The 59,740-nt window shown below is 44.4% G+C and overlaps 2 protein-coding genes and 1 long non-coding RNA gene across 3 annotated transcripts; 1 reads left to right on the plus strand and 2 right to left on the minus strand.

The window, feature by feature from the left end:
• Positions 1–35,364: 35,364 nt before the first annotated feature.
• On the minus strand, positions 35,365–39,123 carry LOC135372632 (uncharacterized). The gene is made up of 7 exons (XR_010416040.1): positions 38,902–39,123; positions 37,947–38,045; positions 37,666–37,836; positions 37,370–37,499; positions 37,226–37,273; positions 35,648–35,858; positions 35,365–35,523 (listed from the first exon to the last, which is right to left on the minus strand). It is a non-coding gene; the product is annotated as an uncharacterized LOC135372632 (long non-coding RNA).
• A 7,260-nt stretch (positions 39,124–46,383) lies between these two features.
• LOC135372668 (uncharacterized) lies at positions 46,384–54,380 on the minus strand. Its single transcript, XM_064606166.1, has 7 exons — positions 54,240–54,380; positions 54,109–54,159; positions 53,869–53,925; positions 53,629–53,709; positions 53,484–53,552; positions 47,785–48,158; positions 46,384–46,511 (listed from the first exon to the last, which is right to left on the minus strand). The coding sequence occupies exons 1-7, from the start codon at positions 54,377–54,379 to the stop codon at positions 46,384–46,386; spliced, it is 900 nt and encodes a 299-aa protein (XP_064462236.1). The 5' UTR covers position 54,380.
• A 1,250-nt stretch (positions 54,381–55,630) lies between these two features.
• Positions 55,631–58,974, plus strand: LOC135372669 (uncharacterized). Its single transcript, XM_064606167.1, has 10 exons — positions 55,631–55,784; positions 56,979–57,206; positions 57,290–57,364; positions 57,424–57,507; positions 57,564–57,602; positions 57,703–57,762; positions 57,865–57,909; positions 58,447–58,664; positions 58,721–58,883; positions 58,961–58,974. Exons 1-10 carry the CDS (start codon positions 55,631–55,633, stop codon positions 58,972–58,974), a joined length of 1,080 nt encoding a protein of 359 aa, XP_064462237.1.
• The last annotated feature ends 766 nt before the right edge of the window (positions 58,975–59,740 follow it).

The following is a 59,740-nucleotide window of genomic DNA, read 5'->3' on the forward strand; positions in this document are numbered from 1 at the left end:
AGGTCTGTTGGTAGCTTCCAGGGGTAGATCTGACAGGGCGTGGGGTCTCGGGGCGCCGTAGCCGGCAGGATATTCATTTTCGCCCCAGAATCTTGATTGCATATCACGACGGCGTTTACGGCAAAATCGGGCAAGGTGTCCCCGAATGCCACAATAGAAGCAGGTGCGTTGTTCGCGCTGGCGATAAAAGGATGTGCTGACCATCGGGGCGCCAGAGCCAGGTGAGTCGTAAAACCCCGCAAAGGGGGCGAGAACAGCTGGTTCGGGAGGAGCGGGAGGACAGACTGGTTGAGGAGGCGGAAGACGAACGACATCAGCGTACGTGGGGCGAGAGATGCGCGTAGTCTCTGGTGTTGTGAGGGAACGGGCAATTTCTTCACGCACAAGATGTTGAAGGCTATCATGACTAAGAGGCGGGGTGGGCGTGGGAGCAGGGCCTGGTAACGATGCGACACGGATCCCTGCACGCACGAGTTCTTCGCGCAGCACGTCACGAATCATGCTACGGATAGTGTCTAGAGTGGGCGACGCCGGAGTGGCCGTTGACGAGAACGCAAGGAGGGAAGGTATTCGTGCATTTCTCGCGTCCTGAAGTGAACGACAAAGAGACACGACGTCAGCGACGGTCGTGGGAGCTTTGTTGACAAGAAGTTGAAACGCATCTTCACGAACGCCTTTGAGAATGTGCTTGATTTTGTCGCTCTCTGACATCTTCTGGTCTACCTTTGCACATAAGGAAAGAACGTTCTCAATGTACGACGGGTAGGGTTCTTCGGGAGCTTGCACGCGATGGGAAAGTTTATGCTCAGCATCCACTTTCCGGTAGGCTGGGCGGCCGAATAGCTCTCGTGCACTCGTGGTGAATGCGACCCAGTCAGTAAAATCAGCTTCGTGGTTCAAGAACCATGTCTTGGCTAAGTCGGACAGATGGAATATGACATTGTTGAGCTTGGTAGCGTCGTCCCACTTGTTGTAGGCGCTCACCCTAGCATAAGTGTCGAGCCACTCGTCGATGTCAGCGCCGTCCGTACCAGAGAATGATGGCGGGTCCCGCTGACGGAGAGCAGGCGCAAGGACAGGACGAACGTCCCCAATAACGGCGTCAGTTGACATTCTGGCGAGCAAGCGGCCAGAACGTAGCTCCAGAGTGGGAATGTAGGCAGGGAACGGTAGCACCTCCACCAAATGTGGCAAGGAAACAGGTTTGGCAAGGTTTATTCGGGTTGATGCTGGAACTTCCAGAAGCGGGAGCGAGCGAGCGAGCGAGCGTGCCGGAACCGATGATCACGTTGACGATCGTCTGCCTCACAATATAAACTTGAATATTAGCCAATCATGCCAAATGGTTATTCACTAGTTCAATACTAATGGTCACAGCACACTAGGTTCTAGGTGACTAAAAAAAAAAAAAAAAACTGTATTACAAGATGATGGCTGGGGAGTTTTATCGCCGGGGTCGATACTCTACCCCATTGCTGGTCGTGATACAGGGAATGAAATAATGAGCCCCTTCACAATAAGGATCGAAGTCCTGTGGTATCCAGAAAGGTGAAGAGAGCCTTGAGGGCAGAGCGTTGGTGTGCTGGATGTGGCCAGGGACCAAGCAATTTTGTGAGAGAGAGGGGCGGGAATCTAGCTCGTTGAGGGATATGGAGAGTACGGTTTGGGAAGGTTGGTAGTGTGGGCAATGGAGAAGAATGTGCTCTAGATTTTCAACAGCACCGTAGTGGCTGCAGTGGGGAGAGGCAGTAACTAAAACAAAACACGTCAGTTTTGTGAGCAAAAAAAAAACAAAACAACCTTTTTCTGTTAAATGCATGTGCAATTATGGTTTTAGGGCACAACTGAAAAACGGCTAAACGTTTTTAATGGATTTAGTAGGGTACCTTGACCAACTCAAAGTGGATGTTGCGATTGGCAGCAGTCTCTAGAAGCGTGTAAGTGCCATAGAGTGCAGTATGACCTGGTGAGTCGCATCTACCATCCCCAGCAAGGGTCAGGGGCACCGGACGAAGTTGATTCAGGAGCTCTGCCTGCTTGCTCATGTAGACCTTTCAACAGAAGACATATATGATAGTACGAAATGTTTTGCCGCTGAGTGTGTCTAATTATAATGACACATCAGAAACAGTTATGAGCATTTCACTTTTGTTGTCCAAAGTTTACATGCATGTGCCACATACTCACATCATTCACAGCAGGAGAGAGGTGCTGCTTTTGTGTCCTGAAATACTGAGACTTCGTCAGGGTGGCCACCTTCATGATGGCAAACATGCGAAACGCCTTTGCAACATTCACGGCCGAAAAGAGAATGGCTGAGCACAGGAGGATGTTTCCCAGTGGCCTGTTTTCTACCCATGGCTGGGTTGTCCACGTGCTCTGGATGCCGCAACAGCAAGCAGATATTGCTTTCAGCCATGTGCCTCTTGTTGTTTTCGTGACCTCAGCACTGCTGTTGGCGCAAGATGGACACCTCGACAAGAGTTCTTGAAGTTTAGATTCCGCTACCAGATAAAAGCATTCTTCTGGATTTAATCTGAAATGTAGACAAGCATTTGTGTAGCTTGTGGGCATACTGCAGAAAAATGACCTACATTTCACATGCACGAGATTTTGAGTGCTGAGCTTGCGACCGCTTCTCGTACTCCTCACTGAAAAAGATGTATTGAGACACGAGATCTCATTGCCAGCACAGGGCTTGAACTGACTCTTCACTGTCTGAGCTCCCAGTTAGTTCAGAAAGGCTGAAGGTCAGATCCTGAGGGTCGGGCGGGCTGGATCAGGGGAAATTAATTTGCTTTTGTCAGTACTCTCTACACATGTCACGCGCAGCGGCATGTTGCACAACATCAGCAATAAAACTGCAAAAGAATTATGGATCTACAATTACATATGCATCAGTATACCATCCTGATGCTGCAGAGGATCTTCCAAGACACCCGGCTCCACACTTTCAGCTGTGCTAGTTTCATCACACCCCAAGACCGACTGAGGCCATGTGAGAGTGGGTGTGCTAGAGGGTGGAAGGCTCATGGTCGTCTGGCTTGTGCTACTAGGCACCAGGTAGCGGGTCTGAGTACCTGGAAGGCAAGGTTGCGAATAATTGTGTTTTTTTTAGATGTACAGGACGATGGAGCTGTAAGCTCAGTATATCATAATATCACATCAAGTATCATGATAAAATGGCAGTACAATATTTGTAGGACATATCATATTGTACAATGAAAACCTTTGCCTATTCAGCCTAGTAATCAAGCTTGGGCAGCAATAATGCCATATTGCTCTGAACAAGAAATGTTGCTACATGGTAATGTGGTACTATTTATGCTGTGTGCAATATGTGGAATCATTCCGCACTTGAAGTGCTTTCAGTTTTGCAAAAGTTACCTCTAATCTGATCAAATGGTTTCATTTCATTATTAAGATTCGTGGCTTCAGCTGAAATTATCAGTCCATTCTCCCCGATTTGAATCTGTGAGATTCCGGATTTTTCTGATGAGGGTGCTGCATGGACAGCATGCTAACTACACTCTTAAGAAAGAAAAAAAAAAGAAAGCGCAAAGAAGAGTAAATGCAGTGTAACTATGACTTTTACACTTTTTGTATACCCTTTTCTGCCCATTTTTAGTCTGATAAGCCCGCCTTACTGTTTCGATACTCTCTTTACCCTGTTATGACGGCTGTCACGTTGCCATACTATGCTGAAAACGCAGGTTCATGCCTGTTGACAGCCTGTACTCTGAAATCACTGCTTGTGAGTGATCACCAAGTGTGTGCGTGTTACTGAGCCGTCCTTTGTCAGTCCAAGTCTCAACATCTGTACGTCTGTCCACATAACCCCTCTCTCACCAGCTCCCGTGGCATAGTGGTTAGGATGATCGCTTTCCACGCCGAGACTGGGAGGTGACACGGGTTCGAATCCTGTCACCGGCTGTGCTGTCTGAGGTTTTCCCTGGGTTTTCCGAAGACTTTCCAGACGAATGTCGGCACAGTTCCCCCTGAAATCGGCCCAGGACGCATACTAATCCCACTCCTTCCTAATCCCCACTCCTTCCTGCTGTCCTCTCTCCATCTGTCCACGTCTCTACGCCGCTCATAGCCACAGTTGCTTCGCGGCGCTAACACGGAATTAAAAAAAAAAAAAACATAACCCCTCTCAGTGTGCATATGGCGAGGGCAACATCAGGCGCATGGTCTGAATGCCGGGCACTCTTCATCAATAGATAAGAAGCACTAGCACAGTAACGTATGTGAATGACAGTAACATTATTTTACAATGCATGAACACAGAGTAATTTATACTCCCTTGTAGTGTTATGTTACACTCCTGGGTGACAGTGTAACACGTTTTCAAAAGAAGTAGTGGACATTACACTAAAAACGAGTGATCTCAGTGGCAAAGATGTTACACTGCAGAAGGTATATTCTGTTTGTTCTTACTGTGTACAAAGGTCAATTGAAACTCTATGTACTGACAGAAATTGAGGGTGTGGTCATGACTTCCTCACCCCATTAAAGGCGCCCGTAGCTGTGTTCCTGGTACACACATGCAATCTTTTGCATCTCACACAAATCTAGACTACAAAACGCATAATGTAAATGCAGTACTACCCAGTGTGCAGGTTGGAATGGCTGTCTGTGTCCCCCTGTGCTGCACTCTCTTTTGGTCCTTGTGCTCAGGATTGTATGGTACCAAGGTGTATAGGAACCCGTACTGGCTCACTGTCTGATAAGGCACCAGAGGTCCCAGTGGCAGCTCGTCCAGCACAAGCACTGTGGAATTTGATATAAGTGATAGTGAACAGAGAGTATGATAAGAAGTGATGAATGTGAGGTGATGCCAATCTACTATAAAAAGATACAGCGTCCAAAAAATATAGCAAACAAGAAAGTAACGTTGCTGCCATACTGTGCTGATAGGCACGGTAAATGTCAACATCGCAATGAATAAGTCACATTCACATACCGTCTTCTACAGTGGCTGGCGATGGGATGTTCTGTGGGATGAAATGTGCTCCACCACCGCTTCCCATTTCCATTCCCTCGGGTTCTAAAAAAAAAAAGGGCATTGTATATGGCATAAGCGTGCAAAGCCCAGCACTTGTGTATATATATTGCAATGCACAAAAGCTTTTGCGTATCCATCAGTGTGAATGCCTATATCGACGGCGATTAGCAGAAGATACGCACCAGACTCAGCTGATCCTGCGAAGCTGGTCGATGGAATGTGTAACGTAAAGCATTTTTCGTGTCACCAGTACTGCGTCATGGGCGTCATGCCAAATTTTCCGCTTCACAAAGCCGAAAAAAAGGAAATAACAATTACAACTCCAGTCTAAACAGGAGATTTCAAAGGATGCAGTCCCATGACGATATGTGCGCGCCGCACGAAGTTCGAGAAAGTCATATGGGAAATATCTGCCAGACATGTGTTACCATGAACAAATGTTCCTGTTGACATCAGCAAAAGGCTGACAGTCTCCGCTTTGTCGCATTGGTAGTGCGGCAGTGTCTAGTTAGCTGCTGCTCATTTTAACAGACGATCCGTAATCTGGCAGACACGAATTCCGGGAAAACGTCGTTGTAAGCAGCATATATATCATTCACACATAAACACTTTGATCATCCAGGCATTGAGGCTATGAAACAAGCGTTGTCACTTACCTCTGGCGATGGCATGCTGAGTGGTTGCCTTTGTTCAGGGAATATGGTCGGCACGGCGTCAACTCTTAAACGCTTTCTTTTCACTGGAAACCCAAGGCGGATCCGCATAATGTCAGTCAGCCTGTACGCGTCGTCCCAAAAATGCGACGAACAGACTCGATGGACGTTTAGTGGTTCTAGTAGGTCAGAATTTGCACTGGAGATTGCTTCCTCACACTTTCGCTTCGTCTCACGGTCCCTCGGCTCGTGAAACATCAACTCTGGGTTAGCGATGGATGTCTTCATGCAGCCAGGAACGTAACAACGTGAACCGCCCGACATGATAACTCCGGAGCTTCCAGAAGTGGAAGAATAGTCAGCGTATTTTCACTTTTCAGAAGTGTCGAAAGGAAAGCAGACGAACTCGGAAACAATAACAACCTGGTCGACTGCTCGCAGCCCTCTGGTTCGCTTAGATAAATACGTCACATTGATGTCGGTCTCGCTGGAACCTCCGCGGGTGCAGAGGCGGCGCGAAACTTTGAAATTCGTTTATTTAATATCTAAGCGGTTTCCGGCCGTGAAAATTGGCCAAGTAGATCACTGATCGATGCTCACCATTGTGGTATCAATGTGGTATCATTCGTGGTCTGCCCGTGCTCCGGCTTGGCATGACATTTGGCTTGGTTTCTTCTGCCGAGCCGTCTGCTGCGCGGATTGGCAGATTCGCTATTAGGGGGCCAGTTTATTTCTGGACTTCACTGAACCCACGAGGACCTTGCGTTTTGCTTCCTTCGACTGCAAAGCATTTGCTAGGCCAGTAGAGACTTCCTGGTGTATTTCGTGTACTGTGCTGTGTGCCGAGAATGCGTGAGCGTTTTGCTCCCGTCTGCAAGAACACTTCAGCATGCAGTTCCAATGTTTCAAACCACAACTTTCTGAAAAGCAAAAGGAAAAGCTATTGACTGAAACAATCGGTTACAACTCCGACTTGGTGCCACCTTCGAAAGCAGCGATTTGATCTGTTCATTTCGCTCATACGAATGTTACGGAAGCAATGCGCAACTTGTTTCACACGAAGCCGAAGATGTCTCGTCCGGGATGCTGTGCCAACCTTATCTGCAGCAGGAGATTGCAGGGGCAGGACTAGGCATCAGATAAAGGTAAGACGCGTAATGTTACACAAGTCAGTCATGCGGTGCAAATGCCATCACATAGAAAAGAAAAATACGCTCTCTGTCATTTACTGCGTCATCCTTTAGAGATTAGGCCCCAGCGGGTGTATTCTCAGTACAGATTTGGAATTGCCTTATTTGTTAAATGATTTCGCAGGCATTCTGGCACCACCGAAAACCTTGCACTCCACGTCTCAACTTTCACCGTCTGGGTTTGAAGCTGAAGGCTGTCACCAGTGCCAACCAGACGCCAGTGACGGAACAGTGCACCCGGTACTGAGACATTTCGTTTTCTGATGAATCAAGTGCATTGCATCACTTGTGCTCGACTTCTTGTGTTCGTATACCCTTGCTGTTGCTCGCTAGCAACCATGCCTGAGGTGTTTATGTTCTTACTCCAGCGCTTTCCGAGTACGTCTAAGCAGTATCATATGCACGGCAACACATCTTGTGTGTTTTGAGTAAGGTATAAATTAAAATGTTGGCTCACCTGTTGTATTTCGGTCACAAATAAGGTGTTCTTCCAGAGCCCTCAAAGGCAGTTCAAGCAGTTTCATGTGTGCAACAGCACATACCTTTTCTCAGTTTTGAATAAGGTATATCGGAACTTCCAGTTGATGTGTTTCGGTCATAAATTATCTTCTACGAGAAGTTTCAGGATTACATTCAAACAGCATCACGTGTGCAACAATACATTCTTTTTCTTTGGCGAAGTAAGGTAAATGTGTCCGCTGTTGTGTTCTGGCATTGCAGCAAAAGCTTGTGTTGCATTCAAGTGGTATCATGTATACAAACACTTGTTTTATGCCTTTCTGTAGATGCTGTACTAATACTGTGAGTACAGAGACATTCCTGCAGAACATATAGGAGCATCTTTTGTGCTATTGTTGGTATGATCTGCAGCAGTATATTGATAATGTTAATTATTCAATGACTTTAGCTAACATTTACATTCTTACTTCCAGGTAAACCTGTCACGCAGATGCCCTACCCCTTGGTATGCTTAGTTTGTACCGAAACAATCCACCTGGAGCATTATTTTTCAATTGGCAGTGGCATTACTATCACAACACACCACACACTGCATGTCTAAGGTGCGTGTACAATGCATCAAACCTATTCTCAGGTACAGGCGAGCTGGTATGCAATTACAACCTGAAACAACTCACACAGAGATCGTAAAGTCATGCCTTTTCCTCTGCGCCTCGGGTTTCATGTTGTTATCCTCACATGCAGCTCATTTCGCCTGTGCTGTGTAGCATGAGCGAAAGCACATATTGTTTTTGATCACATGACACGGGACATAAATACAGTGAAACTTTCCTAAGTTGGACACCCGCGGTGCAGCCGAAGCGTGTCCTACTTATAGAGGTGTCCGAGTTACAGAATATGAGAGAAACAAAAAATGGAAAAGATCACAGCTGTGTTGCCATAAATGTACCCCTCCTTTAATTTATGTTCCTTAGTGGTAACTGGTGGTGGTGCCTGGTAGTGGCACCTGGTGGTAGTGGTACCTCTACTCACTCTTCACTGAGAATTATTACTGATTTTGGTAAATTCAATTCCGTTCAGATTCCAGTCAATGGCATTACCTCTGGAGCTTTTCGAGCAGCGAGAACTTTTCTCTGAAGTCTCAGCCCGCTTTTCATTGCTTTTGTGCAGTGCGCGTTCAAAGGCTCTAGACAGACCTAAGACAAGTGCTCACACAAAGAATTACAATGTAGACTGACAGCACTTGTTTTTGGACACCAAAAAATAAAACAACAAAATGCTGAAACTAGTATAGGGGAAAAAAGAGGCAAAAGTCAAGGCCACTGGCTCATTTTGGATCGTTTTGGTGCAAAGATGGGCCGAGATTGAGGTAATTTGGCCAGGGTTTTGTCCGACTTAGCAGGGAAAACCCTGTCCTACTTCCGGGAAAGGGAGGTGTCCAACAGAGAATTTCGTCCCCATGTAGTTTCAATGGGAGCCTGCCTGTGCAATGAAATCATAGGGAGTTGTCCGAGGTAGGGAGGTGTCCGACTTTGGAGGTTTTAAAGTACTGTACAGCATTCTACATCATGTAATCTAACCGTTGTTCACGTTTGGATATTTTAATCATGGAATTTACCCTGCATGCACCATACCATGTCCAAACACGAACAACTGCTAGACAGCAGCATGTACTCTTTCCGCATGGCACTTACGGCTTGCGTCCTGTGATCGGAAACAATGGTATCTTTTTCTGCTACAACCGGTAAACTACAGTAAAGATTTTGAAATACTGTGTCATATCATAAAGCACTATGGGAAATGACAGTTTCAAAAACTGGAGAAGGCTGTCATTAGAACGGGGGACATGTCCTACATTGAAATTTTTTACAGTTTGTGCTGTACTACGTAATGCACTGCAGGCCCACCACAGTATGATAACGCTCCGAATACTGATTTGCTCAAAAAACGAACTTGTGCGTTTCTTGTACTAACTTCCCCTTATGCAAAGTAGTAGAAAAATGTTTTCAGCCAATGGGGAGGGAGAGGACATCATTCTGGAGTCTCGTTGACCTACAATGTGTCGTGTGTGAAGGTCATTTGAAAGAGCGTAGGTGGTACAAGACTGTGTTCCCACATTCTTGGCAGTGTTGACTGATAACCATAATAAAGTAGAGGGTACAATTGTTGCATCATATATTTGTGTCATGGCAAAGTATGTAGAGATACATCTGTCTCAACATGCAGGTGCCGAAACTGCTTTTTGTGCATAAAATATGGCAAATAATTGTCTTCAACATCACTAATCATGTGCCGGCCTCCATGACATGTCTGTGACATTCCAAAGTAATTAACATGTCCCATAGATGTGTGCAATGCTGAAGATGACTGTGTACCTTCTATGGATTCTTGTTCAAGAAAAGTACTGTGTGATTTGCTAACAGCGCCTGGCTGCATGTACCTTCACAATTCTACATAAAAATATGTAAAGTTTGCGGGAGGAAACATCATGAAGGTCCATAGCGAAAAACCCTGAGACGAATCGTAGGAAGGGACACACATAATGTCTCAACATAGTGTGTGTATGTCCCTTCTTGTATCTCCTCTTCAGCTTTCGCCATCATGGACACTATCACCAGCTCGCTTACTGTGGAACCGTTCTTTCGACGATAAAGGTCACTTTCATGAACTGGATGGCAGCTAACGTGAGAATAATGGAAGGAGCTCAATATGATCCTTAGGCTGTGCGTGGTCATTGCTTTCATACAAATCGTGACTTAAAATTTCAGGACAGTGCCTGCAGTGGTAGTATTCTTGTGTTCTCACCCTTGACGCCATTGTGTGTCATCGGTCACCTGTAATCTGCTAACATGTACATAGCTAAAACAAAGTATATTTGTATTTCTTTGAATACAGTTGGTACAGCACATTGTTTTTTACATGTTCTTTGGAAAATATAAATAAAAAAATATCTACTCTGCAAGCCTCCTGTCAGCTCTACAGAGCAGCTTCTAATTTCACTAGAAGCCACGTGTGAAACCTAGACTAGACTAGTGTTGAAGGTCCATATAGGTCATAGATAGATACTATTATTATTATATCATAGGTCAGGCTTAGGTCCTGGTTGGTAGCAACGCAATTGTACCTCATTAAAAAATTAGTGCAGGAGGTGACCAACATAACTAAATACACCAACTGACTCTAACAAATTTTGTGGTGTTACACTTTTGAACCAACATTAATACGCTGCAGTGGTCTTTTCTCCTTTGTTCCTTTTAACCTAGAAATATTAGGTCTTCGGCATCGCCAGCCTTAGTTGCTGAGCATGTAGTTATTTACGTTGAGCGCTGCAGTTTCATATTTGTTTCTCTGGACAAGCAAGCCCGTCCTTCCCCATTTTGATAAGGGTCTTTCAGCTTTGACTGGGCATTTGTGGACAACGAAAACATTTGGACTCTTGTGTGTTTTGCTACGAAGTGCACCGTGCAAGGCAGAGGACACTATCAACCATTTCCACCAAGGTTATTAAATTTGTGATAAAGTACATATACCTTTTCTCACTGACTAATTTGGTGACAAAGTTACTTGAGTGGCAGTTGTGCAATTTTAAGCACATGTTACAAAAAATTAGGGTATGGGATGTGCTGCCTGGTTGAACATGTGGAGTACCCAATATAATAATTGGGGGTTTACATCGCGAGACAACTGAGTGCGGAATGCACAGCACAGTGTAATGTTCCTTATTCTGGCAATGTTAGCATGGTACAAGAAGTGGGAAATGTTGCACTACCCTTAATAACATCTGTTGTGCCCAACAAACAAGATACACATGCCCTGATCTGAAGACACTATGCCTAACTCAAAAGCAATATGAGATCGACCCGTACGTGTTTATTTGCGAAACTATTATGAATGAAATATGGCCTGTGTGGTATAGAACAATGCGCACACTCAAATAAACATGCAAAAACTACGTATAGGGTTCTCGATCTACATGCCGCGATGCGCTCTACGAGACAAACAACACACTACAAAACTACATCCAACACTCTTTGTGTGGGGCGAATCTAATGAGGACTTTCATATAACCGACGAATGGTTCAACGAATGCAGATCAAGTGGTGACGATACATTCCTACGTCGTTCAATGCGGTCGCGCTATGTTTCTGCACAATATATGTATCTCGTGTAACAAGCATGGCAATCGGACTATGTGCATGGGCAGAAGTACGGTCTTCTTTCTTTGAAGACCAGTCCTCTGCAGGTATATGCTCAAACAACCACCAAGTCACACGTTGTTGCTCAATCGCTCCCATTCCTGCACTTGTAGTAAAATCAGCAAATGGGTCGACGTGAATGGCAGCTGAACGGTTGAACTGCGAAGTTCTCGAGCACATAATCACAATTTCACGCCGAAAATGTTGTTGAGTTGAGTTCACGGCTGTTGTTTCCATCGTGCAATATTTCTCGGGATTACCTTGGACGAAACGCTAATCGTAGCCGGCGGCCATAACTGGATTTCCTCTCAAACAGGAGAAGACGCCAGGGAAGTCAGAGAAAGCCTCAGCTTTCATCCAATCAAACGCACGATTCTCTATCTACGTAGATGGAGCAGGTTTATCCCATCTACGTCACAAAAATGACTGCCCCCATGGCTTGTTTTGGTTTCTTTAATTAATTAATTTTCGTAATAGGAAGACAAAATTGAGAAACGAATGTGCGTTTCGGGGGCAGTTGGATGTGCTCGTTCTGAATATCACAACCGTTTTAACACATCGGGAAATCGGCGTAGCTGACTTTTAATGAAAAGGCACACCGACATACACAACAGTTGAAAAAAACTTAAAGTGATGTTTCAGATCCCACACAAGATCCATGATCAGAAACAAATAAATTTCTAATGGTCTCCATTTCGAAATACCCCGCCCATTGCCTCAAGGCTATGTCCCCTTGATCCTTAAGTAGGGTTGGGTAGATGCTGGCACGTTGTTTCTGATCATGAATCATGTGTGTCATCTGAAACATGACTTTAAATTATTTTAAACTGTTGTGCCGGTTGCCTTTTCATTAAATAAACATGACTGTACCCAGCATTTCAATCACTTTCAGCACAAAACGAGGCTCATAAGTTATGCTACTACATGTTGGTAACTGCAACGATGGACAGCCTTCTGGCCTACACTGCTCACCCTCGATATATGTCCAACGTCTTTAAAATGCTACTTTCTTCATACAATCATATTCATACTGCAATGTAGCTAACTTCGCATAACTGTGAAAACACTGCTTTACAAAATGCACTGCTCTACAAATAGTCGGACGCATGGTTCTCACCTTGTCTCCTACTGTGGCTATTGGCAAAGTGGGAAGCTGTACGGGTGCTCCTCTGCCAGGCTTAGCAGATGCTGCGTTCAGGGATGCTGATCCAGAGTTTGAAACCTGCTAAAAGAGAGGCTGCATATGGCATCATGATTTTCCTAAAAAATCTATGGACGGAAGCATAACTGAATTTAGCCGTTAGAAAATTTGTGCCGCAATGACACTGCAACCAGGGCGGAGCTGTAACGGAAAGGAAACAAGCAGTTTCATACACTGACATAATTAAAAGCATACTGTAAAAAAGTTAAATGCAGCCAGCAATGTCTTATTTGCTCCACATCAGGTAATAATGCGATGCAAGCGTGCAGCTTGCTGAGTCTAACACATAGTTCTTGCCCTGTCTCCTACTGCGGCACTTGGTAAAGTGAGAAGCTGTACGGGTGCTTCTATGCTAGGCTTACCAGATGCTGTGCTCAGGGATGCTGATCCACAGTTTGAAGCCTGTTTTATAAAAAGCCCACTTTTAGCTCAAAAGGTGTGCATATACAAAAAATGAAAGGTTACAAAATCGTGTAACAAAAGAACATTCTGAGCTATAGTGCTGGTGCAATTAAGAATGAAATTTTGCTTTCAGAGTGCTAGTATTCGAAATTGTTCTGCTTACCATGCTGGTTTCTATGCATGCAGCATTTGCATTTTAATGCCCATAAAAGGAATTTATCACAATGCATTACTGTTTATATGCACTGCACAAGCTACATTGATTCCGTTTTTGCAACTGCATATCCATGAGCACACCTGTAACCACCACATTATTTACTCAAATTCAGCAGTCAAAATTGAAACTTCCTCTGGAAGACTCAAAAGAGAAGAGCTGGTAAAAAAGCAGCTGAATATGACATCATGATTTTTCAAGAAGATCTATGAACATCAGCATAACTCAATTTGGCCATTAGAAAATTTGTGCCAAAATGACACTGCAACCAGGGCAGAGGTGTAAAGGAAACCCAGGCAAAAATCTGGAGTGGGACCACTTCAAAGTGGTTTATTGGACAGGTCCCACTTTGAGTGTGGGACCACTTAGTGATTGGGACCAGTTGAAAGTGGAACCAGCTTCACGATGGTCCCACTTGAAGTGGAACCAGTGGAATTGATCCAGTGGTCCCCTCTGCTAAGTGGTCCGGGATCCGGCCACTTACCAGCTGGGACCACTGAATGCATGACCGAAAATAATGCGTAGAAATGCACATATTGCTCAAGTAATTACCGTTTATTCTGCTAAAAGAAAAGCATACACTGAGCAGAAAGAAATAATCAATACATCTCTACATTTACATACCACGTAGTATAAGTCTGATCACTGACTGTGTCTAGACAAAGCATATGCCTGACTGTGCGATGCACTCACGGACCACAGGGAGCTTTCGTTCGTTGGCCACCTCACATCTTGTATTTTCTTAGAGAAGATGATACGACACTCCTGTTTTCCATGCAGGTCGCGACATACACCCCATTCCTCTTCACCGTACGTTCGGAATCTTCTTCTCCTGTTTCTCTTCAAGTTCCTCCGAAGTTTCTAAAATGAAACATCTAATTAATAGTAATCAAAACATCACGGTCATCACTCATACCTGCAAACATTCTCGACGTGCAGTCCGATTGGCGTTTCATAGTGCGTTCTTGCCTCTACGCCGTTTACGTCTTCTTGGCGTCAGAACTCTTCCGGGAAATCGACAATGTGTTGCACAGGAACCATTGTCATCGCATTGTCTTACAAAGCGCACTGAAACACACGTAAATACTGCAGAGGAGATACACCATCACCATCCTTGCGACGGCTACTGAAGACAAAACCAACCAACGCGTCGAAGTTCTAACGTTCTAACTTCCAACTGCCACCTGCCACTGCTGCCAGTGGAGTGCAGCTGTAGCTTCCACAGTTTCGCCACGAAAACCACCGCCCCCCTTGACCACGTGATCATCCGTAACGAATCACGACAAAATAGCCGGAAAACGGCGCCAAAGAGCGCGCGCTGGCTGATCGAACTGCGCATGTGCGCTGCGTGCCCTCTCCACACCCTCTCACTCATCTTCTCTCCCCCCCCCACCCCGCCCCTGTTCCGAGCGCTTCGCCAGGTCATCTGCTAATATTATCGGGAAGCAGAAAATGAAAATCCAGAAGACGAAGGAATTCACATGTACACATTTATTGACACGGTAAACATATACACAAGAAACAACATTTGAATGCAAGTAAATCTACACGATTATTACAGAATACTGCAGAATAAACAGAGAATAAATAGCGCCGAGCAACAGAAAACGTGACTATCATATTATACAATCCTTAAGGGAACCTATTCGGTTTGAAGAAGGTAGATATTATTATACATATCTATAGCACGTGATGAGTCGCAGAAGCCATCCGCTTCATCCCAGCACAACTGTCGAATTTTCTGGTGACAGGGGCCAATGCTCGCGGATCGCAGGGCCACGAACAGCTGTCGGTGCCTGAATGAAAAAAAAAGGAACCTGTTAACGATATGGTAAACCGGAGCACATGCAATGTTAATTGCCTGAATACGCTCTGTAAGACATGCCAGCGTTACGCGTCTAATGTCGACTAATGCCAAAATTGGAGGAGCCCTGCGTACGCGATGCACGCTGTTTTCCTTTCATGCACACCAGTGTTTTAAACATCAGACACATTCAAACAGCGGAACAAAACGCAAGAAGCAACGCCACGCAGAATCATCAACCTGATCATGACTGATAACCGGCAGAAAGTGATGTAATACGGGGCAAGGTGCACACAGTTAGGCGACAGTATTAAACGTCTGATCACTGGCATGCATCATACGTTTGTCTGCTTACCTTTCATTCAGGCGTTCATCCATGGCTCGAAGATCTTCGAAATCCACGAAACGAAATCGCCGCCTGCTCACATACGCAGACGCGAGCTACACAACGGTCAGACGGGTCGGCGCCTCGGAGAAACGAACGCGGGCGAATCCACCGGTTAAATGAGCCTCGGCCAATCATGATCGAGAAGGGTCACGTGGGAGGCCGGAGCCAATGGAAAGTAAATAGCCGGAATTTGGCGGGAAATGGTGGCAGCGACACTATTTTCGCGGCGGCGAAACCGGCTTACTGTGCCTCCTCTGCTGCTGCCACTCTCGCTCGCTCGCCTCTCGCCCTCTCCTCTCCCTCTCGGCTCTCGCCGTTTGAAGTTTAAATTGCCGTGGCGTCTTCACATTGCATCAGCCTCTGCAATTACATTTTCTTTTTTTTTTTTTGTTGTTGTTGTCTTTCTTCTAGTATTTAGCTTAATTTTTGTTGTTGTTGAGATGTATTTTTTTACATTTCTCTGGTACTTAATATATTATGATATTCACCTCAGATAAGAATGTGCACGAATTGAAGTTACAGCATTCGCAGACGCGCGCACCTGGATAAAAAGAGACCATGCCTGTGCTAAAATAGATCAGAGTAATAGAACAAACAAAATATGGCAAGTGTGAACAAGATAAAATCTCAAAGGGGGAAGCTGGGAAGCTGCCCAACTTGGAGTCTCAGCGACCATTCTGGGAACAAAATGGTACCTGTGAGGCTCCAGCTGGAACTTCTGGAACCATCTGAGACCAGAGTGGTACCACTGATGTCACCAAAGTGGAACCAGCCACCCCACTTGGGAATCCAGCTGGGACCATCCACATTCAACTGGAACCATTCCGGGACCATCAAACATCCAACTGGAACCATTCTGGGACCAGTCCAGATTTTCGCCTGGGAAGGGAACAGAAGCAGAGTTTCATGCTCTGACATAATTAACAGCATATTGTAAAAACCAGTTAAATGCCGCCAGCAATGTCTTATTTGCTATACATCAGTTAATGAGCAATACAAGGGTGCAGCTAGCTGCACCCAGCATGCAATGTTTACTGCACTGCAGTTTATATTGCGCCACGTGTGTTCATGGTGTGGTTATCTAGACTTCGTATGTGCAATGGACATACTACGTGCTCCGATATCAGTGCCGTGGGCAAAAACTAGGTGATTGGAAGCCACAAGCAGAGGCACGTTTCTAAATTTCTTGCAAAACATTCCATTATTTACTCACACGATTGCTTGTGTTTACGTTATTTTCTTTCTTCATTAGGACCGATTGCAAAGCAGTAACTGAATTTCACTTACTTCGACATCCAAGAGCGACGCACCTATAACACTTGTCAAAAAATGGTCCGCATGCTTTTACTTGCAATAATGTCTATCGTTTACGCAAAATGAAGTCTGGAAGAAAATGATAACATGAAATACGAATTCAAACTAATAGTCCTTCCCCAGGCTTGGAACTTTTTTTACATGACTTGAGAATCATAGCTTACATATGAAAGTGTAAGGCACTGCAACAGAGACATTCCAAGGAGAAAGACAGTGCAGTGGGAGTACTTGGAAATTGAGGTTTATCTGTTAGATCATGCACCACATGCACCTACTCCAAAAGGAAGAAGTAAGAACAGTGAAGTAACTAGCATGAGAATCTATGCAGTGCAAAAAAAAAAAAACTTCCTGATTTTGCTACCTCTGCATTGATTTCACTTATCTCCCGTCTGCCTTCAACTTGGCTCTGAGATGCAGCGGTGAGAGTACTTGTCCCTGAAACGAGTAACATAGAAATTTCAGAACCAAATTGACGCTGTCTTGTAGCAGTAGCTAACAGCAGCGTATTTCTATCAATCGTAAAGATGCTGTCACACTGACAAGACTCAGTGCAAAATTTGTCTGCAGACATCTTAGAGGGACTATGAAATGATTTTTTCTCGTTTTCATCAAAAATAAAACCTTTTTCCGAGTCTAGAACCAAAATTTTACCTTCGTCATGCGAGGAGTATCCTCGGGAGCGAATTTAAACGGAGCGGCGAAGGGAGGACAGCTGGCGCCGCGCCGAGGCGAGCTGCCGAGCGGAGACACAGCGAGCAACTTAACGGGATCACGGCTGGCTCTGCTACACGTTATCGTGACGTGTCGTGGTACCGCCAGGAGCATGCGGCGTAGGATCCCGCGTATGCGTTCATCAGGAGTGGAAATCTCCATGACGGCAGCTTCCGTGCGATGGTCGCAGTCTATCGCAGTGGCATAGTCGCATCCTGTGGTTTTCGTCGACATGCCGAGACGATGTTGGATTGTTGGTTGCCCTAATTTACGTCAATATTCGCCTGGCATCCAATGCCATACGGTTCCCACTGACGAGACGGACAGCTTTTGATGCCACGAAGCAATCGGACCGCCGGAGATGAAAGACGATGTGGTGCCATGATCTTTAGAAACCATACTTCAACAGAATATTTATGTAATATGTTAAACACACCTATTCGTTCTGTTCTCTTCAGTCACATGCTTTCATGTTTACAGCTGACTTCCTCAGCAGAGCCTCAAACCCCTTAGGTGAGACAGCATGATCATTGCAACCCACTATTCAGAGCAGACAAATGGTGAGCACCCTCTTTCCAGATTCCTCTTTGATGCAGTGTTTTGCCTACCATTCGGGCTCTGTATATTTTTCACAAGATTTTTTTTTTTGACGTTCTTTGTTATTTTATTTACAGTTTGATTTATCATGTGCACAAATATGATATTGAGGCGGATATTTTCTTGCTTATTTTTACTTGACTTACTAAACTTACTTCTTATCTTATAATCATTGCTCAGTTGGATTACATCATTTTGCATTAACCGGAACTGGAGTTGTATACTGTGTTATTTTCTTCTCTCAAACCACGGCAGCCCATGTGTATGGCAGTTGAAGTCTTTCACCAGGGTAACATGCGAGAACAACTCCAGCAAGTGCTCTCCAGGTCACCTCTAAATTAAAGGAACCTACCTTTGATGCACTATGTCCTCATGAGATTTTGTTCCTGCTACAACTCTGCGCTTTGTTTCACATTACCAAAAAATAACCCTACCAGACATTATCATACCAGTGGTGTACTGCTGTGTTCAACCAGTTCAACTTGCTCTGGGCATGCAAGGCTGTGCAGCTACTTCAGCCTTATTTGCTGGTAACACTGGTGCCAATACAGTTGTTAGATCAGCTGTGTGACAGTGTAAAATAGAACATATCCTGTGCTCTATTAAAAATAAAAATTATGCATGTATAGCATATAATGTATATATGTAGATGTTAGGTCTTAGTTATTGTACTATTTGAGCTAAATGTTGACATTTCAGCTGTGTGAGCCTGATGCCCTCGTCCTTGACGAACATACAAGAGTGCCCACACCCTCGGAGGAGCCTGCACAGCTGAGGACTCTGTCCCGGTGGCAAATGGAACAGTTCTTTCACAAAGAATGCAGATTTCCGCCAGAAGACCAACAAGCACTTACTTGAAATAGTACAAATTACTTATCGTTTTTTTAATTGCAAAATTTTGGGCATGCAACGTGACTATTGAGTTTTTTTGCTTCTTTCCAGTACCTCAACTGGTGACTTCAAGGTTATGTAACACAATATTATAAGATGGCAATGAAGCAGGCGAACTGGTGTCGTTAGATTGTGTTCCTCAGTCTTAGGGTTATCGATGTATTATACAGTATTCGAAACCTGGTTGAACAATAAATTTGTTAAACGACTAACAGTTATCAGAAATAAATATGATGTGCAGAATACTCTGCACAATACACTGCAGTTGAGTTTTTGTAGGCATGGTGGTTGGCAATGCTAACTGTTCAGATTTACGACGTGCTCAACATTGAACACAGAATACGTGAGGTGCTCATAAATAAATTCTTACGTGAAACGTATTCTTAGGCAAACAACAGGTCCTTCGACGTAGCGAAATAAGCCATCTGTAGAACAATAAATGCAAAGTAAATCAGAATCGCCTGAAGGCGCGAAGCTGCTTTGAATAATAACTATAATGATGACGAAGAACACGAGTTGAAACAAAGTAAAACAACACATTAGACCACCCAGTCTTTTACGATAATTCGTGCAAAGAAATCGAGCAACAAAGGGGGCATCTTCCAAATATCACAGTCGCACTTCACAACGCACTTGCTTTGTTGTCAGATTGCCAACACGTCAACATAACTGCAACGCCAAGCAACCACCAGACACTTTCCATTGGTGACGGCGATACAACCAATACACGTTGCGGTGAATCGCTAGAGGCCCACGTAACTCGTCAGCAAAACTCTCAAAGCCACGGAGGTGCTTGAGTTCCTTGTTGTGAACGGCCGCAGAGCAGAGGACGATACATTCAATGAAAAAGTACAGCTCACATGTCATACTTGCAAGCTAAGTCCGCGCGAGCGCTCCATCGTCAAAGTCGCACGGAGAGGAGGCCCTGGGCCGTGCCCTGGGATGCGCTCGTGCGGCTCTTCCTACAGCGGGCGCGTCGAAAACGCCTTACAGAGGACCAACCTCACGGCTTCTGGAACTGCGCTACCAGATGTCCCCCTGCTCAGTGCGCAAGAGCACGCCCACTTGACTTGAAGTGTGGATTCCGCGTCTACCATACAGAAAGAATAACCGCCAGCTTAGCTTGAGCACTGTAACGCGTTCTGCAGCTCCCAATTCGCAACGGTCAACTACGGAAATTAAGTCAGAGGCAAAGTCAGAGGCTAGCGGGTAAGTACTGCAGTACTGAACGATAAAAGCAGCAGAAAAACGTTTCCGGTTTATTCGTATGTGTAGTCAAGTGCTCACAGACCGGACGTATGAATAAATTATATTAAAGAATTGTTTTTTGCTAGGCTGCTTATTGAAGGGATCGTTTAAACGTACCCATGGCTTCAGTCCAATCTAAAGTTATAACGAGACTAGCTGCTCAGTCAGTGCAGCTTCACTACATTCGCGCGGTCGGATACGTTCATGCCCTGTCAGAAAGAGTGCGCTATAGAAATACAGTAAAGGTTCCAGAAATAACGGATAAATGTTTTTACTGCCCTAATCATACATTACCAGCTTTATTATACTGTGATGTGAGTGATCTAAACTTCGCTAATCATAATGCCAGCTTTTTATATTCGGGATTTCAGTGATGTATCGAAGTATCGACGATACAGTACCCAGTACCTGTATCGAAAATCAGTTTCGTTTCTGCATCTTGTATCGGTATCGGAAATACAATTTTTGAGGGTATAGAGTATCGACATCGAAGATACTTTTTTGAAGTATCGCGCCCAGCCCTGATATAAATGATGGGAGCATTGCTAACAAAACCACAGAGTTAGAGATAATATTAAGGTTGTATCACCCACATGTCGTGATATTAACGGAGACATGGCTTCACCAGGACATTGACGACAGTGATGTAGTTCCTTTTTCTTGTCGTATTTTCCGAAGGGATCGAGCTACAAAAGGTGGCAGTGTCACTATCATTGTTAAGTCTGACTTCTTTGCCTTTCCCTTGGAGCAAATAGAAGATCATGAACGTATGTGTGTGTGTCTATCGACCTTTGCCGCACATCTGTCATTCTGTATGGTGTATACAGGGCACCGCCAAGCCCCCTTCATTTTTGTCAGAGATTTATGGACATACACTAAAGCACTGTAGAAGACGTAGATTTATTCTTACCGGAGATTTCAATCTTCCCCGTGTTGATTGGACACATTGTACCGCGGTGACCACGGACATGAATACATATATCTGTTTTGATTTTATGGTTACTCATGACCTTTCTCAAATCGTTAAACAACCAACGCGGATTGCTGGAAATTCTTCTTAGTTCTTCAATTCTTCTTTAGTGTTTGTGAGCACCCACTTTACAGAGTACGACGTTAGCATCATTGATGGCATCTCGGACCATAAGATAGTATCTTTCTGATGTTCGTCTAAGAAATTACCTAACAAAAGTTCGGTAGTCATCGTATTTATTGAAGAATTTAGTAGGTGCATGGACGAAAGTGTTTTAGACTATCTAGATACTGTGCATGAGTCATTCAGCGACAATAACGTGGATACTTTATGGGTCAAATTTAAGGAAGCTTGTTAGCATGTTAGGCTTGTTGCCGTTTAGATAACTTCATCCCAAATAAGACAAAGAAAACGAATCGCCTGTCACCTTGGATGAGTCGTGATTTGGTTCATCTAAAGAGGAAGGTAAGACGACATTTAAAGCAGCCTTTTCGTAATGCTCATGGGATAAGTTGGCTCAAAGAGAAATTTCGACAAGGGGTCGCAGTTGCAAAAAATAAATATCTCAGATGCGCGCTCTCAGACTTTCTTAGGAAGGACCCCCAGAAATTCTGGAATTGTATAAGCCGACGTAAGAAACGGGTTGATTCTGTCAAAACTAATGCCACCATCGTTACGAAGCAAAAGAGGTTGCGAATTGCTTTAGTGGCTACTTTCCGAGCGTCTTCTCTCCTTCACAACCGCGCACATGTTCCGTGGTCTTTCCTGTTGATACTGCTCGTGATGTCATGTCGTACGAGGGAGTTGTGTCACTTCTTCTTAATATTAAGACTAAGACATCCTGTGGGCCTGACAATATCCCAAATATCTTCCTCAGAAGATATGCCAATCGTTAGCGCGTTTCCTGTGCACAATTTGCCACGTTGTGCCTGCCTTCAAAAAAGGAGACCCTGTATTCGCAAGTCCCAGTATTATCGTAATACGCATGCGCTGAGACTGTACGGCCGGTCTGAAGGAGTTCGAAAGGCGAACGGTCATTTTTTCCAGAACTTTAGGGCTGACAGAACAGACAACTTTATGTTGAATGAGTAATATACAGTGAGTAATTTATATCGCTTTTATATTAAACTACGTATACAACTTGATAAAACTGTCCATTTCGAGTGCTGATTTCGATGTGATTTTCTCAAACGCGACCTTTCAGGGTGAAACAGGAGAACAAGATACGGGCTTCAAACCCCGTGATCTTATTTTCACATATACATATTACAGAATCAGCTTAGGACATATTTACTATTATTGTTATACCAAATGATATTAAGTCCCGAAGTTGATGAAATTGGCCATTTGGCCAATTCGAGTGCAGTTTTGGAAGCGATTTTGTCAAACGCGACCTCTCAGGGTGCAAAAGGGAAAATGGTACGGGGCTCAAACTTCGAAATCTGGATTTGATCTATACACTCTGTAAAACCAGATTAACACATTTTGCATATTATTTTTATATGAGCTCATATTCAGCCCCAAATTTGATAGCATTTTCTTTCTTTTCTTTTTTTTTTGCTTCGCGAGTGTCGTTTTGGAAGCAGTTTCTTCAAACGCGACCTCTCCATGTACAGGGGAAACAGGTACGCCCTGGCACCAGGATTACAGGGGCTTCGCATGTTTTAAAGGGCTCGATCTGCTGCCGAACGTTGCGGTAGCCTCTGTTGCAATCCCAGTACAAGCCGTTCATAGTATCTTTTTACACCATGATACATATCATTTGAGCCATTGTAAAGGGCCCTGCTGCCACCTTTTCCAAGTTTCGCGGTGGTTTCCGGTGCAATCACAGGAGAGGGGCATAACATAAGCCGTCGCGTCTTTATATGTGTGTAAAATGTCTCCCACCATGATTAAAGTGTCCAGGCAGCACACGACATCGGGCCGATATCGGCAGCAAGTTGGGCATGTCGGCCCAACATATCCCCGACACTGCCAACTTGTGACCGATGTACGACAGAAGTTGGCAATGTCGGCTCGATGTTAATGGAAAAACGCGACATCTAGCCGACACTGCCAACTTGGGACCGATATCGTGCTGAAGTCGGCAATGTCGGCTCGGTGTTGACCAAAACAAGCGACATCTAGCCGACACTGCCAACTTGCGACCGATATCACGCTGAAGTTGGCAATGTCAGCACAGTGTTGACCGAAATAAGCGACATGTAGCCGACAATGCCAACTTGCGACCGATATCACTTTGAAGTTGGCAATGTCGGCTTGATGTTGACCGACACCAGCGAGATGACGCTGACAATGTCAAATTATGGTTAACATCCCACAGAGATCGACAGTGTCGGCTTGATGATCATAAAAACCAAAGACATGACGCCGACATTGCCAACTTTCGACCGACATATATATCACACTGAAGTTGGCAATGTCGGCTCGATGTTGACCGAAGCCAACGACAAGACGCTGACACTGCCTTTCCATGGACTTACTTGGTGTCTCGCGCGACAAGCAAGTAGGAAACACATTCGTTACGTTGATGTCGAGTTAATATTCGAAGCAAATCCTCACTTGAGCCTTGTTTGTATGCTTCTGCGAATCAAACTGAGACACGTCATATCCACTATTTTGATTCCGAGACGAGCAGGGCTCTCGAATTTGCGGAAGCTCGTAAGACATTAAATATATAGTATCTGTTTTCGCTTCGAAAGGAATGCCGGTACCTTTTGAAAGCGCCTTGCACTTCGTGGTCCTAGGAGCATTTAAACTTTTTTTCGCCTTGCTTTTTGTAACGCCGCGCTCATTGCCCGCCATGGGAAATACGAGGACCAAAGGCAACCATCAGAAAATGAAACGAGTAAAAAACAATGGCAGAAATAAAACGTTGTTTCCTCGCAAATAACCAGTCTAAAGTTGTTTTTGTAGTTACGATTGCGAACACGCGAATACAAATACAAAATTATGTTGGCGCAACATCAGTCACAAATCGGTAGCATATCGAAATGACATCAGCGGCATGTCCAAATGGTATCGGACCAATATCCTGACCCGACATCGGCCCAACTCTGGGCGGTGTTGCAAAGTGTATGTTGGGCCGATATCAGGGGTGTCGGCAGGAGTACATCGGGCCGATGTCGGCCCGACATCGGGGTGCTGCTTGGGTGGTATTTGTCCGTTTTAAAGGGCTCTGCTACAGCATTTCATGGAGTTTGCGGCCGCATCCGTTATAATTCCAGTAGAATGGCAATATCATAAGCCGTTGCGAATACGTATATGACTTTGGAATTATGATACAAGGGGTATCGACCGTTTTAAAGGGCTCTGCTGCCGCATTTTCCGTATTTTGCGGTAGTCTCTGTTACAATCCCAGTAGAAGGGCACAGCACAAGCCATTGATGACATGTCGTTGGCAGCATGATACAAGGGGTCTCGCCCGTTTTGAAGGGCTGTGCTGCGTCCTTTTCCGATATTTGCGGTCGCCTGTGTTATGATCTCGGTAGAATGGCATAGTATAAGTTGCTGATAATAGGTCTTTGGCAACATGACACAAGGGGTTTTGCTCGTTTAGAGGGCTCTGCCGCCACGTTTCCGAATTTGGCGATCGCCTGTGTTATAACTCCAGCAGAATAGCATTGCACAAGCCACTGATAACTTTCTTTCTTTCGCTCCATGATACAGGGAGTGTCGTCCGTTTTAAAAGGCCTTGCTGCCGCCGTATCCAAATCTCCTCTTGCGCAATCCCGGTAGAAAGGCATAACGTAAGCCGTCATGAATATGCCTTTGGTACCATGATACAAGGGGTTTGGTACGTTTTAAAGGACTCTGCTGCTGCCTTTTCCGAATTTTGTGGTCGCTTCTGTTGCAATCCCTGTAGAAGAGCATCATAAGCTGAAGCATCTGTTTTGAACCATGATTAAAGAGGTTTCGCCTGTTCTAAAGGGCTCTGCTGCGGTCTTTTACGGATTTTGCTGTCGCCTCCGTTACAATCCCAGTGGGAGGGGCAACAGCATAAGCCGTCTCGAATATGCCTTTGGCACCATGATACAAAGGGTTTTGGCCGTTTTAGAGGGCTCTTCCGGCGCCTTTTCCAAATTTTGCGGTCACCACTGTTAAAATATCAGTACAAGGGCCTAGTATAAGTCGTTGATAATGGTTTCGCTATGCAGAATACACCAGTGACTCTCTGTGGTGTATTCCTTGGTTGCCCCTGACATCATCGGGGTTGCAGAAAGGTTACTTTTTACTTTTCTCAGAGAAGTTGGCAAGTGATGCAATGTTTCAGAAGGAGACTGTGGGTCATGTCTTGCAGGTAGACGTGTAAGCGAATCATGGACTTCTTTATGCGTGCTGCACTTCGAGAAAACTTGAAAATTACCATGAACAGTGCTTCGGCTGAACAGTGCTTCAAACGGCTTCGTAACGGATATGTATTTTCATCTATGATGTCTTTTCCTCAGACTTTAGCACCAGTGCTCGTAGGTGTTGCTGCCGTGTAAATGTTCGGACTGTCCGCGATTTGCCGGGCAAAATCACTTTTGTGCCCCGTATCTTGGCAAGTTTTTTTTTCCTTGCCATATCGTCGCGGCTCTCTCATGCTGAATTCAAATGGAAGGTATCAGCTTTTAGTCCGTTGCGCAAGTCGTATCACCACGGAAGAGGAACGACAATTTCTTCTTTGTTATTGTTGTTGCGGCTGGCACTATCATCAATGCGCATAGAAGCCAAGACGCGGTACCCGGCCTGATAAGATGTCTGCGTGATTTCGAGTGGAGCGAACCATAGGGGGTATGTCTCTATGAATACATATCTATGGGTATATGCCTTGGTGGCCAGCTGTATCAGGAAATCTCATGAATTACAGGGGGGGGTTGAAAAAATTCAGGGGGAGTGTACACGTCTATGAGGTGTGGGGGCAATGAAACCCCTGGAAAGGACCGCAATTATAGTAAAGTACCTTAGCGTAAACAGCTGAGCGCTATAGTTATTAGGCATTCGCATATACAATTCGTCATGAAAAACTTCACTTCACACACCAACAGAAACAAATGAGCTTCTTTTCCAAATGAGACATTGAAAATTTGAAAGGCGTTTTGAGTTCTTCGTACATAGTTCTTCACGAACGATTATCCCAACGTTCAGGAGCACTCAAATTGTCGGTTTACACACTGTATTGTTGATTTTGCTTGCATTTTCAACGTGAAAAAGAAAAAAAATCAGGGCAAGAGAAATAATAAAAGAAATTCACACAATGGCCCTCGCACATAACTACTCCATATATTTGTTTTTCCTTTTTTGCTCTGCGCCTCTCTGTGCTCCGTATAGTTTTTCGCACATGACATCCAGAGAGGCTGCTGCTATGCTGCAAGCCCATAAACTTAGTGGTATAATTAAGATAATGTCATTCTCTGCACTTGTCTCCACTATTACTTCTCAATTATCATACTACTTACAGTGTAGTTTATCAAAATGCACGTTCAGACCAGATCGCTATAACCACTTGTTGAGGTTCATGAGTCACAAGAACTGCTCGAATGTGATAGTACTTCCTAACGTCGACAGGAGCAGCACTACATCGAGCAAGGGTTAAAACAATGCCTGAAAACCTGGTTTCATTCCGAACAAAAACAACTTTATTTTCGGCCTTGGAGAGTGGGGAGTTTCATCGCAACAGGCGATACTCTACCCCAGTGCTTGGTGGAATGGGGGGAATAAAATAACGAGCCCCTTTACAATAACGATCGAAGTCCGATGGTGTCCAGAAATGTCAGAAGAGCTTTGAGCGCAGAGCGTTGCTGGGCTTTCATTCCGAATTCTTCATTATTGGTGTGTGTGTGTGTGGGGGGGGGGCAGCTTTATTCTATTTAGTGGTCAAGAGCCCTTGGGATACAGAATAGCTGACCGCAAGCCATGCACATGCGGCCCGTGTGTGTGAGAGCCCTGGTTACCCTGATCTAATCATTGCTTCATCTTAAGCGAGAAACAAATAATGTACTCGAGGGCGCGTAGCACTTGTTTAGCGTTATCTCCAAATCTGCTAATGAACAACTTGATTTTTGACGTTGGGTGTCTAATCGCCATCGGCGATATTCTACCCTGTTCCAGTTTCTACTCCCCTATAGACCGTTTACAGCAGAGTTATATGGGCGCCGCCATCTTACGCACGTGACTTTGCCAGCCACTGCTTGCCTTCTCTCACCCTGTATTCACACGAGTCAGTTTTATGCCGGGTGACGCTCAGGCGGCAGGGAACGTCACCGCTCTCTGGTGCCACGTGACCGGCGCTCTTCGCCACGTTACCGCTTTCTGATCTCCGGAGCGGCAGTCGGAGGCAGCCGGATATCTTGTCCTCCCGGCACAGATTCTGACGCCGACGCCGTCTGCTGCCGGCAGAAGGAGAAGGTGACCCAACGGATACTTATCGCGCTTGCTTTTCATTTCATCAGGATTGTTCTGTATGTGTCCCATACAACGGCATTCACTGTACTATGACCAATTCTGAATTGGAACGCCAGCGATGCTTGGCTTTACCGCGAAAGTGGTGCAACGACACACCGGCGCAGCAGGTTTGGAACAATTATGCAATGTGCAATGTGTGTTGCATAGGAAACTTTTTCTCTACGTGTGACGAAACAGACACGGAATACAAAGCATGAATTTTATAAACGCGGATATTTCTTTCGCTGGACAGACGTTGACTACACATAATCGTTCGCTTGCTCCTTTCCAATACATGCATAAAAATATAATTGGAAGCTACTCGTCCTACCGAAAGGAAAATAAAAATTTAATTTAATTGAATTTAATTAACTATTAACTACCTGTAGCTCGACATCACAGCTTCATCGCCAGTCCATCACTTGTCGGCACGCTGTCGCGCCTATATTGATGCTCAGCATCGAGATACGCTTCATTAGTGGAAAATAAAACCGAATGTGACAGCGCCTATTATTAAAATACTCTGACAGGCGTTTGGGTCGTCCACACGGAGATTTGGGTTAATGCTGTTTTACATTCCATGGCGCTTCTTCCGAGCCTATTCTTTGGCCCATATCTTGTCCCGTTTCTCACGTGAATGCACTCTGAATCATCCACAAGGAGCCCAAGCCCAATAAGTTTTTTTTCTTTTATTGGTCCATCCTACGCTAGGCACAGATGATATGCAAGCGCGAATACAGAAGGGATCGGAAAACTGACAGCCGCCGGGAAAATGACTCGTGTGAACGCCTGAGAACGAGCAGGCGTCTTCAGACGCGTAGTGACCTCGTTTATCTCGGATATCCTCACACTCCTTCCCGACTTGCTGCCGGCAGAAAACTGACTCGTGTGAATACAGGGTTACGGCTGCCTGTTGGCACGGCGCACGTCGTACGGCGGTGCAACCCAGAGACGCTTTTTCCGATTTTAATTTTTTTGCAATGAATTCCGGATGGAAGGATGACACGAGGCTTTGGCCGAAGCTTCAGCGGTCAGGTGAGTGCATTTGCTTGATTTAGAGTGATATTTCTGTCCTCGTGCGTCCCAGATGATCGGCCCCACTATACTCGAGTTAATACGTATTTCGGCGGTGTTTTTTTCCCCTCTTCTTTTGTTGCGCATACGTTGCTTTGTGGGTACGTTCATAATGTAATATCGTAAGATCGTGGCTTCTTGCTTTTTATCGCAAGAGTTGCGGTACAACTGCCTGAAAAAGATATGCATGTAAAGGCTGTTATGTTGTCGTTATGAAGTAGCATATACTTTTATTGTTGATTTCAGATGTATACAACCACATGATCAACGAGCTAGAGGGAGACGGAAAGTCAGCGCTGAGCTACAGAGAATTTGCGAAGGGAACGAAGCTGTTTGACAACGGCCATGTCGGTGTAGTACTGTGCCAGTGCCAGTGACTGTGCCAGTGTATGAATTTTAAAGGCCGACATCAGGTCGACACAAACAGTGACAAGAACGTGTAGTACAGAGACTAGCTTCGGGCCCACTTTGGCGGCAACATGCACATGTAAAGCGGGTTTGAGCAGCAGGCGCAGTCATATTTGTACACCGCTCATCAAGGTTGTAGAGGCGACAAGCAAGGGGCTCACGATCGAGTGCTTCGTGCACTGACAAGGCATGTACACGGAACCGTTCAACTGCAAGGAACGTGACTCCTGCAACTATGGGGAAAGTTTATTCTCACAAGCAGCAGCCAACGCCTACAGCGGAGTTTGGGGCTCACACAGAAATGCTGCGCCACTTTGAGGGCTGCATTACTTACCCTCGCTGACTCTCCCGGTTTGAAATCCTTCCTCTGAAGATTCGATACCTACTGTTGTCGAATCAGCTTGTTTTTCTCTCTTTGTGGAAACCTATGCATTGCAAAAGGCCTCGAACGCGGGCAGTCTTTGTATAGCGACGGCTCGTGAATTTAACAAACAGTCCCACACGATCAGATCTCTGTCACAGTTTCTACACTCAATCACGAAACAAGTCTTCCCTCTGCTTTTCCAGATTTTGCACAGAACTGTAGCACAGCGGGAAAAAAGGTTGGAAACACTTACATAGGCAAAGGTACACAGGCTCTCGCAGAAGGCACGCAATGGCGTGGCTACTGTGGCGCCATCTACTAGCGCCCGAAGCAACTGGCTGCTGTAAGCGGTCTCCCTATACAGGCTATACTCAATCCCATCCCAGTCTTCATACCATGGATCCATACAACTGGTTATTGGAAATCTACAACATTGGAGATCAAGTTGAAACGTGTAGGCTGGGATTGAAGGAACGGGTCGCACCATTAAACCGCGTTATTGTTGTTTAGTTTCAAGCTGATCTAAACTCGCTGATTGCTATGCAATTTATTTTTGGAGCACCTTACATTTTCCACGCACAACTATACTACTGAATACAACAGAAATCTGTCGACGTCTGTACGCCGCTCATAGCCGCAGTTACTTGGCGGCGCTAACACGCAATAAAAAAAAAAAAAAACTGAATACAACAAGATCTGTACGGTGCATCCGATGCACCCTACATTAGTAGTTGTAAGGGACGAATGTCGCCCGGGTATAAATACTTTCACCCGCTGGATCGCGTCACGAAAAATATTTCCTTTCCAGGCGGGGGACGGCAGACGTGCATTGTCATTCCGAGATGCGATAACACACCACCGAACGCGTTTCAAAATGAACCCCCACAAAAAAGATCATTTTCATGTTATTTTGGTTTCGTCACTGATTTTCCTTTCCCACACTTCAGCCAATCAAATTTTCGTACCTCCGGTAGGCCAAATCTGACATGCGGTTTTAAAGGGACCGAAAGGTGAATATAAACATATCAAAACTTTATGTTCAGCGAAAAGCTTGAACCTTCAAAAGTTCATATATCAAAGAACTCCGCTGAAATCGCTGTAGTTTTTCTTTGATAGAATTCTTCATGACAGCATGTCCAGGGTCCTAGTAGGAAACCTAGCAGTCTGTCAACAATTGCATCACCCCGCGCCATCTGTCGACGACGCACGTAATACGCGCGTTTCCGGTCACTAATCCGGCGAAAACGAAAATGGCAATGGGCATTTGTCATCACTTTTTATGTCGAGAATGTCGAACCTCTTGAATATGAGTGCGCTAGAATTCCGCATTCGAGAACTATCGCTCATACAGAACTTCTGTTCGTGCGATAGCGTGCTGGAAATGTTGTGCTTCGCAGCAGAAGATTCCTCGTCCACAGATTTACCGGAGTCACCTGTACATGTCGAAAATGCAAACCGATGGATACCACGGACCAGTGTTTTTGCTGCCGAGAGGTAGAGAATGCGTGTGAAAAGCAGACAGACAATTTCATCACAACAAACGAATATTTAAAAATACTGCGCCCTGACACCGAAGTTCTGCAAGTGTCTTTTACATACATCCGAGAAACCGAAGTTCATGGCAACATACGCGGCAGCCCGGTGTGGTCTTTAGCGCTACTTGAACGAAAAACTGGACGGAAAAAACTTATTTCTGCAGGAAATTCCTTTATATCACCTGTTGGCTATTCACAAGAAGGATATGGGGTGCTCTGAGAAAATACAATAGAAAGTATTCTACCTGCCTGCGTCGTGCATGCTATTAGGGATTTTTCCTCATCAGTGTGCAGACTCGTAGAAATGTATATATTTATGTCAGCAAATCTTCATTTCTTGCTTTCATTTCACTACTTGCTTGCTGCAAGTTTTTCCCATTGCTTTATGTTTGCAGTCACAGCATATTATAAGTTTGTTCTTGGAGGGTTAAGTAACCGGGGGGCATATCTGTATCTGCAGATTATACTCATGTCTTGTATATATGAGGAGTAAATAAGGTAATTTTCATCAGTGTCGTTCAGCTCAACTGTCATATCATAACCTTTTAATATAATTCTTCGTGACCAGGTTTCCAAATGCCAATTAATGTTTGAACCGAGGTTGGTGAACTTAACTCTGTTTTGCTAAAAGGAGTACTTGTAACTGATTAATTATCATGTCACCAACTAACATTTGTAAAGAAGGACTTGAGGGCTAACTTCAAGTATTAGCAACCCTTTTATCTGAGTTCAAAGTTAACCATGCAGCATTGGTGTGGGCAATAGTACTCGAAAATGGCTGAATAATTTATTGCGTAAGTTCTCTGTTACTGTAATTGAGATATACCTTTGTAAAGTATTATTGACAGCCCTGCAAATTGAAACTGGCTTCAGTGTACACGACAAACGCATCGTGACCTTTAGTTGAAATATAATATAAGAGCAGAAGCAACATTTTGCACAACTCAAACTTTATTATTTTTTTTATTGTCCAGGGATTAAGGAGACAGAATAGGACTTTCTGCCCTCTGATGGTTTGACATACTTGATAGAGTTGTAAAACCTGCAACAAAATAAACAAGAGAAGTATAAACCGTTTTGTCTTTCCCTTTTTAATTTAACAAGCAAGTTATATTTTACCATTTGTGCACCTTTGTATTCTCTGTGGATGAAAAGAGTACAGGAACAATAATGATGCAGATAGATCCAACAATGACCTGCCGTCTTGATGAAGCTGAGAACTTTTCTTCACGTGTGCTAAGTGAGACAAAAGAAATGTACAGTGAAGGTTCTACAAAAACAGCAAATCTCCGTCGACTAAAATTTCAGATATGTGGATGCTACCACATCGTGTAGTTTCCATCCAAAAGTAGGACAACTCTACACTTTTCATTCGTGGCAGGGTGCAGAGGAAAACTCTTTGAAGTTATGATCTGCGACAACAAAAAGATTTGGCATGTCGACAAGGCAAGTTTGTTGGTAGGTTGTTGGCATGTTGACGTGCTATACCATTATAGCACATCAATATAGATGAGGGGCAAACACAGTAGACAGCGTGATGGCTGCAAACTCTCAATTGAAGGTGTATTCAACAGAACAAGAAACTAAAAGCAAGAGTAGAAAAAGGCAGTGCCCAGGCAACGCATGGACAACCACATTAATCTCTAAGAAGGTAGGATCGGAGGAGCAATAAAGAGAAATGACCGTTGTATCCAAGGTAGGGGAACTCTGCAAATTTAGGACCAATATGATGTGGTAACCTTGCATGGCTCACTGTAGCTGCGACACACTTTGAACAATTCCAGTAGCGGGGCTTCAAAGACAATGAACTTTCGCTATTTCACTGGGCATTCAAGTGTAGAGGATGCATCTCTAGAAAATTAATTAGCGTTCCTTAGTCATAACGATACCTCAACAGGAAGCATTCCTCTACTCTTCAAAGAAGTAGTAGTTCTCATCGGTTTATTCTCCTACTGTTGACGTCATACTAATGTTCTGCAACTGTCCAAAGACTCCAAAAATGTCACAAAGTCTGCAACACGTAACAAATCTAGTCTTCCATCTGTGAACTTCGCCTACCTGCTTTCAGCTATTTCTACCATGTCAATTTGAGTGTCTAGATCACACACATGAAGCAGTCTGGCGCAACTTCAACACTGGAAGGCCATAAACTTAAATTTGTTGATGTTGACAACGTTCAGTAAGGGCAAGTAGGATAACATAAGTTGAATGGAATACGTCATCGCTATATTATAATTTATACATGTGCGACACCTGTACATACCTGAGACGTTGTGTTGAACTCGTCACCTCGGTGAAGCAAAATCACTGGTTACTGAAAGGCAGCTTGCTTAGGACGTCTTCGCAATTCGCCTTCTACGGCATCTTCCTAGTCATCGGCAGCAAAATGAGCTCAGCAGTGCTTCGGACCACATTCGTTTTCGCGCACTCTCCTGTGTAATCTTGTGGTAGAAAACGCCCGTTGTCGAAGATGATTTTTGCATCCCATAACACCAAAACTACACCAGGCATATGAGGTCTCTCGAATACGCGACACAGCAGTCACAGACATGTCATTCACTTCCATTTTCTGCTTCGCGCGACCAACATGACCACCCACACACACGACGTAGACAATAAACGCGATAACACAGACGGTCTTGCAGATGGCGTGGTGGATCGTAGCTCGTAGCGGCGAAGTAGCTGAATGCTTTATTAACGTAGAAACTATGGAAGTGAGCGTCATTTTTAAAATGGCGTTTTGCTGTAAGATAATGTGCGTCAACTTTGTTTTCTACAAAATTAACGCTCACGCAGTAAAGGTTGACCAATCCTTTGGAGCCCTGGACCCGAAACACACGTTGCTCTTTTTCGCCGTTCGTTGGCAGCACCGTCTATGTTCCGGCAATCTTCAAAATATTTATACGTAAAAAATATATGCCGAATTGAGAAGTAATGCTTTCTGTGTGTTATCGAGCAATGATGTTGTGCACGATAGTGGGCAAAAATATGGGGGTTATTTTTCACTTTACAGTCCGGTTAAGCTAGAAACTGCAACATCTGTTGTAATTGTCTGTTCTTGTGTTGTTGTAAATGGCCGTGTGACCTATCCACCTGCGACTATACTTCCAAGTATGGGTAAACAGTATTGTAAATACGCTAAAATAAAATTCACTCAGTGTTCTCTGCATCTTCACCGCCTCGTGTGTCGGTGACCTTTTGTATTTCTACCCACTGCTGGGATTTGGGAATATACACGCCTTCGATTCTGGAATTTAGTTCTGCTCCGAAATCTCTGGTTCAACGAAGTCGCGTTTGATCAAATCATTGCCACCCGCAGACGCCACCACTCGCATCACCACAGCACTCGCAGGCGCCAAATTGTCCATATCTTACGTTTCATTTAATAATAACTCTGAATATAAATCTGATATCGAAGATGTCGTCACTAAATTACGTAGTGTGTATATCCTTGCTTAATAGCTATGAGTCCGCGGCCCATACCTGTTTCCCTTGCTAGAGCCTGTGAAGTAGCGTTTGGTCAAATCATTCATTTTCAAGCGACCAAAGAACAAACAGGAGACAAAATCACCATGATAGGCAAGCCTGAGCGATGGGCAAGACACGTAAACAAACTCTAACACGAAGGCTCAAACCAGCAAGACGTTTAATTGATAACAACGAACTTTATGAACATGTAGACGGTGCGAGGGAAGACAGAGAGAGGGGAATAGGGAATTGAGGACAAAATCAGTTGAAGGAGGTCAAAGGAGGCGCTTGAAGGCCGGGTGGATACATACAGACGGCACACTAATACAATTGCCCACACTCTGTATGGCCAACGCTTCTCTCAAAAGACGTTTTCGCCTGTCTGGTTCCCACGCCAGCACCGCCGTCTGGGACCATAGGGTTTGACAATTATTACACATTCTTAGATGATCCAACAAATTTGAATCTGGGCTGTTTTTATGCTGGCCCAACCTTTGGTTAACGCATTGACCCTGTTGAAAAAACCAGTATACTGGACAGACTGGAAACCAGTAACCAGTGTTATACCGGATTATTAACCCAGTCTGGACACTGGTCTTACTGGAAAGTCCAGTATTACTGGCCTTACTGGACGATCCAGTGTGGGCACTGGTCTTACTGGAATGTACAGTGTGGACACTGGTCTTACTGGAGAGTCCAGTGTGGTCACATGGGTGCAGGCCCATCGGCTTTTGCAAATCCTGCTCTGCACGCAGTGTCGTATCCTGAGAGGCACATAAACAGTTTTGTCTGGCCCTAATCTGCATGCATCGTGGTGTAGACCGAGAAATACATAAGAACTCATTCACTATTCCCAGATTTATTTTCTTTATTGTGTCACTTTTCTGTTTTTGCCTTGCTGGGCAACATCTCCAAAACCAAATCTCCAAAGATTCACCTGACTAGTTCTAGCTTTGCTTCTTTTACAAGGTCAGTCTGGTGGCCCTCAATGTGGCATGCCATCTGAAACGAAAATGTGGGAGATGTTCAGTATACGCGATAATATTTCAAGCAGAATTGCAAATTGACTGTGGCTAGAATCTGAACGTTCGTTGAATGATATAAAATAACTGCAGCATGATCTTACTTATGTAATGGAGTCCAGCTTCTCTGGTGATGCCTGTGACGAGCGCATGAATGCCAGCTCTCTGCTACGGTTGCCCTAAAAAGCAACTAGTCGCCGTTCCATCTTGTGTCCAGAAAGGCTGCATCAAATTGTTGACTAACTTGCTGTTGATTGTGCCCCGCTGTACGCACATGAAGTTCTCAGGAACAAAACTGTCAACCCCAAGGTGAATCTGGAATTTGTACACATAGTGAGTATCAACGAAAGAAAATATTGGACACACAATCCTTCGTTGCTTTTGAATACGTTGCATGAAGTGCCTGTAGACTCAGAGGCTGATGTAACACGAGCTATTGCAATGCATACAATTTGCCAATTGGAATACAGGACACCATGTACTTCAGCCAAGATACAAACAAGGATTGCGTTTTGTTTGTATCCCATATTGTATTGTACATGTCTGTTGCCCGCCACCCAGACGTTTTGGCTGCGAATGCTGGAGTCCGGCCAAACAGGGTAAATGAAGGCTCCAAAAGTGCACCTAGTCTTTTCGACCCTCAGAAACTGAATGTGGACCGAGAAATATTGACATGATACGTTGCAGTGATCCGTGCCCCTCTGTTGGTGAAGGCAGGAAGCAGGCACAGGCAGCTTACACGGGTACTCATGATATCGCAGGTTCAAAATTAATTTTTGGAATCCACAGTACAATGCGAAATGCAATCAGTGAGACTCATACATGCCAGTTTGTTCAGCAATTATAAATGCCACATGACAGAAAAATACATATGGCAAGTGATTTTGGCACACAGGAGCAGCTACAGCAAAACAATTGCTGTGAACATGGTGACTTGGTATCGACAGACCATGGTATATCTCTCATGGAGAAGGCAGTCACATTTTGGGTACTTTATCGCCTCTCTCTAACAAGGCTAGTTTGAACTTTTTGCATAAGGTGCATAGGTGTCCTTTTTACGGTGAAATCCGATTTTTATCCGTCAAATTGCCCTCACTGAGATATCTGTAGGAATGCACACTAACTTGTTTGGCAGCAATTACATAACCATTTGTACCGAACCAGTAGAGCTAGTTTTTGAGTAGCTGAGCCCAATTTCTCCCCGAATTGAGCATTTAACGTATTGGAAGTTTTTCCACTCGATTTCGCATGAATTTAGAGCACATGTTTATTTACGAGATTTCTTCAAAACTTCTTCGAGATATTTTCAACACTTCAGGCTATTATTTATATGTACAATTCCTGGCGTAAAGTAACGGCCCTAATGTCTTGTATCTCTCACATGCGGACACCTCTGTCTTGCGAACTAAAGCGTTGGTCCCACGAACGTCGGTACTAGGGAGGTTTCACAGCCTCTACAACATGATGAGCAAACAAGATTCATAAAACCTTACTGTCAACAACAGAACGCAATGTGTGTGATGGCATGTAGGGAGGCATGACAACCGGTGCAGGTTTTGAAATGAACCAGGGCACAATATAAGTGCTGGAATGCGTGGTGTGCACTTGTCCTTCCTTTGCATACCTGAAATTGGCTGATTTTGTTGTGTAGTAATATAAATAGATAAAATATATTTAAGTACCAAATAACAGTGTCGGCCGACAAGCCTCTTCCACCAAAGGTGCTCTCCCTACAAAGAAGAAACATGTTGTTTAAGAAATGATTATGTAACAAACATACAGTACTAATAATCAAACCGCACTAAAGAACAAAAAAGAGAACACACCGTATACATGGACTTCTAAGTCTACTTTTTTTTGTAGTCTTGTGCGGAAGTTTCCTCTTGCTCCAGGTTTTCCGGTCAAACAGTTTGAGTGACATGCTCGTTCCCTGTGCGGCATCTTTCTGTTCAACCTCTGCAAGGCAAACATCAAAGTGTAAATAAGGGCACGAAAAATACAGAGATGAGGTGGCTGCCCTCGGCCTCATTAAGTCCCTAATAATGACTTTTATCTAACAATAAATGCACTGCTGTAACCATAAGGGATACATATTTCCGCAATAAATGTATATTGTACTCACCAATTTTGTCCAGCAATGATAGTGTCGTGCACCTGTTGTTCCCTTGAACTTCGCTGCTTCATCAGGGTTGTAATCCATCCATCCATCGAGCAGCCTCTGTGGTGCAAGATTTTCATCAGATATGGTACATCCAGACTCTGAAGCGTCCCGTGGTGTCCTTCTGATGCATTCCTAGACGTGTGTTTGACAATTTCATCACGTAATATGCAAATATTGTTCTTAATGGGAACTCATATTAACACTCATAATTAAAACGTTACAGACATTGAATAGTTGCTCACCTTATTTGCCGAAGTATGCTTTCACATATACCGTGAAGTGATGTGCTGCAAATGCTGCATCGCCTTTTCTTGTGTGTGCTTGACATGAGACACAAATTTCTGAAAGGAAATAGGGTCAGAGAGAGTTTCTCAAAAGTTGAGCTAGCTACTAAATCACTCTGTGCACTCATCAATTAAGAAAACATTACAAAATGATTCTGGGTTGTTCGCAGTACTAGCATGATCTATATTTCAAAACGGAACAGTTTTATCTGTTGTCAGTTCAGCAACAATCAACAAACATCTGTTACCTGTCCAAGTGATGACTTATATTTGTCAACATATGTAATTTCCAGCATAAAAAGGTCATTCATTCATTCTGACCTTCTTTAGCACTTGCTAAATGAGCAAAATTATTTTAGTGATTGATGGCTCTCAGCAGCCAAAGGCAGCGCGATAAAAATTGTCGATAAACCAACACATACGGTGGAAAATAACTATTGTGAGACAGGAACAGACTGCAAAGACACACTCAACAAAGCCTCAATGCTTTAGAACATGGATAGTTCAAAACATAGCAGGACACTACCAGGCTCTTCTTTTTTGATTGCTTGCAACTGCCCACCCATGATACACATCCAGATCTGTTGATCCTACAATGCAACACCATTTGTGCACTGACGGTGAAACGACGCAACAACCGTAATCGACATAAACGTAATGAAACGGAAAGATTACTTTCGAATTCCTGTTCATACATACACAACGAGAAACACAATATTATTTTGCACAAATATCTATCACATTTATGCAGACAAAGCGCAGGAGGAACTGAATCCTGCACCCATACTGCGAAGATACACCCGCTGCATTGAAGATATCGTAGAGCACGCAAAAACACAAAAGACGAGAATACAACGTCTTAGTGTTAGTTTAACGTGAATAAGTAACACGAAACGAATAAATAATACATTACCGGCATGGTCCTAGTCCGGGCTGGTCCGGCAAGTTGTACGGCATGTAGTCACGGCACTGGCACAACAGCTTTTGCGTCGTCAGACGAATAGCGAACACAACAACAAACGTCACGCACGAAATGCAGTATATCTTGCCGATTAAACTCAACGATAACATAGACATGAGTTGAACACAAGAAACCACGAGGAAGCCAGCAGCCCGCTGAACCCTGCTGGATGGATGGATGGATGGATAGTAGGGGCACCCCTGGCGGGCCCCCTCCTGCTTTGTGCTCTTTCTTCATGGTTGCTAGACGCAGCGGTTTGAAACCGAAACAAGCGACCGTTTGGTGACTTTAATGACTTGAATTTTCCACACTGCAGGTTTTTATGTTATTAAGCCGACAAATTCCGTTGAATAACGAAATATCACGAATGCCTTGAGTTTCGATAATCCAGCAAGTGTTTTTGTTTTGTTGTTTTGTTTTTTAATTGAGCGACGGTGGTGATGATGGTGAAAGAGCTCGCTGTTGTCGACTTCACAGAAGTGGGCAACGTCACGACTGACGCCGTGGGGAATATGCATCCTGGGCCGCATTCTATGTGAACTGTGCCGACATAAAATCGGAGCGAAGAAATGGGCTGGCGTTGATAAACTGACGAATCCCAGATTCATCTGGGATTCGTTTATCAACGCTGACGTCTCGACGTCAAAGATTCAGAAATCCACATAGCTTCCATATCAGGGCGACTTACTTGGATTGATTGCAACTAGCGCATAATTGATTAACCATGTAATATCATGTTTGAAGTAGCGCATTACCGGTAATGCGTTGCAAAAATGAGGCAGCGCGTAATTCATTATGTTTTCAAGACCCAAGTGTGCATACAGCGTGTAATGTATAATGTCATTATATTCTTGACGGCTAATGTAACTCTGTTAACAACTTGAAGACAATGTAATGACTAATACCCAGTAACTGCATACTGTACAAAAGTAACGATTTAGCGTTATGCATTATAAAGAAGTGACGCGACTAATTACTTTTTGAAGGTTATGAGTAAAACTAACACATCTCTGATCTCTATAGGACACTACTCCAGTGGGACTATGATCTGTAATCAGTGTACACTGGATTATAGTATATCTAGCGCCAGTTTCACTTGTCCCAGTGAAACTCCAGTGCGGTAGACTGGTTTCCAGTGTACCCCGTTAAAATCCAGTACAGTCAGTATCCAGTGAAACTCCAGTACTGCCAGTGACCAGTGTACACTGGATTCCAGTGTATCCAGTGAAAATCCAGTACTGCCAGTGACCAGTGTACACTGGTTTCCAGTGTATCCAGTGAAAATCCAGTACTGCCAGTGACCAGTGTACACTGGTTTCCAGTGTATCCAGTGAAAATCCAGTGTATCCAGTGACCAGTATCAACTGGTTTCCAGTATTGCCAGTCCGATATCCAGTCTTTTCCAGTGTGACCAGTGGCATTTCCAGTGTGACCAGTGGCATTTCCGGTCTGACCAGTAACATTTCCAGTTGAAATCTTACTGGTTTTTTCAACAGGGGAGATGTTTGACCTATGTATACAAAGCCACAAGCTAACGGGATTCTATATACAACATTTTTTGCACAGGGAACAAACTTGATGGTTCTGTGTTCAACATTACAGGCAGACTCTGGTTTTGAAAAAGGCGTTAAACGGTCTAACCTGAAGTTGTTCCTAAAGAGGAGACGGACCCCCATCTCATTCGACATAGCCTTCAAATTATGTGAAATCTTGTGGTAGTACGGAACTACTGTTTTTTTCTTGTTTTTCTCATTTTCTTCCATTAAGCGTTTCGGGCGAGCTTGAAACTGAGCAAGTAGATTGCGCTGTATTAGCTTAAACTCGTATCCTGCTCTTTGTAATTTGGCGGTCTGTAGCTTGAGAGCACTGAACACAAAATGCGAGCAAGATTTGGTCAATGCACTGGTTATCAGGGAATTTATCAAACTATTTTTCACCAACTTAGAATGGCAACTCCTTCTTGGCAGAAGGGGTTTTTTACTTGATGCACCATATTCCCAGCATAACCCACCTTTGAAGAGTAAGATCAAATGTAAAAACTTCCCGTCGGTAGGATGCTCTTCCGTAAAAGTTATTTCGGGGGCCGATTCAAGAGCCACACGTTGCAGTGCTACCAAACAGGAGCGGGAACGAGACACAAATATCAGATCATCAACATATCTAGCCACCAAAACAGTGTCGGGCAAACACGAATTTACGAAAGCACTTAAATGAGAGTCGAGGCAACCTAAACAGATTTCAGATAAGAACGGCAGAACAGACGAACCTATGAAAACACCATGTTTTTGGGTGTATAAAACGCCATCTATGCAAGTTACATTAGAATCCAAATACAACTTCAGCAGTTCCAAAAAATCACTTATTGCAATGCCAGCGTGAGACTGGAAACGTACCAGATTTGAGTTCAAAGGATCCGAAACCCGTTTCAACAGCAAAGGTTTCCTAAGAGAATAGTACAGATCTTTGACATCTAATGACATCGCAAACATTTCAGCTTCTAAGCTGCAATGTGGTTCCCAGAAACATGCTTTCATTGAAAATTCGATTGCCAAGCTTTCCCACTGCACGGGTCCCCGCTACAGTGTCAAACCCCGTTCTGTTGTTGCGGCACAGGAGGAGTTGCAGACTAAGAATCTGGTCTTGCTTCAAACTGACAAATCTGGCCGTTTTGGTGTTCTGCCGAGAAAAGAGTTCTTAAAAAAGCGGTCGGACGCGATTGACAAGCTGTTGGTGCATTTCATTGGGAAGCTTCGATCTTTGAAAAGGGATGTTTTGAATATTTTGAGTGGAAACGAAATGTCAGCCTTGGTAAAGAGTACCAAAGGAACTGCTCCTTGCACTTTCTCTTCAAAAATTTCATTGAAGGATCATAAACCCAATCTACCCCTTAGAATTGTACTCAATGAAAATAGCACATGGCAGAAGTTGGTTTCAACCTTCATCCAGAAATCATTGTCAGTTTTAGATGTACCCAACTCCTTATCTCTGAGGAACTCTCAAGATTTTGTCAAAATGCTTTTGTCGTTTCAAGGTTCTGAGATGTTTGCGATGTCATTAGATGTCAAAGATCTGTACTATTCTCTTAGGAAACCTTTGCTGTTGAAACGGGTTTCGGATCTTTTGAACTCAAATCTGGTACGTTTCCAGTCTCACGCTGGCATTGCAATAAGTGATTTTTTGGAATTGCTGAAGTTGTATTTGGATTCTAATGTAACTTGCATAGATGGCGTTTTATACACCCAAAAAGATGGTGTTTTCATAGGTTCGTCTGTTGCGCCGTTCTTATCTGAAATCTATTTAGGTTGCCTCGACTCTCATTTAAGTGCTTTCGTAAATTCGTGTTTGCCCGACACTGTTTTGGTGGCTAGATATGTTGATGATCTGATATTTGTGTCTCGTTCCCGCTCCTGTTTGGTAGCACTGCAACGTGTGGCTCGTGAATCGGCCCCCGAATTAACTTTTATGGAAGAGCATCCTACCGACGGGAAGTTTTTAGATTTGACCTTACACTTCAAAGGTGGGTTATGCTGGGAATATGGTGCATCAAGTAAAAAACCCCTTCTGCCAAGAAGGAGTTGCCATTCTAAGTTGGTGAAAAATAGTTTGATAAATTCCCTGATAACCAGTGCATTCACCAAATCTTGCTCGCATTTTGTGTTCAGTGCTCTCAAGCTACAGACCGCCAAATTACAAAGAGCAGGATACGAGTTTAAGCTAATACAGCGCAATCTACTTGCTCAGTTTCAAGCTCGCCCGAAACGCTTAATGGAAGAAAATGAGAAAAACAAGAAAAAAACAGTAGTTCCGTACTACCACAAGATTTCAAATAATTTGAAGGCTATGTCGAATGAGATGGGGGTCCGTCTCCTCTTTAGGAACAACTTCAGGTTAGACCGTTTAACGCCTTTTTCAAAACCAGAGTCTGCCTGTAATGTTGAACACAGAACCATCAAGTTTGTTCCCTGTGCAAAAAATGTTGTGTATAGAATCCCGTTAGCTTGTGGCTTTGTATACATAGGTCAAACATCTCAATGCGTTAACCAAAGGTTGGGCCAGCATAAAAACAGCCCAGCTTCAAATTTGTTGGATCATCTAAGAATGTGTAATAATTGTCAAACCCTATGGTCCCAGACGGCGGTGCTGGCGTGGGAACCAGACAGGCGAAAACGTGTTTTGAGAGAAGCGTTGGCCATACAGAGTGTGGGCAATTGTATTCGTGTGCCGTCTGTATGTATCCACCCGGCCTTCAAGCGCCTGCTTTGACCTCCTTCAACTCATTTTGTCCTCAATTCCCTATTCCCCTCTCTGTGTCTTCGCTCGCACCGTCTACATGTTCATGAAGTTCGTTGTTATCAATTAAACGTCTTGCTCGTTTGAGCCTTCGTGTTAGAGTTTGTTTACGTGTCTTGCCCATCGCTCAGGCTTGCCTATCATGAAATTTATCCACCAGCTAGCAAGCATTTACGCCATTCTGTCAAAGACAAAATCACACACAAGTCGCTCCGTTGTTCTTTCCTGTTTGTTCTTTCGTTGTTTGTGGATTTACACCAACCAGCCCAACCTATATACTTCAGGTATGTTGCCAAATCGATGCACAAGTGTCACTCACTGGCGCCAAATTGTCTGTTTCCTCTATTGTAGCTCGTAATAACTCTTGATACCATCTTGATACTGACGGTATCATCATAAAATTACGTAGTCTGTGTATCGTCTGAGGACCGTAGCCGCTGTCCTTGATGCAGCCTTAGAACTCGCATTTAGTCAATTTGTCGTCCAGAAGGCTATCACAGGCGCCAACCTGCCAATTTCATCCGGCAACTCCCGATATCTGGAAAGTCTCATGCTCGTTCCCACAGTTATACATCACGTCTTATTCTTTATCTTGCGCGAATGCTCCCGGGCGTGTTATCGGTGTTCTTATCAGGTCGGGGCACGATAAAGGAATTGTTTGCCTCAGATATGTCTTCCTCTCCCTGCCCAAATCTGTTCCTACTCACGTACTCATGTACCACCCTGTAAACTTAGCTTCCTTGCGTAGTCCTCCGCTATCAGCCCAGTCAACACACATTGTAGATGGAACGCAGAATCAGCGTTGAATATGGTTGTATAACGTGGAATGCGAAAAGTTGACACTGATTTCACGTAGATTATACGTATAATTTCAACATGTTGATTACAAGACGTTAGTTTCACGCCAATTATATGTAGAATTTCAGCACGAGTATCGTCATACGTTAATTTCACGCGAATCGTTCGTAGAATTTCAGCATGAGAACTACCACACGTAAATGTTGCGCAGATTCATTGCTGATACAACAACGGTGGACGAATCAACGTTGCAACAACGTTGATTAGTATATCGAGATATTACATAATGGGCAATGTGGATTAAGCAACGCTGTTTTTACGTTAATTCTATTTTGCAAGTTCATGTGCCATATGTGCGCATTAAAACAACATTGATTCAATATACACATCTCAACAATATATAGCTGCTTTAGCGTATAAATCTGTTTTAATGCATCTCGCGTTTCAAAGTTTTGGACAGCCAGGTCACCGGCGATGCAGCTATATACAACTGGAGAATGATCATATAAGTTAAAAAGATGCATACCCAGTCGCCGCAATACGTATGCTATTGAAGTCTGGAAATAATCAATTAGCTCCATAGAAGACCTTGAGATTGGCACATAGCAATGTAGCGAAAACTAACGAAGCATTCACGTAGTTATTTAACACCTACCAAACTATTCGTTCACATCAAGAACTGTGTCACCCGGCACTTACTGACGATCACACACAGCGTCCCCAAGCAGCTCACACTGAGTGCCAGCACAAAGATATGCCAAAACACACAGCGTCGTCGTAGGGAACTGCAACGACCACTGCAGTCACTCACACACACAGCAAACATTGAGAGGCTGGATGAACTCAGCAGCACACTTGCCCGCTCTCTCCTACCCATGCTGACACAAGCCAAATAACTTTGATCTCTAGATATTCCAACGCGCTTCTAAACATTAAGGCCTTCTTGCAGAAAGAGGAACCCATTCTCCAAACAATGACCGACTTAGGAGTATTCATCCGTCCCATACAGGTACATATACCGACGTGCAAAAAGCCAAAGAAACGTGGGCCATCGCCAAAATTAGCAAATAAATGAACATCCAGTGCAATGGAACACGACCCTGTAACCTACCGCGCTGTAAAACATGCAAGCAACTTCAGCACGCTAACTCAATCAAAAGCACAGCGAGCAATCACACTGATTATGTTAACCACTCATTCACATGTACAAGTTCCAATGCAAGCCCCAGAACGCAATACCTGCATGCATGTGGGGCTACTTTAGCTGCACCCGCCCTGAATGTTACCAATAATAATAATAATAAAACAAGTGTGCTTCGTAAATTTTCAAGCAATTTCCAGAGCACACTTGTTTCTTTTTGAAACATTTAAAATTGTAGCACACAGTCAGTTTGAAGAACTCCTGTCAAAAATGACAATTGTATTTTTGAACAGGTGCCCAAAACAACATAAACAACCCGAAAGACTGGTCTTATCTGTGAGAATGTTCCCTCATGCCTGCCTGTCGTTTCGTCCTGTTTTTCGTGCACTTCGTTGTGAAGTTTGCATTTTTGTAACCGGTCTGGAGGAAAGATGGCTTCATTCACGTAGTCCCCTTCATAAAGTGACCCATTTACCTGAATCGTAAAAGACTTAATGAACATTTTCTTCCCTCAGGCTGTCGACCCACAATTTGTATTAACCTTTAACACGTCATCCTTAACCCTTTAAATACCATGCAAATTATGAGGACGGCGCCAATCACAAGAACAGTCTGTGTTTGAAATATCGGTCACTCTCCACCCTGAGCCACCTCCATTTCTTACTTCTGTACTGATTCGCTAGATTTTCTACCCGTCCACGTAGTATCACACTCTTCTAAAAATATTTATACATGACTTCAAAGTACATCTACACTTTTGTAATACGTATGTAATTTTATGTTCAATATATTTACACTTGCATAGAGTACAACTTACACAGTTAAGATATGCATAAACATGCTCGCGGTCTGTCGGCTGTCCTTATTCACAGTTTCCATTGTTAAGCCAGCGTAAAACATTTTTGAGCCCCGGAAAAGTACCGTTCTAAAATATCGTACCATTAGTACCGTCTACAGTGTGCTGGGAGCAGACTACTTAAATGATCAACACAGTATCAAAGTACGGGCAACATGATACGTTCTACTTGAAACATCTAGAGATTGGCAGTGGCGCTCTAGTAACAGTTATTGTGAACGTATTCTGATGTGCTAAAACTGCTTTACTCCGCAAACATTGGTAATGTCTAATGGAAATCTACAATTGCTCCAGCCAAACATCTGCAAGAACAACTTCAACACAAGTAAAAAATAGAGTTCTGCATCACTCATGCAGTGTGAAGTAGAGGAACCACCAAGAAGCCTTTGCCTAGTGGAAAGCGAACAACTTTGCACTTGATGGAGTGAACGTCAAAGCAGAGTAACTGGCTGTTTAGCTCACTCACAACGTGTATGCCTAACAATGAGGAAGGCACAGGTGTTTTATAAAAGTCGGAAACATTGCTGAAGGCGTGACCTAGGACAACAATTCCGCAGTCATGTTTCAAGATGTTTCGCACTACAATTATCCTCCCATTATTGAGTTCTACTGTACAGTCTGCTTCTCCATTCGTGCACACAGAAAAATTGGCGAAATCGAGTCGTTTGTATTGTTTTGCACCGCTGTCTCCGATACGCAAAGGCCCCTGTTCATGTTCCCATTTTAGCGTAACATGGTCCAAATCTTGCTGACTAAACGAGAAGCCTATCTCCTCAGTGAGACGATTAACCACTTGTACCAGCGGTTTATGTGGAGAACGAATCACATGCTTCAGGTCTTTCAGGTAGTTTTCGAACGGAAAACAGGAGAAACTCTCAAGTGTACCAAACCTGCGGACATCATCAACTAAGTGGATTAAGCTATGGAAATTGAGAACATAAATATATTTTCCATAGATTGAACGTCCTTTCGAAACAAATGAATACAACAGTGCTTCTGCTCTGTCAAGCATTTCGGTTGTGTTTTGCCCACTTAAGATGTACACGGCTGAGCTCAAAGATAAGAAATGTAAGTACACGGTCCTGTCCAGCACTTTTTTTAGTACGTGTGGCCCTGTGTACAGCAGAAACTGACGCCACTCTGTAGCTTTCCACATCTTGCTGTCAGACAGAGATCGAGGCTTCCTGTTGAACTCACGAGGTATCCACCGTCTTAAAGCAATGAGTTCAATTGAAATAGTTTGCCTTGCAGCCTGTGATAATTTGGTTTTCGTCACAGCTGTTGAGAGCCAGAAACCGGTAACAATCTTCTTTACCACACCTAAGTATATTAGGTGCATGGCATCTGATGGCACCTGTGCAACCAAGTCAATTGCTAATGTCAAGAGTGGTGATGTTCCATGGTGGTGCTCTGGATCTGTTTTGAAGCCTGAAACTGGTGCCATCTCGTTTTTGTGCACTGCAACTCATGTACACAACTTTCCTGCATTCTGGAATGTATTCCCCACGAACAACACATTTCTCGCACGCATTGTATCCTGTGTGTCCCTTGATGCACTTCAAGAACGCACGTGCCGGTGTATCACACACAAGAGAATGAAATGACACTGAATAAGAACGGCCGAGGTGCGAAAATCCTTCACTGATGAGTGTTTTCATTTCGGATATGAAGCGGGCTAGAAATATATCCACCGAGTTTGATTTTGCCTTGCCGCAGAAGATGGCAGCTGCAAATGGTTTGTTTGGCTTACATTCTTGAACAGCTACAAGAATAGGCCAGAAACATGTGTTCTGACTGTGGTACAATGGCAAGCCGTCGACATTTATTTGTAAATTCAATGCTTGCGAGGAGAATGGCAAGCCGCCATTGAGTAGCCTTTTAATGCTGTTCAAAATGCCAAGGTACACAAATTCGCCACCACACAAGGAGTCAGTTTTGCCATTTCTTGGTGTCGATAATAATGTCCGTGCATCACGGGGCAAGTCAGATTGATACTGGCACAGTATGCAGAGTAGACTTGAAAGATGTTGAAGTGGGATCCTAGCTTGTACAGCCCAGAGAGCAAGCTGTGCAGCCAAAGTTGTGGCCTCTGGGCTGCTAAAGATGCTGGCAGTTCCAAAGTTCCTAGGAGAGATACATGCGAGTGAACATTTCACTTGAAGGCGTACTGAGATGCTGTCCTAAACACATACATTGTTCTTTCTTTCCAAACACAAATGTGCATATCATTGTGCGAGTAATTCAAATACCTTATCTTTCACAACATGTATATTAAAATGTGCAATTTCATACAACAGAGTGATTCCATGCCAGATGATCCAGTGGCTGTGCTCGACACCCGCCGATTTGGCATCCAAAAATTGTCATGGATACCTTACGCTGTAAGAAATCACTGCCAGAGTTTTTCAGAAAAAATATTTAATTGCTTCTGATTTACGTGGGGGCGAATTTTGACACGAGCGCGATAACCTTACCTTACAAAAAAAGCATATTTGTGGCGTACTGTTCCATTTGGACAGAATGTTATGGCACCGAATAAAGATATGAGATCCAGACAATCAGCAAAAGTCCCTTTTTGTCATTCGTTTTCATCTTTTGCCTTTCAATGCTGTCCATGTTGTGGAGTTAAGGTCGCCCCGCATGGTGAGTGTTTCTGTGAACATCGCGCTGCATAAAACTGAATGGCCACGCCCGTGAAAAAATACGCCTGTCAAACCGCATGGGGCACAAATTCCATTGGTCTGTGCACAGCGGGTTTGGCGTATGTGCTTTACAAAGTGTTGGCAACATTCTCCCCTCCTTCCTGTACCTTCTGCCGCGTTTTCGTAAAAGCGGCCAATTGCAAAAAAAAAAAAAAGTGGGAAGTAACTTGCTGTGCCCTGATTGGTTGCTTGATGGCCCTGAGCTGACTGCAGCGTGAAATATGAAACCGGTCTGATGCAGTAAATCACGCACAACGAGGAGCAGCAACGTACAAAATTTCACGCTGAACTAAGCTTTTAAGCAAGAAAAAACGCACTATGCAGGCGGGGCTTTATTTTGAGGTGTTTGTAATTTTTCTACAATATTTTGCAGGCAGGCTGGACACCCACGAAAATTTGAACAAGGTTACCGTTACTGCATTCCATACCACAAAGACGCCTATTGCGGAAGGCAACCTCGCATCACCTTTTAGGTTATATAGCTCTAAATATGTTACTTTCATCAAAATAGGACATCCTCACGACCACTGTTTTTAAATGAAGCGTTTGATGAAGAACAACCGCAGTGAATGCTGGTGATGCGCCGAAACTCCATCTAAAGCATACAAAAAAATCACGAACTGAATTTTCATGTAGGACAGGGTGCAAAGGTGTACCCCCAGTCTCTCCCCGTTGGCGCATGCTGCTGGGCCTGACACCCGCCCCAGGCGCAAGATTTTTTTGGCAAAAATTAACAACAAAGAGAAAATAGTTCGAAATAAAAACAGTGAGACTGTTTATCACTTTAGGCTCTGTTGGAAAGATATTCTCGGTGTCTCAATGACGAAGGCGATTGAAGCGGTGCGGTATACCACGCCGGTGTATAATCACATTCTGTGTATTTTGGCAGAGGAGTGTGTGCGTCGAGACTGCAGCCCATATTCTTGAACTGAAGCAGCCAATGTGTAAAGTCCATGACACACTTCCTACTGGACGGAGGTAGGGGGACAGGGGGAGATCCTGATGCATTCCGGTTATGTGTCTTGTTTGCGGGTATGATACTCAATTCGCCCTGGGGGCTGTGAACTCACCCTACCCAGCTGTACAGCTGTCACAAGAAAACACTGAAAGGGTAAACTTGTTTGTGTACGTCGTCGAGATAACATATTTTGTAGCAACGTAGCGTGGCCGAATGGGAACCATCGGGAGGTTATGCGGCTCCACGTGGTTCTGTGTGGTAAATACCACGACAGTTCATTTTTGCATTTTGGTGCATGAATAATATGACTTCTGTGATAATAACAGAGGAACATGTGTACCTGGGTCACTGGTTGTCAATACAGCAAACCTATATTAACCTTCTGATAACAAAGACTCTTATAATCAGCCTTAACCTGGAAGGTGACGAAAGTCTGCCGGTGTCCCGTGCTATAAGCTATCGATTTCGCACCAAATTAACAAATATAGATACAGTATATAGAAAAGAAGCGTTCAAACTAATCATGGCCTGTAAATCACATTGATTTCATCTTTTATCTAATATGACTAACAGTAGATAGATCAAATGCAAAAAAAAAAAAAAAATGCAAAGAAATTTTCCAGTTTAAAGGACGACACGTGCTATCATCGTTTCTGAATTGCATGATGTACAAATGCTGGTTACCATTATGATGAGGCTTTGTATGTATTTGTCCCTTCTATGTTGTTCCAGCCTCAGAACATCAGTACTTTCATGTTTACCATTATGAAGCTTGTGTTCCCGGTTGTGTGTTCCTCCTCCTTAGCTTTGTATATGTTATAACATGGTATGCTATGCCCTCCGTGCTTCCAGTAGAAGCTGTTCCCACAAATCTGACAACGCTATCACCAGAAAGCTGTTCAACATGCTAGTCTTTTAAACAGCAACGACATTTTATATTGTTACTGCAGAGCGGCAGCTGTCAGGCCCAGCGGTGTGCGCCGACAGTGAGAGACTGCGCGACACCGGCGAACCATGTCCAACACCAAAATAATTTCCTCGCGCTACAAGAAAGGTTCAGCTTTTGGAGACGTTTTAGATGGAGCTTGGGCACATCACCAGCATTCACTGTGGTTGTTCTCCATCGACCGCTTCATTTAAAAAAGTTGTCACGAGGATGTCCTATTTTGATGAAAGTGGCATATTTAGATCTCAATAACTTGAAAGGTAATGCGAAGTAACCTTCCGTAATAGGGGTTCTTTGTGGTATGGAATGTGGTAACCATGTTAAAATTTTTGTGGGTTTCCTGTGTGCCCGCAAGGTATTCTAAAGAAATCACAAACGTGCTTGAAATAACCCCACAACATGGACAGCTTTGAAAGGCGAAAGACAAGAACAGTGGATAAAAATGGATTTTCGCTGATTGTCTGGACCTCATACTCTTATTCGATGCCATAACCTTGTGCCCAAGTGAAAAAGTTCGCCCCCTACACACTTTTCTTCAGACTAAGGTTTTCGCGCTAGAGTCAAAATTCGCGCCCGCGTAAACCAGAAGCAGTTGCATATTTTTCTGCAAAACTCTGGGAAGTGACCTCCCACAGCGTCTATGATAATGTTTGAATTCTAAACTGACAGGGGTGAAGCACAGCCATTTGGTCATCTGGCACGGAGTGACCCAACAGTAAAAATCTAGGAAACATGATGTATTTACACTTTGATATTTACTGACTACTTGATATTTACACTTAGCACAGGTCATATGTACATCAAAAGTACCATAATAAATATAGAAATATCTGGACGTGGAAAAAGTCAATCACAGTGACAAGATTTGAAACCGTGATCACCTGAGCTGGTCACGTGTGCTGACTACAGCACAGCATAGCACAGCACATCGATGTCTTACTAAGGGGAAGGCATAAAATAAGTATTTAAAGGGATTGAAACATTTATTTTACTGAAAAACAAGCTTTCCGACGGAGTCCGTCTTTCATCATGTGCAATGCACTGAACATTTGGTAGAGATATTTATACTAATGTACATCAGAGAAAGGGGACAACGAAGGTTGTGAGGAGGAAATACAAATTCTTACTAGAGAGGACTGAGGGTGCGAGAAAGAAAATCAGGAGCTGCACGTGTAAGTCGCGTCGCTGTGATTGAGTCTTTCCGTGTTCTCGTTCTGCATGTTGCGAAAAGAGGTATCACACCACTCAAAAAAAGAAAAATCTCTCTGTTCGAAGTATTGTGAGAGGCATGGTGCACTTCACCTAATATTGATACGTGACGAAGTGTGGGTGCCGCGCGGCTTAGCGCGCGAAGATTCATTCTCTCGGTTGCCCGGCTTCCGGCTGCTCATTAAAGCTTGTTGTTCCTTTATCCTACCTATCCTACAACTCGCGTCACTTGGTGGAGGTGCGGGGCACCCTTCGTTGAAAGCGCTGTTGTCGTGGCCATCTACGCCCCAGCCCCGACCCTATGACGAGACGACGACGAAGCCCCGAAGACGCCGAAGCCCCGAAGATGCCCCAGCCCCGAAGACGCCCAACGACGCCCACGACGGCAGCGCATGATGATCCAACATCTGGACACCTCGGCTTCGCAAGGACGTACGAGAGCGTCATCAAGCGCTTCTTCTGGCCTGGCATGCGGCGATTCATATCCGGATACGTTCGGCGATGCACCGATTGTCAGCGCCGTAAGCACCTGCCGTCCGCTCCCCAGGGTCTGCTTCAGCCCATTCCGCCCCCCGCGGCCCCCCTCCAACGCCTCGGTATCGACCTCCTTGGTCCCTTCCCGGTCTCTGCCGACGGAAACAGATGGGTTGTTGTCTGCGTAGACCACTACACCCGGTATGCTGAGACCAAGGCCCTCCCTACGGCCACAGCACCCGACGTTGCCTCTTTCCTGTTGGAACAAGTCATATTGAGACACGGCGCACCGAGGGAACTGCTGAGTGACCGAGAGTCAGCTTTCCTGTCAACGCTTGTCTCAGAACTTCTCCGTGCCTGTCGCGTACATCGTCTTACCACCACGGCATACCATCCACAGTGCAACGGCGCCACCGAGCGGCTCAACCGCACGCTCTCCGACATGCTTTCTATGTATGTGGACGCGTCCCACCGAAACTGGGACACTGTTCTGCCGTTCATCACCTATGCCTATAACACCTCCCGCCACGAGATAACCTCCTTCAGCCCCTTTTTCCTCCTGTTTGCCCGTTCCAGTGACACGACTTTAGACACCCTTTTTCCCTACGTTGACGCCGGTCACAGAACAGACTTCGTGACCGAACTAATGAGCCGCGCCGAAGAAAGCCGCCAACTCGCCCGCACCTACACTCTGATCTCCCAATCGAACCAAAAGGACCGTTACGACTCCACGCACTCGGACCCCTTGTACCAGTTGGGCGACCTCGTCTGGGTGTGGAAACCGGACCGTAAAGTTGGGCTTTCCGAGAAACTCATGCGACGATACTTTGGCCCATACGAAGTGCTTCGCCAATCTTCGCCCGTAAACTATGTCGTCCGCACGGCTGACAGCGCGCAACGCCGAACTCACAGGGCTTCAAAAGAAGACGTCGTACACGTGTCGCGCATGAAGCCATACCACACTCCCAATCATTGATCAGGATGATCAATACCTCCACGGGGGGGGATAGTGATACGTGACGAAGTGTGGGTGCCGCGCGGCTTAGCGCGCGAAGATTCATTCTCTCGGTTGCCCGGCTTCCGGCTGCTCATTAAAGCTTGTTGTTCCTTTATCCTACCTATCCTACAACTCGCGTCAATATGACATTTGAATGACATACGTTTCAGAAGGCATATTTCTTTCAGCATCCCGTCTTGCATCTTCACAGTCAGTGCTGGAGCAGCTCACTCTAAAGTCAACGTCAAATAAATTAAGACCAAAAACTCACCACTGTGATGCAGTATGAGGTGCAATGTGTTACTTACGAATTTTCCTCCCAGTCTCTGACGTCGTATTCGCTGTCACTCGTACTGCACAGTAGGTTAGTGCGTTGTGTACCCTGCGCCCTGCAATGTCGAGTTATATATGTCTATAGAGAACTGAATTGGAACAAAAATATCAACATTCACTGTGAGATATGTGTCATGAGCCGCCGTACGCTATACATCAAATTGAAAATTCCTCCGTCCGTTAACGGTAATGACATTTTGGGGTATCGTGACTACCTTTCAGCTGATCCGTCATCCCCCTGGTAGGTTTCGGTGGTGGCGGCCCCGTCCGAGCTGGATTGGAAAACGAAAAACAAAAATATAGTAAAAAAAGTGGGAGATCTGGTGGCATATATTCATGACCAAATCCTCCGAGACTGGTCTGGGTGTGCGTCTGCTTTTGTTCCTTAGTTTCGGGGGTTTTCGTTACGGAACAAAGAATTACAAGCTGAGAAGTCAATGACAAAGATATATTACCAATGTAAGCCCTGGTGACATGCTGGGGAACGTTTTGCGTCTGCGTGTACACTGCAAAGTCAGAAAGAGAGAATGGTAACGTATATGTGTCACGGATGCCTGGTCAAAGTTTGCTATCTTACGGGACTTACGATGTTTCACACGCAGAACTGTCCGCTGATTCTGTTGTGGCATATATGTCGCGCAAGTGTGAATCAACGCGTCTCTTGCGGTTCCTCTGTACCTGTCTTGACGAGGTTCCTTTACCCACGCCGCCCACGCCTTCCGACATATTTGACACATGGAGGTAAGAAACTAAGGAGATGCCCTAAGCGCCTCTCCCAATGCAAGCGAGCGTGCAGTGACCCGCGCATGGCATTGTGGTTAGTTGCCCACACACGTGACCCATAAACGTCACGGTAAGACGTCATAAAACATGGCGCCGTCCATGTCCGCGGCGTACCTTACCTGAATACAGAGACGAGCTGCGGCCGAATAACTTGTTTTCGCTTTCATAACATCTTTGGAGTTAGAAGTTATCACACCCGTTGAAACACAAGATAGATCATCTCAGTGTGGAAGCAATGGATCACTAAATCGCTAGAAGACGTACGTACGTCATCGTGACATTGCCTGGCTTCTCTTCTGTTTTGCTCAACTTTTACTGTGATTTATCGCGCGGCAAATGTTGAAACACCCCCATACCCTTCGAAGTATTGCGCGAATGGACTCCTTGAAGGTAAGAGGTTTGCTGAAGATAGGTTTGCTAAACTTTCAAGCCTCCGCGCAGACCGCCATAACGCCGAAACATGTGGGGATCACGTGACTGGGCAACTAGATGGGCGTGGTATTGCCAGGAGCGACCGCTAGAGGGGTCCCACGGCCCTCCGATCTTATAGCCCTCTCCTTAGTTTCTTACCTCCATGATTTGACAGTACACAGAACCGCCATTTGGCGGAAGCGGAAACCACGGTGGTAGTGACGGGCGATATACTATCGAAACATTCGATACTACCGATAGTTTTTAACTATCGATTGTCCAACTATCGAGTGAACCAGAATTTCGATAGTATCACGATAGTTTTTCGGACTATCGATAGTGTTCTGACGTATTGGTGGCGCACTTCACCATGCTTGACGTCGCTTGAGCCAAGCCAATCCAGCATGCCTTCTACATTAGCATTTCGCTTCTGCGAACTATTAATACTTTATTGAGTGAGTTTTATTTATTTGCAAATTCGCTCCGAATTTAACTTCTTACCTTGTTTCTTTTGAAAACAAAACTTCCTGCGAAACTTGCTTTTCGCTGCTGCAAACTAACAACTCCTTCACTAAAAATTTAAAACTTTAGGCGTTTCGCTCCTGCAAATTACAATCCGTCGCGTTTAATAAACTAATCCAAGTTCAGATTCAGTTTCGCGTAATCCCTTTTAAATCAGGGCAGATGTCTTGCGACATCACAGGCAAAGTAAAATAAACTGAAATATCCAATCGAGTCGAAACGAGAGGGCGTAATGTAGCAATGTAGCCGAACGCCGCGTACATGGGATCTCCGTCGTCGGTTACTCCTGCCCGTTCGCTTTACCAAGCGTCTACGAGTGGTGCTCGGATATCTGCTGGCATCCTTTTAGTTTGTCAGCCTTGCATCGACACGTACATTATCTTTGTGCAAGACCAGGCTTACAAGTGTGGCACTGGTAAGTGCAGATTTTGGTTTTGTCAGTATTTCTTGAATATAAACACTTGTTGCGTTCCGTTACCAATGGACGCTGAATACACATGGCTATATGAAAGTATATTGAAACAGATGAGGTCAGTTACGTTTTCGTTTCTAGTTATTGAACACGACCGAGATTTCCACAGGTTTTGTACGAGTTTTGTCACTCATCATCACAGGATACTTGATTTAAATTTGTCACTTTCGATTAGTTTAAACTTGGTAAGGGATAGACGCCCGGTGTGCGTCAGCTTTACAGTAATGTTTAGACGCTTGTGCATAAACAGTTGATACCCTTTCGTAGAAGCAGCATGCTTTTCACGATCGTTTTCGGATAAATGTCAGGTTAAACTGCGAAGGGGTAACACGAATGGCAGGTGTCTTTTGGCGGTTTAGCTGGCAATTGACTGTTTGCCCGTTGACACATCTGTAGGTGATGTACAGCGAGTATAAATACATGATATATCATGTGACAATACACTTGGCTGACGTGGTACATCCGTTTTATTTTCTTTACGCTGAAAAGAGTCGCATTTTTTATGCAGTTGAAGCAGTCCTACAGTTTTCGTGTTACAGCCTTTACAGTGTGCCTGTACAATTTTATTTGTGGGTCAGTTATTATTGAGGCACTTGGTAATTGGCACAGCAAGTTATGGTTGCAACAGGTTGGCCTAGGGTAGCCGTGTTAGCGGAGCGGTCAAAGAAAAAAAAACAATGAAAGAAAAAAAAAAAGCGCGCGCACGAGAGGGCGATGACGCACAAGACAATCGCGACTCCACATGGAGTGGCAATTCGATGCGGCCGTGGGAACCCTGGAAGGATTCTACTCTACGTTTCATCTTCGTAACCGATCTTTAGCCGTTCTCTTCTCTTCATTAAAGTTGGGTTTTATACCATTGTTTTTCGGATTTCCGAAGCCGTTCCATCTCGAAAGTTGCTTCGGTACACTTAACGCGGGCGTAAAGCCAGTATCCGTGGTTGAGGAAAATCTTATATTAAACCAGTTTTAACAACAATAGTACACAGTCATTGAAACACTGATAGATGTAACATATAGCAATGCATGTATACCTGGTCAAATCGTTCTTTGTTCGTGAGCTGGCTAATTTAGTGGGCGGGGGCCCATCAGTTATACTAAATTAGCCCTGTCGCTTTATGCTTTTCTTTTTTGCAGGTGAAATGGGTGGCCATTCTGGTGCTGGAAGTCATAGTGAATTCGCCGTTGTGCACTTTGTGGACGAGAACACTGTTGAGATTGTTCCCAGAACATGGGTCTCTAAAGACAAGAAGACTGTACTCTGGCCACCATACGGAAAAATGAGAATGAAAAGGGCTATCGAGAAGCGTGACAACCCAGAAAGCTCATGGAAGAGCTACAGGTGTAATGTGATTTTTTTGGGTGGTGAGTAATATATGTTGTTATAAAATATGGTCACACGGAACGTAAACGGACTGTGATATGGTAAATTGCAACATTTGATGCAGACTACCAACGTGCACTACGTGAAGCGGAGGAGGCAGAATATTTAACTGATCTTCATGGCGACGACGAGTCATTGGGTATGGAACTTGATTGCGCATTTCTTACCAAATGCATTTTTCTGATTGTTATTGTACAGCTTCCAGCTCCTTAATCTCATCGATACCACCCCCTTCCCAAGGCCCACAGGGCACTATTCGTCTTTCGACAGCGATGGATTCTGGTAAGTAACCATGTCGCTCTTTCAATTTTGCACAAAAGACCACGCATCAATTACAGATATCTCGGAAACGTCGTCAGCCGTGCCAATTTCAGATGGTAGGTGCAAGTATGCTCATGCACGTTTTGCCTTGTCTACGGAACTGTTGGTTGAGCTTGCGCACTAAGACATTTTTTTTATATTTTCAATATGCTTCAGATGCTTATGACACTGATGCGCACTCTCAACACAAGAAAAGGCGTGTTAGCGGAGGACATGGTTTGGTTATCTTCTTTGGCCGTCATATTGCACCTCTCAGTTGTAAGGCATGCCATCGTTGTTTTATTCTAATTTCTTGCCTGTTTTAACTTGTGTCTGTAGCAGCTTCATCGTCGAGGGAGGGAGATTCTCACAAGGCCACCAGCCGTGAGTGTCCATTGCCCTCTATAGAGAATGAGACGTTAATACTGGCATGCAGTATTTAACATGTGCAGCAATGATGTTTCATGTAACGATCTAGACATGCGCGCTTGAGGGCAGGTGGAGTGAATAGCATCTAAGTTTGCCAAGTCCCCCGTTGAAGGAAAAGGAGTGCATCCACTCCCTAGGGAAAATGCACACTGTCAGGTTGAGCGCTGCATATATGTCGATATCCCCGACCCGGAAGAAGAAAGCATAGCATTTACTCAGTGCATTACTTGAGTACTGTGTCAAGGAAAGGCAGCAGCCAATTATATCATCCATTCACCTGGACATTTGCACCAGTCAGTATAAGTGGTTGCAGCCGATTTCTATTGATCTGTGTCGGGTACTCCGTGTAAGGACTGTTTTCACGTGCATTCTCTGCCATAATTTGCTCTGCACTCGGAATGTCCTGTACCTTCATCTGCTACAAGTAGCAGAGCCCCAACAATGACGACATGTTTTTTTTTTTAATGCTGTGTGTGTAACACATACTTTCAGGTTTGTTCAGGAAGTTACTCCATCAAATGGAGGCACTCTCAGATGACACTAAGGAACTGAAGAGGGAAACTGGACGTATCCGCAGCATGCTGCAGGATCACTTCACAACCACGGATCTGACGGTTCCGGATTCTTTTAACATTCTTCCCATCACGGATGAGCGTGGACTGCGTGCTGTCGAAGCTTCAATCAACGACGAAACCAACTTTAAAGCCTTTGTATGTTAACAGTAGCTCTTAGCCTGGGTCAATTTAACTATCGTGTGATTGTACAGGTGTCCCAGCTTTGGACGTCTGGGGGAGCCAGCAGTGCTGAGTGCACACGGAATGTATTGAGGAGGCTTGTGACTATGAACTTCGCTGCAGAAATATGCTATTCGGGACACAATGCTGACAAAAGGGTGTTCCAGGGCCTTGCGCTGTCCCGTCTTCTTACTGGTAAATGTCATGATTATATATTACCGTACCTAGCTACTTGACCATTTTTGCTACTGTGATCATCAGTATGCTCACAGCCGGTGTTCCTTGAGATTACCTTTTGGCTGGTGTTCTAATGTCAGTGTGTCTGTTTTCCTATATTTGTAGCCTGCGTTAGACGGGCCTTTCCATCAGCAACAGACAAAGAAATCGCTTCAGCCGCCAGAAACTACTTCAGGTGTGCCCCTGGGGTAGTACGGAAGAGACGCAGGTATGACGGACGTGGATCTTTTGGTTTGATGCTATAAACATAGACTCGTACGCAAAGTGATACAGTGTAACACAGAAAAGTCTAGAAAATATTTGCTTGTTCCCCATGCCCCCCTTAGGAGGTTCTTGGGGATATAAACGCTTGGTTGTAATTAAACCGTTGCTGTGTAAGCGAAATTTTGTCGTCTCCGTGTCTCCGGTTCCAATCTTCTCTGTGCACCAGCTTGTCTGCGCCCTCTCTCTTTCATCAACAACAGAATTTCCTGTTTCCGAATTATCAGAATGTTCATGATTCAGAATAAATTGCTGTAGGTTTCTGCAGTTGGCACTATAAGCCAACATGCCATATAACGAATTCAAACAACTCAGGGAAATGAGGTGCTGACGCCAGGAATGGCACCTAACCCGGCATTTTACAGGTGTTTTTTTTGCTGGCTCCTTCAAATATTTGTTTATTACTTCCATTGCAGCAACAGCGATGATGCAACAGATTGAATGCTTCCAAGAATCGTCCATCCAAGAAAATGGCAAGACACCTAGAGCACTTTGATATAAACACTGTATATGGTCTTCAATAAACCTACAATTTCGTGTTTTTGTTTGTTACG

Source organism: Ornithodoros turicata, unplaced genomic scaffold, assembly GCF_037126465.1.
Source record: "Ornithodoros turicata isolate Travis unplaced genomic scaffold, ASM3712646v1 Chromosome16, whole genome shotgun sequence".
In the NCBI taxonomy this organism is placed as follows: domain Eukaryota; kingdom Metazoa; phylum Arthropoda; class Arachnida; order Ixodida; family Argasidae; genus Ornithodoros; species Ornithodoros turicata.

Excerpts from the sequence above, each read along its gene's own strand:
- LOC135372668 (XM_064606166.1), bottom strand. The coding sequence starts at position 54,379 with ATGTCGGAAGGCGTGGGCGGCGTGGGTAAAGGAACCTCGTCAAGACAG. Across the intron at positions 53,710-53,868 it reads GATGACGGATCAGCTGAAAG|GGCGCAGGGTACACAACGCA; the intron begins GTAGTCACGATA and ends TCGACATTGCAG. Across the intron at positions 48,159-53,483 it reads AGAAATATGCCTTCTGAAAC|GAACTTTGGAACTGCCAGCA; the intron begins GTATGTCATTCA and ends TATCTCTCCTAG.
- LOC135372669 (XM_064606167.1), top strand. The coding sequence starts at position 55,631 with ATGGGATCTCCGTCGTCGGTTACTCCTGCCCGTTCGCTTTACCAAGCG. Across the intron at positions 57,365-57,423 it reads TGGCGACGACGAGTCATTGG|CTTCCAGCTCCTTAATCTCA; the intron begins GTATGGAACTTG and ends GTTATTGTACAG. Across the intron at positions 57,910-58,446 it reads TTCTCACAAGGCCACCAGCC|GTTTGTTCAGGAAGTTACTC; the intron begins GTGAGTGTCCAT and ends ACATACTTTCAG.